The sequence below is a fragment of the Maylandia zebra genome, linkage group LG6 (assembly GCF_041146795.1).
Source record: "Maylandia zebra isolate NMK-2024a linkage group LG6, Mzebra_GT3a, whole genome shotgun sequence".
NCBI lineage: Eukaryota > Metazoa > Chordata > Actinopteri > Cichliformes > Cichlidae > Maylandia > Maylandia zebra.
Window position 1 is genome coordinate 6,706,110 of NC_135172.1, and position 72,089 is coordinate 6,778,198.

General features: G+C 39.6%; 2 protein-coding genes and 1 long non-coding RNA gene across 3 annotated transcripts in view; all 3 read left to right on the plus strand.

Annotated features, from left to right (window-relative positions):
* The first annotated feature begins 2,767 nt into the window (after nt 1–2,767).
* On the plus strand, nt 2,768–3,532 carry LOC101479320 (uncharacterized). The gene has a single exon (XR_191798.3). It is a non-coding gene; the product is annotated as an uncharacterized LOC101479320 (long non-coding RNA).
* A 3,532-nt stretch (nt 3,533–7,064) lies between these two features.
* Nucleotides 7,065–38,042, plus strand: tpcn3 (two pore segment channel 3). The gene is made up of 19 exons (XM_004572618.4): nt 7,065–7,294; nt 9,083–9,165; nt 9,737–9,851; nt 12,681–12,809; nt 13,643–13,759; nt 15,070–15,188; nt 15,968–16,069; nt 17,157–17,283; nt 18,556–18,763; nt 24,950–25,094; nt 25,191–25,376; nt 28,349–28,413; nt 29,136–29,223; nt 29,388–29,457; nt 29,971–30,190; nt 30,430–30,520; nt 33,794–33,907; nt 37,339–37,454; nt 37,696–38,042. Exons 1-19 carry the CDS (start codon nt 7,205–7,207, stop codon nt 37,827–37,829), a joined length of 2,319 nt encoding a protein of 772 aa, XP_004572675.1. The 5' UTR covers nt 7,065–7,204; the 3' UTR covers nt 37,830–38,042.
* Nucleotides 38,043–40,364: 2,322 nt separating this feature from the next.
* Nucleotides 40,365–72,089, plus strand: part of ttbk1a (tau tubulin kinase 1a) — a 52,530-nt gene continuing 20,805 nt past the window's right edge. The window contains exons 1-15 of the mRNA XM_004572617.4: nt 40,365–40,464; nt 48,672–48,830; nt 49,741–49,888; nt 52,002–52,075; nt 52,911–53,051; nt 53,591–53,695; nt 56,109–56,201; nt 61,594–61,659; nt 62,246–62,338; nt 63,027–63,152; nt 63,233–63,387; nt 63,614–63,818; nt 65,104–65,276; nt 65,973–66,313; nt 68,990–69,171. Of these exons, the coding sequence (XP_004572674.3) occupies nt 40,393–40,464; nt 48,672–48,830; nt 49,741–49,888; nt 52,002–52,075; nt 52,911–53,051; nt 53,591–53,695; nt 56,109–56,201; nt 61,594–61,659; nt 62,246–62,338; nt 63,027–63,152; nt 63,233–63,387; nt 63,614–63,818; nt 65,104–65,276; nt 65,973–66,313; nt 68,990–69,171 (2,133 nt within the window). The 5' untranslated portion in view covers nt 40,365–40,392. The remainder of the gene's footprint in view (nt 40,465–48,671; nt 48,831–49,740; nt 49,889–52,001; nt 52,076–52,910; nt 53,052–53,590; nt 53,696–56,108; nt 56,202–61,593; nt 61,660–62,245; nt 62,339–63,026; nt 63,153–63,232; nt 63,388–63,613; nt 63,819–65,103; nt 65,277–65,972; nt 66,314–68,989; nt 69,172–72,089) is intronic.

Below are 72,089 nucleotides of genomic sequence, written 5' to 3' on the forward strand. Positions count from 1 at the left end.
ATGGTTCCTTTTCCTGCTTCTCTTCTCTCGGGATTCTGCTGCAAGAGGTATTCACTAAACTATAGTGAATACATCTAAACTAAACTAAAACAAACTAACAAAAAACTAAATCTTTGTTGTCTCATCCTGGATAGTAGTTCTGACACTGACTAGTTCTCATCTTCCTTCCACTTTGCATACAGTCTCAGGGTGCTGGATTTGGGGCTAACCCTCCATGCACGGAAGGAGATTTCTTGTCTTGATGTTAGTGGCTTCAGTTTCCCCTTTGGCCATCTGATTATTCCAGCAGGTTATTTGATTACTGGCAAGGCAGCATCATAAGATGATGAAAGATTTACCCTCAGGCCCCCTCCTTGATTCAGAGATCGTCTTTCCCTTTTTCGTAAATGGCCTCCTTGACTCCAAACCACCGTCCAGGATGTGTATATCCTTATCAGTAAAAGAGTGGCAGCTCGCCTGTAGGTGTAAATAGACTGGAGTCAGACATAATTTGTATTGGTAGTCCTCTAATGTCCTGTTTCCTGGAAGTTTCAGTTTGCTGTGCAACTGCCGTGCTCAGTTCTGTCACAAATTTCCACAGACATCATCCCATCCCCCACTAGAACTCAGCCCAAAAAGCTGATAAGAGTCACACCCAAATGAATGAATAAATGTTTACAGGGAATAGATTTTTTGGTCTGAGTGGTCAAAGTGTAAAGTTTTATCCATCTATTTTATATTTTCAAAACTTAGAGATTTTTTTTTATAATTTAACAGGTGAAGATATTCAAGAATGAAAACTATCAAGATAATGTAACATTCTATTTAATTGTATTTATATGGCACCAAATCTAACCTACAACAACTCGGCAATATCCTACAGTAATACCGATAAAGCAAATGACCTCCTTTGAGCAAGTACTTAGCCAAGCTATCTATATAAGTACCTTTGCAGATGCAGAAATTTTTCTATACCTTTCCTCAGATCTGCGCCTCGATACAATCCTGTCTCAGAGGTCTACAGACAATTCCTTGGACTTTACGGCTTGGTTTGTGCGCCAATGTGCACTGTTACATATGGGACCTTATATAGACAAGTGTGTGCCTTTCCCAGTCATGTCCAATCAACTGAATTTATCACAGGTGGACTGCAGTCAATTTTTAGAAACATCTGATATGTAATCAATTGAAATAGAATGAGTGTCAGAGTTACAGTGGCTTGCAAAAGTATTCGGCCCCCTTGAACTTTTCCACATTTTGTCACATTACAGCCACAAACATGAATCAATTTTATTGGAATTCCACGTGAAAGGCCAACACAAAGTGGTGCACACGTGAGAAGTGGAACGAAAATCATACATGATTCCAAACATTTTTTACAAATAAATAACTGAAAAGTGGGGTGTGCGTAATTATTCAGCCCCCTGAGTCAATACTTTGTAGAACCACCTTTTGCTGCAATTACAGCTGCCAGTGTTTTAGGGTCTGTCTCTACCAGCTTTGCACATCTAGAGACTGAAATCTTTGCCCATTCTTCTTTGCAAAACAGCTCCAGCTCAGTCAGATTAGATGGACAGCGTTTGTGAACAGCAGTTTTCAGATCTTGCCACAGATTCTCGATTGGATTTAGATCTGGACTTTGACTGGGCCATTCTAACACGTGGATATGTTTTGTTTTAAACCACTCCATTGTTGCCCTGGCTTTATGTTCAGGGTCGTTGTCCTGCTGGAAGGTGAACCAACTCTGACCAGCTTCCTGTCCCTGCTGAAGAGAAGCACCCCCAGAGCATGATGCTGCCACCACCATATTTGACAGTGGGGATGGTGTGTTCAGAGTGATGTGCAGTGTTAGTTTTCCGCCACACATAGCGTTTTGCATTTTGGCCAAAAAGTTCCATGTTGGTCTCATCTGACCAGAGCACCTTCTTCCACATGTTTGCTGTGTCCCCCACATGGCTTGTGGCAAACTGCAAACGGCACTTCTTATGGTTTTCTGTTAACAATGGCTTTCTTCTTGCCACTCTTCCATAAAGGCCAACTTTGTGCAGTGCACGACTAATAGTTGTCCTATGGACAGATTCCCCCACCTGAGCTGTAGATCTCTGCAGCTCGTCTAGAGTCACCACAGGCCTCTTGGCTGCATTTCTGATCAGCGCTCTCCTTGTTCGGCCTGTGAGTTTAGGTGGACGGCCTTGTCTTGGTAGGTTTACAGTTGTGCCATACTCCTTCCATTTCTGAATGATCGCTTGAACAGTGCTTGGGAAATCTTTTTGTAGCCTAAGCCTCCTTTAAATTTCTGAATACCTTTATCCCTGACCTGTCTGGTGTGTTCTTTGGACTTCATGGTGTTGTTGCTCCCAATATTCTCTTAAACAACCTCTGAGGCCGTCACAGAGCAGCTGTATTTGTACACCCCACTTTGCAGTCATCACACTTGTAGTATGGCTGGACTGTCGTTAAAACATGTGATATCATCGAAACAGTGAGAACAAAGTGGCTGTTTGGAGGGAAAGTGCAGGGCTTTTTTCTCATCGTGGCTTTAAATGCATTTATCATGTCAGCAGCAGTCTTACCTTTTCCTTGCAGCTCACAGTTCAGATGGTTCAGTTTCCCAGTGCCGCAGCAAGTGAGACATACACCCTTTGTTTACCTGTGATTAAAAACAAACTCTTCCTCCCAATAACTGTGAAAATGGTCAATTTTATTTGGCTTCCCTGCCATGTTTTTCTGTATACCAAGTGTTTGTGAGTAAATACTGTTTTTCTTCTTCCCCTGCAGTGGTGTCACCATGAAACCTCAGAGCTGGCTCAGAAGGAACTGGCTGTGGGCCGTCTCTGGTGCCTTTGTGACTATCCACCTGGCTACATGGATAATGCAGAGAACTATGAAGAGTGTGGTGCGCTCTGAGGTTGCAGTCAAAAAGAAAACTGTTGAAGGGAGACCAGACTGATTTTTATTTAAGTCCCTGGAATGATGGAAGGATAGAAATCAGCCTCCAGACGACTGTGCCCCACATTAACTGATAAAGACTGTACTCTATCCACATCCATCCACATCCACTTGAGAATGTCAAGTTTGAAATGATTGCTGTAAAAAATCAGTTTTGTTGGACAGTTTGACACTTTTCTTGAGTTAGTTAAAAATAAATTGATGTTTCAAGTTGTGATTTAAAGTAAATAAAAACATGGAAATGTATATTTCAATAAAATAAATGTCGTGATTAAGACTTTTTTTATGTTGATTTAAAGGGTGGACTTACTCAGCTTCACAGTGTATTGTTGGGAGATTGTATTTATTTCTTCATGTTAACCAATTCAGTTTAAACACCTAAAATTATAGATGTCAGTGCTGCTAACAAGAATTATCTTAACCTAAAGCACAAATAGTCAAATTTTATTTCAACTGGGGCAGACACTTAAAACCACAGTATTAATACTGTGTTAAAAATGTATCCAAAATGATTTGTTTCTTGTCATTAAGAAAAAAACATTGTTTCATTAAATGTGATTGTTTTCATATCCATATCAAATAAATCTGTTGGAATCTCCCCTTACCTTAAGTTTCTTGCTTACTGAGTATGTCAAGCCGGTGGTCCAGTCAGGGGAATAATTATTTGATCCCCTGAAGAAATTTAAAATTTGCTCACAAAAAATGAACAGCAATAAATTTTATGGTAGCTTCATTTTAATTGAGAGAGACATCAACAAAAACAATCTTAAAAAATACATTAAAAGGTTGTTTTGTATGTCATTGAGTGAAATAGGAATCTGTTCCCCTACAACCCAGCCAGAATTCGTACAGGTTGACTACAATCAGTCAATTACAGATACTTTTGATTTCAGCGTTTGTGTATAATGCACACATGTCCACTGAATTGATATCTGCTGCTCCAACCACCTCACCACCATGGGCAGGACCAAAGAGCTGTTGATTGAAGGGACATAATTGAAGACTTGCTCCATGCTGGAATGGGCTCCAAGATCATCAGCAAGAACCTAGGTGATAACTGTTAGTGCAGTTATTTGGAAAAAATAAATGTATAAAATAACCATCTCTCGTCTTTGGTCAGTTGCAGCCAAGTGGTGAAGAGTGTCTGGTTTGGTGGTTGCAGGATCTCATCTCAGCTTTTTATGGATGATGTATCTTTTTTTTTTTAGCTTCATCAACAACATCCAGCTCACACTGGGGCAGTTTGCAACACGTGTGAAGTGACTGGGATGAAAATTAACAACTCAAAATCTGAGGCCATGCTCTTCAGTTGGGGAAAGATGGAGTACCCACTTAGGGGTGTTAAATACCCCAACTCTTTGATCTTTGGGCTGAAGGAGGAACAACAGGAGCAAGTTACTGTCTCAGGAGGAAGAGCTAAAGATTGAGAGACAACTAGTATTTCACCATACTAGTTGTGATGTGGATTCTGTACACATCTGCTATGATGAAGGGAGAGCTCAGCGTGGAAGCTGACGATTTACAGATCGATCTACCATCACCTGTGGTCACAAGCTCTGAAAAATGAACTGAAAGAATGACATCTCAACTACAAATGGCAGAAATGAGCTAACAGGCTTAAGGATCATCCACAAAGCTTCACTCCTAAAAACATAAAAAAGGTCACTGCTCTTTAATTAATTAATCATTAATTTATTGAATTGAATTCAATTTTATTTGGATAAAACAAAATCACTCAGGATCATTTAAGAAATTCCAAATGACTGTCTTACTGTATCCCACCTCAGCAGCGACGCTGCAAGAGACCGTGCTTATGCAGTTCAACAACCCAACCACGTTCAAAAAGGGAACTTTTTTTTTTGCCTTTGCCATCAGAAAGTTATGACAGTGAGACTACCTGACAGAAAATGACAACGAAACCACATTTTTGCACAGAATTGGCATTTTAAAGGCATGTGGTTCTAAGATTTTGATCATCTGTAAAACAGCCTGTTTCAGTTTAAGCATTGTTTTCAATAAATTGCATGTTCAAAAAAACGTTTTCTTACGTTATATTGTAGGATGAAGACCCTACAATAACGCAAAAACTTGTATTTCTGTATATTCTCCTAATTTTCCCACTATTTGAAATGCCTCTGACTCTTTCTCCCAGTTTCCGTTATCGTGCTGAGTCACATGATACCACATGGTGCTTTTACTGTCTCCGAGTAATGTCTGAAAAATACAACAGCATAGTAATACGAGTTCAACAGTGAAAACGGTGGGCATAAAAGAAAAAAGCACCAAAAATAATTCTTTTATAGAAACCACTACAAAGGAATAAGTATAGAACAAATTAAATTGTAGAGGTTAATTGGACAAGAATAAAAAGGGACATGTAACAATGACATGTAGCAACAATGCTACGAAAATAGGATTTTTCCTTTTACTTATTTATTCAAAGTTTAAAAAAAATCTTCAACCTTTTATGCATTTATTGTTGATTTTCATTGAGACATTTGGTCAACTACTCTAAATCTGGTTAAAACGTAACATTTTGCGTTTTGTAAGTCTATTACTTACTCGCTATCTGCAACTTCGTTATTAGGGAATATGAGATAGTTTGTTGTTGCTTTGTTTAATGGTAATCAGCCTGTTTTACACATCACTGTATTTTTTCCTCCTTATTCATTCCGCTGGTCCGTGAAGTCAGCAAGAGTCGTGGTTTATTGGAGCAAGACTTGAAGCGGCTCTGACCAGATATCAGTAGGCTGAGATAGATGGCAAGCGGTTGTCATTTTTATGCCACTGGAAAGAAATCCTCTGATGCGTATCTCGTGGATGACGCTTGATGTGACGTTTACGTCAAAAAGTGCGACTTAACCCTCTGATGCATGAATTATGAAAGCCTTGGTCAAGATTTTTTTCTTAAGTGCTTTTATTCTTCTCAGGACATGAAAAAAAATGTTCAACTCTTTTTTTCCCAAAAATATGTTTTTTTATAAAGTTATAAACTTGTCCACTCCAGTGGACTACATGCGCCTGAGCACTTAGCATGAAATACTGTGAATTTACTATAAAAATTAATTACCTTGTGTTCTATTGTAAATATACAAACACTTGTTTGCTTGTATCCTTTGAAAAACATCTCAGCAATTTTTTTGGAACTTTCAACTCATAAGGCCCCAATGTTTAGACGTAAATAACAAAACCAATCAACAGTCCTAGCTGTGAATCCTACACCTGAATATGGCAAACTATCTCCAACAAGAGAAACATTTTTGAGTCTACACAGTTCTATAACGATGCAGGACAGTATTACCAAGCCCTTAGTAGCATGCTGGAAGAAAACACAAACTGACATCTTAGTCTCTGCATCTCCAAACACTTCTGTGTTCATCACACCTAGGCTGTCCGTAGTTCCTATGTCTCTGTTCTGCTCTGGCAGCCACTCTCATCATCACTGGACTTATCACTGAGCTCATCATCACTGCACTCATCAATGAAATCATCATCACTGGAGCTGGATGGAATTTCCTGGACTATTCTGTACGCTGCCTTATTCTTTGCTGCATTTGAAGTCTACAAAATATGATAAAATAATTATTATAGTAACTCAAACTACAGCTGATCTGCACAGAAATATACATTTTAAATGAGTAGCTTATAAATGTAACAATTATATGCTTACTTATAACCAAAACAGTCCCAAAAAACAGTGAGACAATTTATGACTTATGTTAAAAAAATATAGTGGGTAATGCATGATGTCCACTACAGTGGACACATGGTTAATCGTAGTTTTCTACATATTAGACATAACAATTTCTTATTCCAAACAGATAATATCCTTCCCTAGATGTTACTGCATATCATCATATTTTTTTTACCTGTTGGGCTCTTTTAGCATAGAAGGATTGACAGGATATGCCAGCAGTGGTCGGCAGGGGTGACAGTTTGTCTGCCATCTTTGATTCAGAGGAAATTTACTTGCAGTTGCACTAACTGAACACTGAATTGACCTCAATGGAGCATGGCAGCAGAGAGCACTCTAGAGGCTAATATGCAGTTCCACCATAGAAACCAATGCATTAAAGAGATATGTACGTTTTAGTAGCTGTCCACTCCAGTGACCACTATGCATCAGAGGGTTAAACTAAGTTTGGATATATGTTTTTCTTTTTTTCACCACTTAGAAACGCCGAGGAGCTGGTAGTGAAAGTTTGGAGACATTTCGAGAGTCATTAAAAAGTTAGAAGAAACATTTTGGGACGTTTTGTGTCGGTCGTGTTGAGAGATGTCTGAATCAGAGAAGAATGAAAACATTCCCGAAGCGTCTGCAAGAAAAGGAAATTCAAACACAGGGAATACAGCAAAAAGCGAAGAGGTATGACACAGCTGGACGCTCCTGCACAACTACAAGTGATTATAATGTGATTGTGCAGGTTTTCTGTCAGCGGATGGCCTGGAGAACGTGCAAATGATTCCACGACTGCAGTAAACTGTTGGACTCTTGTCCTTTAAGCCCCATAAAGCACCCATCACTAGTATACAGCTTCCAACTTCCCTAGTTAGTTCTCTGTTAAAGATGAATTTATTGTGCATTAAGTGAATCATTGACAAATAAAATAGATTTTATTCGATAGCTTTGGACGACTGTTTAAAAAACAAAAAAAAAAAGGGGACCCTTTTTTTTCACGGACCATTTTTGACAGATGGTTCAATGCTTGAAACAAACAATCTATATGTTCCTTCCACTATTTGAGTGAACTGCCTTCTATATTAAATCACTGTAAATCACCTTAAAACTCTCTCGTCACAGCTCAGGACCTGCTTGCCAGTGATTCTTACCAGTTGCACTATTCTTTGCTAGCCTTCAGGCTCATGCACTGTGGTCACCAATTAATCAGACAGCATAGACTTGACCTCAAACACAGTTTTGTGTTTAAGTGCACTAGTCTTTTGGTGCTTGGGATGTATATTGGCCCTGAACCAAGGATCCATCACTGAGGTTCTGTCTAGCAGGTCACTGCTGACCCTGAGTCTGTGCTTCTGCAAGTTGTTTTCATTTCCTCAACCTTTCGGTGAAGCTGCTGATAATTACAGTGGGTAAAATAAGTATTGAACGTGCCACCAATTTTCTAAGTAAATATATTTCTAAAGGTGCTTTTGATGTAAAATTCTCACCAGATGCCAATAACAACCAGTTCGGTCTACACATGTAAAGAAATCTAACCACAGATTACCATAAATTATGTGTAATAATGAGAAATGACAGAGTGGAAAATGTATTGAACATGCATACTATCATTTGCCTTTGTTTCTCTGTCTGAAATCTTGCAGTGAGCACCTGGTCGTGGCCGGTTTATGGTGAAATAATGTTCTTTCAACTTCCGGATATTGGCTTCAAAAGTGCTCACTGGAACCTTCAGTAGTTTCTTCTGTAAATTCTTCTGTAACCAATGCTTTCAGTATGTTTTGCAACAATAAGGCTTCAAAGGTCTTGAGAGTCCTCATTGGTTTTACCCATGTTTCTTATAAGACATGTTTTTATAGGCCATCAGTTTGAATGAACCAACATCAATTTGAACCAAGTGGCAGGACTGCTTACTGATATTATTCAGCTGGTGTCATGACTTTCCATGCCTTTTTGTACACCCCTTTCTTAGTGTGTTCAGTATGTTTTCTGTATCATTTCTTATATTACACATAATTTATCGGGATCTGTGCTTTGATTTCTTTGCATGTGTGGATTGGATGGTTTCTCTGGTGAGAATTTCTTATCAATAGCAACAGTTTGTCACATGGTCAAAACTGATTTTGCCTGCTGTATCTCACACAGAGAAATGGCTTAGGTAAGGCTGTTGTAATTCATGCTGTACCTTAGCCAGTGTGCCTATGGATAATACCATAATGATGGTTTACACTTGATCTCATACCATTCATATATGTATCGCACAAGCCGGCCGAAAAAACAAAAAACAATCCACTAACAGACAAAGGAAATGTGAGAATTAAGGAAACAAACAACTATATGTAACTAAAAAAGACAATCAGATAGTAGATTTGTTTTAATTTTTGTTAATTTTTCAGCGTTAAATACCTTTTATTTTGCAGATCTTCTTATATTGAGAGTAATATTTAAATGCTTTAAATGCCCTTCTGTGTGTTTCAGGATTTTAACTTGGCTGCCATCTATGTGTCAGATGCCCAGTACAACAGAAATGTCTACTTTGACACATCACCTCAGGCTGTCAGGTGCGGCTTTCACATCCATCCATCCATATTTAATATGTGGAAATTCTATAATTATTTTGTCTGTCTCTGCTGTATTTCTGTTGTGCTGATTTCTGTACACACGTATATTTAATCTGTTCAGCCTGGAAGATGTTTCACTCCTCTCCGTCTCCTCTTAATTTTTGACCAGCAGTTTGAACATGTCAGACTAGAACAGTTTCTTTTAGCTCTGTTTACGATGACTTTCTTTGCCTGTGCTGACTGGTTGGTATTTTTTTTATTCTGTATATTTACTGTAAGGTGTCATAACTTTATATTTCACTTTTAATAAATACATATTAGTCTTTATAACAGCTTTAAATCAACATTGTTGAATGGATAATTTTTCATGTAGAATATATTGTCCCAGCAAATGCAACATTTTCTCCTGTTTATTAGTCAATCTGCTATGGCAAACTATGAGGGATGTGAAATGACTTCCCCCTAATGTGAAATGCATTTGGATGTGAGGACTTTAAGTTATAGCATGCAGTTTGGATTGAATAATGAGTGTGAGTTGCTCTAATATCCAACTTTGTGTGTGGATTTTCAGACTGTATATGCTCTATAATCATTGGGCCCTAAAGGTACTCCTCTACTTCTTCATGCTGGTCAATCTGTCTCTTGCCATCTTCGAGGATCCAGCTGTATACCCTCTGCCTATATGGGTAAGACTGCAACTGCCACACAGAGACACTGTCCTGTTTTTTAATGTGCAGGCTAAGGGTGCTGAGAGGAATAAAAGGTTTGTCAGCAGCGCCAAATGTCCAAACAATCGTAAGTGCTTTTTGAAAAATTCAGAGATGCAGACAGTATTGGAACTGATATATCTGAAATATCTGAGCCTCTGTCATGCTGATTGAAGCAGAGTCTATGAAAAAAACACTATAAGAGTTATTCTGATATAAACTAAGTACTAACTAAGTGATGTTCTGAGGGCTCTTGTAAATCTAAGTTTCATTTTGGTTTAAAGGCTGACTAGTAATTAAACTTATACAGATGTTAAATTTAGCAAGTATGTAGCAAAATTAATGAATGCAAAAAAGTGAAATATAGCAGTTTAAATAAACAACTAGCATACTTTCTTACTAGTTTGTTTGTTAGTTTTTTCAAGGCACTTTTTATTGTAAGGTAGACCCTACAATAATACATACAGAGAAAAACCCAACAATCATATGACCCCCTATGAGCAAACACTTTGGTAACAGTGGGAAGGAAAAACTCCCTTTTAACAGGAAGAAACCTCCAGCAGAACCAGGCTCAGGGAGGGGCGGGGCCATCTGCTGCGACCGGTTGGGGTGAGAGAAGGAAGACAGGATGAAGACATGCTGTGGAAGAGAGACAGAGACTAATAACGAGTATGATTCAATGCAGAGAGGTCTGTTAACACATAGTGAGTGAGAAAGGTGACTGAAGAAGAAATATTAAATGCAATAGAAGCCAATAGAGGGGAAATCTGCTCTCTCTTTCTAGTCCCTGTCAGGACTCTTGCTGCAGCATTTTGGATTAGCTGAAGGCTTTTCCGGGAGTAAGACATTCCTGCAGTTTAACTAATTGGTGTGTGAGATCTGGTATCATGGATGGATAAAGCTGTGTGTTATCTGCAAAGCATTAAAATGTGTGAAGTCTATTAGTTAGATATGATACAAAACAATGCAGAGCAGTACCTGTAATACCTACAGCGTGCTCTAATCGCTCTAATAGGATATTATGGTCGACAGTATCGAACGCTGCACTGAGGTCTAGCAGGACAAGCACAGAGATGAGTCCACTGTCAGAGGCCATAAGAAGATCATTTGTAACCTTCACTAAAGCTGTTTCTGTGCTGTGATGAGCTCTGAAACCTGACTGAAACTCTTCAAATAAGCCATTCCTCTGCAGATGATCTGTTAGCTGTTTGACAACTACTCTTTCAAGGATGTTTGATATGAAAGGAAGGTTGAGATTGGCCTATAATTAGCTAAGACTGCTGGGTCTAGAGATGGCTTTTTGAGTAACGGTTTATCTACTGCCACCTTTTTTGGCTTCACTCCTTGACAATGCGAATTAGCAATAATTCCTCTTCCATTTTTATATAAATAGACTTCTCCCAGAGCTTGACAGACTTCAACTCCAACATTTTGGACTGCACCTGGCAATTGTATTTCTTGGTCTGCTCCCCAGTCTTGGTGAGCCTTACTGCTGCTGGTTCTGGCTAGAGTGAACGGCGAGCTCACAACAGGTGTCTAAAGCACAACAAGAGTTACAGTCAAGTACAGTCAATACGCTTGGATGGATGAGGTATATTATGGAGACACTATCATATGTCTGATCTTTGATAATGATTGAGACGCAGCAGCTCAAGATGTTTAGTTCTAATATAATGTTCTAATCACTTAAAATAAGCTGCTTTTCTATCAGCAGTAATTTGTTACCAACTACACACCGCTATAGTTTTTATGAAACTGGGAGATAGTGGTATTAGGGTATATATTATATTTTGATGTAGCTACAGTCTTTCTATGTCTTTCTATATCAGTCTCATGGCGACTGAGCCTTCTCTGTGGCAGATCCCGCATTAGATCTGCACAAACACGTGATCAGTTTAAATCGTTACCGAAGACACATTTTTATCGTCTGGCTTTTAACAAACTTTGACCTAAACATTTTGGTTGTAACAGCCTTAGTTGTTGTTTTAGTTGTTTTTATTGATTTACTTTATTTATTTTTTCCATATTTTACTGCATCATTGTTTTACATCTTATTTGTTTCAGTGGCATTTTACATGGTTATGCACTTTGTGCAGTATGGACGGTTTGGAAATGTGCTATATAAATGAACTTGACCTTGAACTTGACCCTTGACCTATATGTAAAATGTGCAATCATTGAAATTCCAAATTGGAGTTCAGTAATAGCTGGTAATGTAAAAGTAATTAATAACACCATTAACTTTGACTGACTCTAATGTAATCTTCTGTGGCTTGTATGAATAGAAATACTAATTACTGTCTACACCTCAGCATTTTATTATAAAAAGACTGAATAGATTTTCAGGCCATTCAACATTTTACCAGTCCTGAAGAATAGAATACAATAGAATAAAATTCAACTTTATTGTCATTGCACATGTCACAAGTACATGGCAACGAAATGCCGTTTGCATCCATCCAGAAAGTGCTTTAGTAATAATATATAATACAGAATTTGGATCTATTATAGTATGTTACATGTACAAGGTATGAAGGAATGTTATGAATATACTATAAGTATGCGCAGGCTATGAACAGGTTATGCATATGTTTAAAAATATGAAAACTATACAGGTTGTAGATATATAATTGCAAGTATTAATAAACAGTTGGAAAACTATAATTATTGTATTGTACAGTATGATGGTCTATACAGCAATTACAGTAGTGCAGCTGAGATCAGTGAAATAGACTAGCTGCTGTGAAGTCCAAGAAGTTAAATTATTATCAGAAGTATGGTCATGTGTTGTGTTATGTTGTTTTTCAGGCCACCATGCTGGTGGAGATACTCTGTCTGCTCATCTTCACCATTCGAGTCATTCACTATGCCAAGGTGATTCTCCGTGACAAGTTCTGGAAAGATCCCAAAAATATCTGCATCATTGTCATCCTCACGGTAGGAGTGCCAATCTGCATTATTATTGTGGGGAGGGGTTTATACACATTATTAGTATATATGTATTTTTAATTGGAAGATTTTGGAAGAAGGCTCCTCTAACTCAGACAGAACCAGAACAAGTCATTGTAAAGATGTTTTTGACTAAGTACTTAGGAAGAGGTTATACATTCCTGTCAGTTGGTGAGTGTGCAGTGTGCACCCAGAGGACTTCCTGGTTTAGGGTCTGAAAGCTGAAACTGTTAACGTGTGCTGAGCTGCAGAGACAGGATGTGCTGAGAAGGCTTTCCTCTTGTTGTGAAACAACCTTTAGCCTAAGATGTTGCTTTCTCAGCACTACCAAAGTAGTAAAGCTTCCTTGTGACTCAGTGATTCTGAGGCTCTCAGTCACAAATTTTCTTGCACAACTTTTTATTTTCTGGAATATTTGGAATAAGTTGTTATTTTGTTTGTATTATATATGAAATCATTTTCATTTCAAAGAAGACTGTCCTTCTACTACTGCTCAAATAATTTCATTTTAGAATAATCCTGTTTATTCTTATCTAGCTAGTTTGGTCATGGAAACACTTTAAGTATTGACATATGCATCTTGAACTGCATCTGACTCTTTGAAATGCAAATAGATAGTAAATACTAGCATTGAAGCTGGTATTCTTTCAATGTGTGTGAATGTTAGAAGCACTTGCATAGAAAAAAGTGCTTGTGCGACTGGGTGAACGAGGCAAGTTGTATAAAGCGCTTTGATTGCTCAGAGTAGAAAAGCACTATATAAGAACCAGTCTGTTTACCATTTACCATTAAATGACTTTGTTCTTTTGTGCATTGACTAGCTCACTTTGGTTGATATGATCATTTATGGAGCATTGAAAGCTGCAAATTATTATGGTGTTCGCTGGTCCAGAGTCCTGCGGCCGCTTCTACTGGTCAACGTCACAGAGGGACGGCAGGTAATGGCTGAATGTTTAAACAATCCACAGTCAGTAATGAAAGCTTCATTACCATGAACATTTCAATTTTTTTCCGTTTTTTTCCTCATTAAATCCTCTCCAGAGGATGATCCATTTCAGTTGTAATGAGCACCACCTTTAGAGAGAACTAGCTCTGCTGAACTGATATGGGAAGGCTTGAAGCACTAAAAGTAAAGTGAGGATAAGCACTGTAGTCAAATGTAGGTCATTGGTTACATTTTTCATGGCTCTACTATAGACTGTCTCGGTGTCTTCTTTCTATGATTACATTCCTAGGGTTAAACTCAGAAACTTTGTGTACTACAGTGAAGATTAGGAGAAATTACTAAGAAAACTAAGAGAAATAACATATATCAGAATACATGTTAAAGAAGAAATCATCCCCATTAGGAGTTCATTCTCAAAATATGACGTCTTCATTAGCTCAGTGTTTTTTGACACCAAATATAATGTGTTTGTGGGGATTATTAATGATTTGGCTGTAAGAAATATTTCAGAGACATCACAAGATGGCTCTATTTAACGAATTTTTAGGTCTTATTAAACTAACTTCTATTATTTATACAATTAACTTATTTATTTTATTTTTTGCCTGTCCTGTCTGGCAGTGCAGCAGTCAGATTTGTTGTCAAACAAAATCTCCAACAAATCTATTTTCACAAGTGGACCATTACAGCTGCTATGCTTGTCCGCTCGATAGGCATATTTTATTCGATGTACTTCAAACACTATCTATCTCACATCCATGGCCAGTTTAGAATCACCAGTTAACCTAACATAGTAGTGGTAGAACCAAGAACCATCTTGCTGTGTCAACAGTACTAACCACTACATTTTTTGGCATGTTTTTTTCCCAGTCTCAGCCCTGGAGGTGATTAGGCTCATACAGAAGTTTTATGCATGTATGTTGTAAATGACAAATTGCCCAGAAATCCAAGTGACTCGTGGTTTGCAGACATGTAGAAAGCTTTGGTCCTAAATTCAGTTTAAGTCATACTTGAAAATGTTTTCACATCTGGTCAGAGTTTGAGCATTTGTTTGTGTTCACGTGATCAAGGCTCTCAAAGTGGTGTTTTGTCTGTCATGAATTTTCTGCCGTTTGATCAATGGATCATGTTTAGTTTTTCTCTGTTAGGAATTTGTGGAGTGTTTGAGGCAGACATAATGTTGTTAAACATGTAAATGTTTGACTTCACGAGCCAATGGTACTTGAAAACATTGTTGATAAGTGTATAAGGAAAGAGCTTTTGCATGTAAAACTGTGTCACTGTGTGCTCCTTTGTGTTCAGCTCCGCAGAGCATTCAGGAGCATCCGTAATGCTCTGCCTCAGATTTTCTACGTCTTCCTGCTCTTCATGTTCAGTATCCTCATCTTCGCCCTCATGGCGCTGAAGTTGCTGGGCAAACGGTGAGAAAGCTGTACCTTTGTATTCTGAGGTTGGCTCTTGACATCAGTTTTCAAATTCTCTTTAAACTTGTTTTCAGTTAGAATCATTCAAGTTATTTCATTCCATATATGTGACATCTTTTTGGCCTGTTTATTATCTTTTAAAAGGCTGTATTTACATTGCATATAACTTGGGAGTCTTTGAGACCCATGCAACTTGAAAACACTTCCTGCAAAAGCTAAAGCGCTCTACACGAATAATGGGCAGGTAGGTAACAGATGATAGCTTTCAGGCAGTGTAGTGAGAAGCCTGGAATAATGAGAGTAAAAGGGACAATAGTAAGCAGCATACAGACAACAGATTTGACAGACTTGCTGGGTCATTCTCTGACATTTTGTAACAAGCTGAATACATGTAAAGATCTGAGATCCAATCCAAATATATTACCTGGATTTCTTTCTTTCTCTATGTAATAAAATCTTGCATGATGCAACCAGTGAAATTGTAATTTATAACATGAGCTTGCACAGGCAATTGTGCAAACACCCAGCTATGTCATCCATATAAATAAGCAAAGATTTTAAGCTTATGCAACATTTACAAACATGTTCTCCTGGTCAGTCAAAGAGCCACACCACCTGGCGCAGTTAGACAATGGTCAACATTTTCCCAAAGGCTCTACTGAGGCCATGTGTTCTGTTTTTTTGCTTTGTTTTGTTTTTAGTGAAAAAGTAGAGGACTTTTTTGAGTTTTAGCAATAGTTTTTAAGTGTATGTATTTTTTCTCTCTCTCTCTCTAGAGGTTTGACGAACATAAATGGAACACCATATTTCACCAGCTACCTGGAAATCATGTTTGACTTGTACGTCCTCGTCACCACGGCCAATAGCCCTGACGTCATGTAAGTTTGTATTGTAAATCTCAATTTGTGTTCTTTGAGATCAAGCAATTTACAATTATTTCAGTCTTCATGAAGCATGCCTTTTTCTAAAGTACGTTAAATCCCTGATTGTGTTTGCATGACGTTACTTTATATAGTATTTACTTTGAGATGATTCAGTTTGTGAAAATACGTGGAAGTCAGATTTTGCGTGTGATTGCAAAATGGAATGTAGTGTTGGTTCATTCCACTTTAGTTTTATGTGCATTTTGTCAAACAATCAACAAAATCAAGTAGACAAAGATGACTATGAAACATGGATGAAAATAGATTCACAGATTAATGATAGATGATTAAATATTTGGAGAGCAATTAAGATGCACTTTATCTCACATACTGTACATATAAAACTGGCATAAATGTCACATTTTTATCCAGATCTGTCCTTTTAATCTAAATTGGACATCTTCACATCATCTTATACATCATTCAGTGGCTCTGACTGAAAGAAAGAAACAGCACTGTTGTTAATAGTGCTTATCTCGTTGAACCAACTATTCCATCCCAGCTGTCATAGGGCGAGATGAACCAACTATTAATATTTGAAAAAGGACAGTTGATTAAAAAAAATTAGCAGATTTTCTCATTTCTGTTAAAATTTTTGTTCAGATGAAACCCACTGAATGTAATTTGTGTTGCATTCAATGTTGTGCATGTATTCCTTGAATACTGGAATTGTTTATATGATCAATAAGGCGTGATGTCTGAACAGCAAGGAGACGACATGAATAACACAATTCAGCCAAACTCAGTTATAATCCTAATTCTCAGATTTTTAATTAGTGTATTTGACATAATGTATTTTGAAACTGTTTGTGAAGTAAAAGTAGTGTTGTTATTTAGATAGCACTTCAAACCACACAAACTCTTGTGTTTCTTTCTGGCGCTGACCTCTTGGTTTGAGAGGGAACTCTCTGAGCTTTACAGAAAAGAAGAAGGAAGTGAACACTAACCGTTTTTCTTCTTCTAGTATCTAGTATCTTTCTATTAGTATCTATTTGTCTTTGTATCTTAGCCTGACTTCTTTTTTTCTGCTTGTTATTGTCAGGATGCCAGCATACAACGCCAACTTCTTCTTCGCAGTCTTCTTCATTGTGTACATCCTTATCAACACTTACATCTTCATGTCCGTCTTCCTGGCTGTCGTATACAACAACTATAAAAAATACTTGAAGGTACAGCCATGTGACCGTTTCCTGTGCAGGTTCTCTATATTTTTATAATTTCTTTAAAAAATACCATACTGTGCAAAAGTTTTGAGCCACTCCGCATTTAAAAAAAACCACACACACTTGACACAGGACTTGAGAGATGTATCTGGACCTGCATTTGATTTATCTACTGTTCACTGAAGCCTTATTACAAATAGTCTCAGTGGAAGCGTAGCTATAAAGAAGTCATTCTTAAGAGAGGGAAACCAGGAGAAAAGGCTAAGCTATACCACAGTCCACAAAAACTGAACGGAAAATCAGTGGGACAGGTCTTATGGTATCATAAATCCAAAATGAAATTTTTAATTTAAATCAGTATGTTCAGAGGAAGTTGGCAGAGGGGTACAGTAAGTGTCTATAGCCATCTGTAAATCACAGTAAAGGTTCTGTCCTAGTTTGAGCATTTCAGCCGGTGGTGTTGGGAATCTTGTCAAAATTGATGAAACTATGTACATAAAAATGCACTGTCAGATTTGATTGCAATACCATCTGGCAGGCCATTTATTTGGTGATGGCTTAATTTTTCAGTATGGCAATGATCCCGAAAACACTGACAATGCAATAAAAGCATGCATTTTTAGAAAAACACATGGTGGAACACAAGCAGTCATGGATTGGCCTCCCTAGAACCAGGACCTCAACATTAATAAAATGGAATTTCCTCCAAGAAGCCTGGAGAACTGTTTATGAAGACTACTTCAGGAAAGCTACAAGGAAGCTTGCCTAGGAAATATCAGGCCGTGGTAAAGAATAAAGGACGTTGGAGCCAATATTGACTTTTAGGATCGTTAGAATTGTACAAAATCACGCAACATTCACACAAGCATTGCCACTCTGATGTATACATCAGAGAACAACTTGGGGTTCAGTATCTTGACTAAAGGTATTTTGACATGCAGACTGAAGCAGCCAGGGATTGACCGCCAAACGTCTGATTAGTCAATGACTTTCCATACCTCCTGAGAAGCTGTGCAAAGGGTTTTGCAAAATACTCTATATGCCATGTAAGATTATATCAACTTATATAAAGTGGCAAGCAGATCTGATTAATATTTGTCAATTCAATCAAATAAGATGTATCCCGAAAGTTCCTTTGTCACAGCAGCACCTGGATCTTGGAATTATTTATTAAACGTACTTATTTTTCTATAAATTTATGTCACATCTTTTGTGAATACAGTAGATTTCCTTTGCACATTCCATGTCATTTAAGAAGAAAATGATCATTTCCAACAGGAAGAGGTACGGCAGCTAGTGAGAGCTAAGAGGCACAAGATGGTGCGAGCATTTGGTGTCCTACAGGAGCAAAGGGAGGAGGGCGGCGAGCCAGTGGTGACCCAGGCCAGCTGGAACCAACTGGTCCGACTGGTCCAACCCAACCTTAGTAATGCTCACAGAGAGCTGCTATGGAGCGTCTCTGATGACAAGAACCAAGGGGCCATTGGTGAGTGATATCCAAACCAACATACACACCTTAAATCCAAAACACGTTTAGGGAAGTTGAGTTTAGTAAAGTTCTTTATAAGTACCCAAGATGGAAGGGATGAGATTTATTTTTCTTTAGCCGGTTTGTTGTCAGCTGTTTAATCTGCATGTCACATGTCTAGTCAGCTGACAAGTAATTGTGACAATATGGAGAGTAACTGAGCATATTTATGTACATTTTCATGTGTTAGAGCTTTGACTTAATTTAAGGAGATGAGGTTGGAGATGAGGAGGAAGAGGAGAGAGCAGTGTTGGAAGAGAAAGGCATAATGAGAATGACATGATGAAAGTATGCATGTAAAAATGTTAAAAGGTCATCTATAGTTTGAAATAACTATTTGTGACCTTTAAAGAGTAAGAAACACAAAGACAAACATTAAACTCGTGGTTAATGCCCCTGAAATTGTAATTTAAGCAAGTAGGCAAAGTCAATAATGTTGTAGGCATTGCAAAGTGTAAAATTTCTGTCTAGCTTTTAATAAACTCCTGGTGCGTCACTATGCAACTTGGCAAAATAGTTCGTTTGTTCCCAGATCCACAGCTAAGAAGCTATGAGAAGAGTGTAATATTCAGCACAAATGAACAAAGCTGCTGTGCAATGCTGCCTTCTTTACATTTTAGCAACATTTCAAGGCCAAACTGGCTCTGTACGACTGAATATGATTGCATGTCACAGATAAACTATGGAACTGCATTACATCTTCTATTATTCTACACAAATATCTCAACATTTTGTATTTGCTTTGGAATAAGGGTAAGGTTATGAATAAGATTAAATGTACATGCATTTTAATTGCTTAGAGCCGTAGGTGACCAGGTTGTCTCACAGTTTTGCGTGTTCATGTGTAAACTGAGTACAGCCTGCATGGCCTAAATCTACCTAAAGGCCATTAAATTGTCACCAGTCCAGTCTAATCCTTGAAGCTGAGGCATTGTTCAGATGTCCAGTATCATTCAGCTCTGCATACTCTGCTGAGTCAGTGTCTTCACACTCATCTTCCACATGAAGGAAGTCAAAATGCATTATCATTGAGCATTTCTATTTTTCCACCAACCACAACATCTGATGTTATACAACCCAACAAGTAAAAAAAAAAATCTAATTGATCTTTACAGTTATACATATTTCCCTGTGTGTGGTTGTTATCCCTGAATTCCTTTAATGATTTTGTCTCTATCAAGTTATTTACTACTGCCTCTTATGCAGGTTTTTATTTTATTTTATTATTATTATTTTTTTAAACCACAACTCTTGGTTTTTAACCTCTGCTTTATGAACACGCAGTGTGTGTGACTTTGCACTTGAGCAATAGCATGAATTTGCTGTTTCTGTTTTCTTCTTCCTCACTGTGAAAACCATTTTTGTGCTATGCTTTAGACATCCTTTCTAAAACTATAAAACTTTGCATTTTCACATGGGAGTCTTGCTTACAGAGCAAGCCTCAAGTGGCAGTTAGTTACTTCAGTTTTTGGCATTTTGTCTTCATTTTTCAGTCTTGCACAGGGGATAAAAATTTCCAAAAATGCTGCTATATACTCGAAGGAAAAATGAAAACAGTTTTGCGGTGCGTACTGCAATTCCTGCATTTAACAAACAGAAGGTTGTTACATTAGGTCAGGGGTCGGCAACCTTTCTGATCATGAGTGCCATATAATATTTCCTCAGAAGTCAATGTGCCATATGATTGCATTAGCAATAAATGTAATAACGCTCTATATTAACAGTTACACACTATATACAGTGTTGGGAAGGTTACTTTTAAAATGTATTCCGTTACAGATTACATGCCCCAAAATGTATTCTGTAACGTATTCCGTTACGTTACTCAATGACAGTAACGTATTCTGAATACTTTGGATTACTTAATATATTATCATGCTTTTTACAACAACGTGAATGTACTATTGCTGTGTGATTTATTACTATTACTGAAGGTCCGCGACTCCGAACTGTAGTAAAGGGACCTCTGACTAATACGGCGGCTCGTAGCTTTACTTTGTTGTGTGGGTCAACTTTTCTTGCGACAGACAGAGAGAGGCGTTGAAAGGCTGCTCCAACGGAACTTATTGTTTTCGGAGGAAAACACGAACACAGTGTACAGTCGAGTCTTAATACCTTACTTACAACTGGGCTCGTCAGGCACTCTTCTTGGCTGCAGTGGTTATTATTATATTTACATGCTTCCAGCTCCCGTTTTTGCTCGATGACTGCTCGTACCTTTCCACTCCCCTTTTTCTCCCTCCTAGCGCTCACAGACCCATAACGTGTATGGCAGTCCATTCTCCCTGCAACACGGACTACACTGCCCATGATGCTACATTCTTTAGAGCTATGCTTGTAGCATTCTGCCTGTTAGCTTAGCACAACAACAACAACAACAACAACGAAAAGGCGCTCTCTCACCCAGGAAACACACAGTCGCAGAGAGAGAGAGAGCGTCGCCCTGTAACCATGGCAACTGTAGCGCTGCCGCCTGGAACAACAGAACGTAGCTGTCAAACAAAACCCAAACAGTCCTGACCCGCGACAAAATGAAACAGGAAAGTACCGCAGTGTAATCCATTTATTTCAACAAAGTAACTGTATTCTGAATACCACCTTTTTAAACGGTAACTGTAACGGAATACAGTTACTCATATTTTGTATTCTAAATACGTAACGGCGGTACATGTATTCCGTTACTCCCCAACACTGACTATATAGAACCACTTTCTAGAATTATATTTGTTCACAGATGTTGGCAGCTGTCAGCGAATAGTTATCAGCTATTTTGAAACAAAAAAAGACTTTTTATCCATAACAGCAAATGAACTGTACAACAGAAAATGCAAATGCTATTTATGGTCTCCTCACAACAGTAATAAGAAAAATAAACTGGGCCAATATGGCATGTTTGTTAATACAGAGACACACATGTTAATATGATCTCTGGTCTCCCACTCAGAGACACAGGTCTCCGAGTGTCCAGCATTCAGACGGCTACCTGAGGACACTCATGTCAGAGAAAATATGCTCACACTGATATGCAGAGCCAAATACTGTCAATAAGGCCTCTGCAATGTTCTGAAGACATTTAAACTTGTCCAGCAGGTGAACATGCAGCTCCATGAACACGCACAGCTGTGGATTCCAGCTGCGTCTGTAGTTCTGCAAACTTTGACCCCCACAGACTCGAGCTTTTCAGTTCAATCAGCTGCATTTCGATGTCCTCTGTGTCCAGCCAGTTAATGCAAGACAAATCCAGCTGCTCATTAAAGCTTTCTGGTTTGATCAGAAAAGAAAACATTGGTCCATACACCTGCAAGTCCCGAAAACGCATTGTGAATTCTGTCTCGAGTCTACGGATTTCCGTGGTGCTGATGCTGCACTGAGCAGACAGCTCCTGAAGCATTTGAAGTGTTGGAAAGTGGAAATTTCAACATTGCTCGAAAAAACTGCCAGCTAGCAACGTCCCTCTCACCAGTAGGCAAAGTGATTTTTAGCCAATTACAAGTTGAATCTGGTAGTTGGGGTTGTTAGCTAAGATACCATCATTAAGAAGCAGCACAACTAATGTGTCTATGCGAGCTAATTTGTGATGTACACCGCTGGCCCGGCCATTTTTTTTTTTTAAATGCACCTGCTCAAATTAATTCCCTGCGTGTCGTGCCCAGGGCTGGACTGGGACAAAAAAATCAGCCCGGGCATTTTGACTAGAGACCAGCCCACCAGGTATTATAGGAAAAGCCATAAAGCCTTTGAATGAAAACAAACGCTGTTGTGACAGTGATGTACTGTCTCATTGGTATGATTTCTATACATTTTATATCAGATAAAAACTTTGGTTGTAAGATTCAGATAATTATTTATTAAAAGCGAGACATCTGAAATGAGAATAAGAAAGAAAAGTATTTCTTTGTTCCCACCTCTCCCTGTTAATGCCCCCCCCCCCCCCCCCCCCCCGGCAACACTTTGCTAGACCCGCCCCTGCACAGTTACCAGCTGTCAGCTACATAGAAAAGGATCCTGGTGTTATTTGTCTCTCAGAAACAGTTCATAACTTCCCTTCAACTCATTCATGTCACCTAAAAGTTAAACCTGTTTCTCCATCACCTGTTCAGCTCTGATGGTTCAGTAAGGACATCTCCTGATTTCATCTTCATGTTTCCATCTCACCAGATAACCAAACCATATCATGACCAGCAGCTTTACAGCTGTGGCTCCAGCAAACATCAGCTGATACTAGAAATTAATATGAAATTAATTCTAACAACAGCTGATCAAGTTTAAAAGTGCTGCTGTTGTTTAGCGCGACATCCGCTGGTTTCCTCTTTCTGGCACAAAGTGATAAACAAACAAGAGAGAAAAGCCGATCAGCTGATCATGGATCAGTTTCATGATTGAAGTAGAAACAGGAGAGGGAGGGGGAGAGAATGAGAGAAGAAGAAACCGCTGACAGCGTAAACACACAGAATAACTCCAGCTTTGAGTCTTTTTCCATTGTAGCTGAAGTACGGGACAAACTGTGTTCCTTCTCAGCTCAATATGAAATGCGTAATATTTTCAATGAACGAGGGACCATTCCATTTTTAAGGGACTGTTGGCAACTCTACTAACTAACCTTTATGAATAAAATAAAATTCACTATCAGTAACATCATAGCACCCGCCCAGCTGTATAGAAACTCTGTCATGCTAGCTAGTACGCTGTACGAGTTATTGTAACTGACTGTAAAAATTCAGCATAACGAAAATAAACTCCACCTAAACTTGGTTTATATCTGACCCAGATAGACTGCAGGTCATACCGTCTTACCTGAAGTTCAGTTCACCTGACACTCGGACCGGCGGCCGCCTCGGGTCTCTCCTTCTCCTGCCTCCCCTTTCCCTCATCCACCTGCTGGCCTCTGTGGAAGCTCCGCCATAGCCACCACCAAACAACTGAGTTATTTTTACGCATCGGCCAGCATGTGGCCAATCCACCACCTTTCATTGTTCATGCCGTTACAAAAAGAACAAAAAAACAAAAAAGCATCGGCCCATAAAAACGAAAAATCACCATCGGCCCACCGGGCCCAGCTATGGTCGTGCCATCAGTTAACCCAGTGGTTCCCAAACTTTTTCCGCTGGGCCCCCCTTTGTTTTACAGAAAAATGTTCGCGCCCCCCCTCACAGTGTGCGCGCACACACACACACACACACACACACACCCATATTTTGCTCAATTGCGGTTTATTTCACACCTCAAACATTTAGTGATCTGTAGGTAGTAAGAAAATAAACTACTCTTTTACGCTACGTCCGCATCTACACGGGTATTTTTGAAAACGCATCTGCTCCGTTCACACGTAAACGGCGTTTCGAATCACCGAAAAAAAATTTTTTTTAAAACTCTTTTTTTCCGTTTACCTGTGGACGAGGAATACAGAGTTCTTCACGCAACGTTTATGGTATGTGCCTTTTTTCACATCAGCTGTGCTCCTCTGTGCAAAATAGGTTTAAAAACATAAACAGCTGTGAGATCCTGTTTGTCCCTGATTTGAACTGGGGGAACAAATCCTGGCAGGATCAGCCTGATATTATTTATATCCCGCTGTAACTTTACTGTATAAAGAGCAAACATCTCCAACATGTCAGGAGTAGTTAGTCATTACAACAAGTGTTTGTGAACTAAAAATCAAGAATGTGGGATACTGTTTGTCCGTGATTTGAAGAGCCCAGCTGTGCTCCTGACGAAGGGAAAACCAGTCCTGCAGGGAGACCTACCTCGGCACTTGTGCAGGTGAAACCAAAGGGAAGACATGCTTCACCATATTTTCTAGTCTTTGGCTTAGAATGAAGTTGGTTTGGAAACATATTCAGCGATGCTTCATCTCCTGCTTTGCGTTTGTGGGCGCCTCATGCTAGCAGTGTCCAAGTGTTGTTGGTTTTTTTTCCCCCCTCTTCATGCCCCCCCCCCCCCCCCCCCCCGCAATGGCTCTGCGCCCCCCCTAGGGGGCAGGCCCCACACTTTGGGAAGGTCTGAGTTAACCCTTCGCGTGAGCTGGCACGCGTGCCCAGGGTTGCCGACCCCTGCATTAGATGATTCATTTAAAATAGACCTAAGTTTAAGTTTTTATATCTTTGTAACGTTTTTGATTACAATTCTAGGATGATTATTTTACAGGTAAGGTGGCATTTGTCCAGCTTGCTGACCTCTTGAATATTGAAATAATAACAATTAAGTCAAGACCTCATCCACTTCAAAGTTTGTGCCCTTCCCTCTACCAGTCAGCCCCCAGCAAACTCCTATGCCAACTGGTCCAACACCGGTAAGATACAAATTCAACTTTGAAACCTTCTTTTTTTTTTCCTCTGATTTTGATGTAAGTAGTTACAAACACAGAACTATATGTGTTCTTTTCCAGGGCCTTTGTTATGGTATATGACCTGATCATACTGGTGAATGCTGTTTTCATCGGTCTTGATGAGGAGAATCCAATGATTGCGAATTCAGAGTGGGTTTTTCTGGCTCTGTATATTCTGGAGATTCTGCTGAAGCTGTATGTGTTTGAGCCCAGAGTGTTCTTCTCCAAACACAGTTTTTGGAACTGGTGAGAACATGCCGTGAGAACAAGTGTATAACATTATAATGTCATTAATGTGCTTTTGACACTTTGTCTTTACTCACCAATCCCCAGTACTGATTTATCTACAGACAGCTTAAGGTACATTTTAACAGGTGTTCATGTGGAATCAGAGATCCAGACATTACACAGCACCATCTATTCATGGGTGTGATCAAGCTTTTTCAGTGAGGCAGATGGTTTAAAAAAACAAAAAAAAATCCACTGTGCAGATCAAAACCAACAGTGTAATCCAAGTCTGCTTGCTTAATACACAAAAACCTTACGTAGACATTTATAAATTAACATGTACTGTATTTGTGTGTTATGTCAAATGTTTAATTTCTTAAAATAGTATAGTATTTTTGAGTATTTGTTAATATAACAAGTAATGGAAGTATTTAAGTGAATCAAATCTAAGATCAACAAGTTGTGTTGCATGAATTTCACACAGCTTATCTACATCCCAGATTATAAGTACAAGGTATGTGACATGATTTAATGTTTCTTTTACATTATCAGCCGCTTCTTTTACCTTCATACGCCTTCAAGTGCTTCGACCAAGTCATTGATGCTCAGCGGGTTGTTTATCTACTCTTTTAAGCTTTGGGAAGTGAACTTTTCCTAATGATGGAGCTTAGTTTAATGTCAAAAGTAAAAACAAAATATCTCCAAAAGTTGATTCTGTTCATCTGGACGTAGCGTTTTGTCCCATATGGAAAAGATGTATATAAATCTTATAAAGTTTTTATCTGTCTTGTATGAAACTTGTATGAAAAGCATACAAGAGTGAAAACACATAAGATCCCTTGAAAAATTATATAATGAAACTTGTATGTTTTGTATACTTACTAAAAAAAAATATGAAAGTAATGAGAAAGTGGCCACTTTCATGAGTAAATCATATATGTTTTTACTATTTCTTTTCCATATGGGGTGGGAGAAACGTTTCGTCACTCATCCAAGTGACTTCTTCAGTCGTCACTTGGATGAGTGACGAAACATTTCTCCCACGAAACGCTACGTCCAGATGAACAGAATTAACTTTTGGAGATTTACTTTCCTGGATGATTGAGAATGCATCAAGACATAAAAACAAAATATGTTGTCGAACATAGGATAAAGGGTAAAACTAAACAAGTGCTCAATAATGAGAAATATAATAATAAAACAAAAAATAATAATATATAACAAAAACCAGCAACTGGCTTACTTGGGTTATGCAAGTTATATAAAGCTTAAAGTTTAATAGAAATTCTACAAAGACAACTTCAAGTGATGACACTGGGAAATCTGATTGTGTTTGAATAGTGTGTAAAGGACAGTGTGACAATTTGTTATTTAAGAACAACAAGAATTGGACAGACTGAAAAGTCTTTGTACACAAGGGAAATTTCTATATTGAAAATCACCATCATTGAATTCAATCCACAAATGCGCGCACATTTGTAGACCTTTTCTGAACTTCAAATGAACTTCAGTTTGGTTTAATCAGAAAAAGTGAAAATATTAGTTTTTGATGTAATTGATAAACCTAAAGCAGGCAGATCCACTCACAACTAAACTGAAAAGAAAAGCGCAAAACAAAACATGGTAAAATGGTACAATGTACAAAAATGTTCTATTTAAAAAACAAAACAAAAAACCAACTTTTTTCAGTTAAATTTAGTTTATATTACAGTGAGGAACATCAGTATTTGAACACTCCACTCAAGTTCTCCCAATTAGAAATCATGGCGGGGTTTGAAATTCACATTGTAGTGCCACTGTGAGAGACAGCATTTAAAAACCAATTCAGGAAAACACATTGTGTTTTTTTTTTTTTTTTTTTTTTAATAATTTATTTGTATTGCACTGTTGCACATAAGCATTTCAGCTCTTTGGTCTTGCCCATGGTAGTAGTTGGAGTCTGACTGACTGTGGGGTGGACAGGTGTCTTTAAAGAGCTCAGACAGGTGTTACTAATTTAGATTAATAAGTGGAGTAGAGGTGGACTTTTTAAAGGCATAGCAACAGGTCTTTGAGAGCCGGAATTCTTGCTGATTGCCTGGTGTTCAAATACTTATGTACAGCAGTGCAATACAAATAAGTTCTTTAAAAATCATACAATGTGATTTCCTGAATTGTTTCTAAGTGCTGTCTCTCACAGTGGGAATGTACCTACAATGTGAATGTCAAACCCCTCCATGATTTCTAAGTGGGAGAACTTGCAAAATCGCAGGGTGTTCAAATACTTATGTTCCTCACTGTATTTGCCAGTTAATTGCCTCATTTTCATGACTTTTTGCACTTAGTGGCCACTTTATTGGGTATGATATTATTGTGTGTGTGTGTAGAATGACAATAGGTTTGTCTTTAGATCCGTCTTGGTGCACCTAATAAAGTTGCCACTGGGGTTTTAAGCTCTGATCCTTCTGAAGGTTTCTTGCTGCAGCTTTTGGAATAGTTTTTGTCTTCATTGTTTCTTATGCTATCATTTCTTTTTTACAGTAGTGTTACATTTGCTACTGAGCAGTGTAGCTGCGATAACCTCCGTCAAAAAAATATTCAGTATTGTGTTTGTATATTTTCTGGATAAATTGCTAGACCTGGATCCAGTCCATGAATGAAAGCTGCTTGTTAGGCTCAAATGGTTTCTTGTTCTGTTTGCTTCCACACTCTGCAGCCTCCTGCATGTGCTTGTTAGTTTTAATGTTCCTTAAATTTGAAATACTTGGATAAGAATACAAAAGATAAAATCTTTTGATTCTTTTACAACGTGAAGATTTTCTCACACTTAACTGATGCTGAGAAAAATGGTCGTTTTATTTACATTCATGGTACATTTGTGTTTTTGACACGTTGGTGGTGTCAGACTGACGCCATAAGAAAAAAGGGTTTTGTTTTCAGCACCCTCGTTCATAGCATTTCTGCCTAAATTAAAGTTTGAATTTTTTTTGATTTCTGTTTTCTGTCTTCAGGTTTGACACAGTCATTGTCATCTCTGCTCTTATTGCCACCATCGTAAACTCTGTGATGAAGTCATGTAAGCGTTTCTAATTAATGTTAAGCTTTGTTCCAACAGGGTCAAAATCAAGGTCAAACTTAACCCTTGCCAAATTTACATCTGGCTGGCACATCACTTTTTGTTTGTTTGTTTGTTTGTTTGTTTGTTTAATGCAATCTGTTTCACCACTTTGAATGTACACACCAGCATGGAGTCGGGGAACAGAGGCAGAAAATCACTGAACTGAAAACAAACATGCAACTACAACAATAACAAATTACACGGTGTAGCTATAAAGGCAAATTTCGCCATGGTAGTGTCATCAACTACTACAACTACATTAATTGTGCAGTACAATTTTAACCAAACAAAACAAACAAACAAAAAATGCAGACTAACTAATATAATACAAATTAAAACTTTGAATATGCAAATTCACAAGTTTGTTGTTGTTTTTTGTTGTTGTTGTTTTTTTAAACAGTTTTGAAAATTGAGTTCTAAAATACTAAAGTATAAATGCTCAATTTCCCCCCAAAAAGGATTTCATGAGTTAGCCTTTAAAGCTCCTGCTGTTCTGGTCTCTGAACTGTTGATAGTACAATTCAACAAAACTTAATTACTCACATTTTAGATACATCTTTGAATGTTTACTTTGAGTGTTCATGTCACTGTCAATCACAATAACTATTTTAAAACACAGGATGATACAAGCTATTGGTCTTTGTTAATTCATTAATTTGTTAATTCCGTTTGCATTATAGCGAGTCATTTCTCCAGCCGACAAATCTTGGACATTGTTTTCATTCTACGAGTCCTCAGACTGATACGGGTGGTGGACAGCATCAAAAGGTTTAACTACATTTCTTATTCATTTATTTATCCTTGTATAAAAATCATCTGTATTTGTGGTGATCCTGCAGTAATCCTTAGATGCATCAAATGAAAAATGGATGTCACAGTAGGAAGGCATAAGCATGTTGCTTTACTAACAGTGAGGTCTATTTTCTTGCTAGGTTTCGTACAATCATCAACACCCTGATCAGGATTGGACCAGCAATCCTCACATTTGGACAGCTTATCATTGTGAGTTTGTGACAGCAGGCTGGTTTGTCATAGTAGCATTTGTTAACAAACACTAAAACAAAGCACAGCTGATGTTAGCCGCCCTAATGATGGTTCTGTCTTAAAAGATCCATCACCAATATGAGGGCAACCTTCAGTAGAGACTTCACTCTAAAACAGGGATGGGCAACTCCAGGCCTCGAGGGCCAGTGTCGGGCAGGCTTTAGATCTCACCCTGGGTCATCACACCTGAATCAAATGATTAGTTCATTACCAGGCCTCTGGAGAACTTCAAGACATGTTGTTAATTTAGCCCTTTGAATCAGCTGTTTTATATCAAGGACACATCTAAAACCTTCAGGAGACCTGCCCTCGAGGCCTGGAGTTGCCCACACCTGCTCTAAAACATAGTGAGGACCAGCCAACCTACAAACGCTGCATTATGCAGAGCCTCAACCTGCTGAGGGGTCTGAAAACTGAAGCTGACATTATGTTTGTGAAGATGGTTCTGTCCGTTGTGGTGTTCCTCCACAGGTGGTGTACTACATTTTTGCCATGGTGGGGATGGAGCTCTTTAAAGGGAAGGTGACGTTTTATGAACAGAGCTCCACCGATCCAGCAAAGGCATATTGTGGTAATCCTCTGCTGAATGGAACAGACTTTGCAAAGCTCAACTACTGCAAGAATAACTTCAATGATGTGGTCTCCTCCTTCATCCTGCTGGTTGAGCTTACCGTGGTCAACCAATGGCATGATATCCTTTAGCTGAATGTCTCAGCATTTTCTGTGTTTAATCTCGTTTTCAGTTACCAGCAGCGATTTGAATTTTTAAGACATCTTCAAAACTACAAAAACTCCCCCCCCCCCCTTTTTTTTCTCAGTGACTTTCATTCTACTGCAAATAAAATCATCTGCATTTATGAAATGTTTGAGAATAATTGCGTTGCCAGGTTTGATTCCTGTTTGTGTTATCATTTCTTAACAAGACTCCACTTCTCAGCAGCGGCTTTGCCACAGTCACCCACATTTCGGCCAGGATCTTTTTTGTCCTCTTCCACGTCATAGTCGTCATCGTCATTCTCAAGTAAGGCTAATGGTGTCGTACTTTCATCACTGGTGTGGTGTCAGCCACAAAAACAAGTCCTGCTGTTCCCATAATCTAGAAGAATATGTATAATTATTTATATTTACGTCTGACACATTTTAACCACTAGATGCTTGAAGGTGAGTTGCACTGGGTGTTTTATCATAGAACTCTATAAAAGTAGAGTTTCCCCCTCAAACAGAGTCCTAGAAGTAGGCAACTCACTGATTCACAGTTCAAAAATATTAATTACCTGTTGCAGTCCTTCAGATATCCATTTTAGCTCCTTTCTCTTTAAGTGAAAAACTCCATTTAAACCACCTTTTTATCCTCCTATCCACCTTTAAACCTCACCTTTTATCTTGCGCTAATAACTCGGCCTACTCTGACACCTTTATTTAAACAGTAGCCATGTTTATTAATAGTGGCCACTATTGTAGCAGTGTCAGTGCCATAAAGTAAGGAAAAGGTTTAGCAAAACACTGTTTCATTTGTGTTGAAATTCCCCAAAGTAGAATATGATCAGTGTAAAGGCTTACAGGATTAATGTATCAATGTGAGGGTTTTCAAAGTGGGATGTGTGTATCATATATAATACACAACGTTTTAGATTTTGTGTGACTTTTTTGGTAGAACAGAATAATCCTTTAATTGTCCCACAAGGGGAAATTTGGTTGTAACAGCAGCCAGAAAGACACATATACAAACAAACAGGACACAGAACAGAAACATTACATTAAAGACAATAGTTACTATAAACAGAGTACTGTACAGTTATTAAATTAAATAAAATTAACTACAGATAATTTAGTTAATTTTATCTGTAGTTTATGAGGATTTTTATGCCGTCAAAGCAACAAGGGGCAAAGATTAAGAGGACAAACTTTAGTTTGTGATGACTGATGAAATCATACAGATCATACATACAGGCTCTGGACGTTGTAGGGCTGTCCTGGTTGACACGCCTCTGCAATGTTGCGTGGAGATCAGGGGCAGTACCCCTGGACTGGCAGACCGGGGTGGTGGTCCCCATCTTTAAGAAGGGGGACCGGAGGGTGTGTTCCAACTACAGGGGGATCACACTCCTCAGCCTCCCTGGGAAAGTCTATGCCAGGGTGCTGGAAAGGAGAGTTCGTCCGCTAGTCGAACCTTGGATACAGGAGGAACAATGCAGTTTTCGTCCTGGTCGCAGAAAACTGGACCAGCTCTTTATCCTCTCCAGGATACTTGAGGGTGCATGGGAGTTTGCCCAACCAGTCTACATGTGTTTTGTGGACTTGGAGAAGGCATTCGACCGTGTCCCTCGGGGTGTCCTGTGGAAGGTGTTGCGGGAATATGGGGTGTCTGGCCCATTGCTACGGGCCATTCGATCCCTATACAACCGTTGCAAGAGCTTGGTTCGCATTGCCGGCAATAAGTCGGACTCGTTCCCGGTGGGTGATGGGCTCCGCCAGGGCTGCCCTTTGTCTCCGGTTCTGTTCATAATTTTTATGGACAGGATTTCTAGGCGCAGACAAGTGGCGGAGGGCTTTCGCTTTGGTGGCCTCAGAATCTCATCTCTGATTTTTGCAGATGATGTGGTTCTGTTGGCTTCATCGGGTGAGGGCCTCCAGCTCGCACTGGAACGGTTCGCAGCCGAGTGTGAAGCAGCGGGAATGAGGATCAGCACCTCCAAATCTGAGGCCATGGTTCTCAGCCGGAAAAGGGTGGAGTGCCCACTCCGGGTCGGGGATGAGTTCCTGCCCCAAGTGGAGGAGTTCAAGTATCTCGGGGTCTTGTTCGCGAGTGATGGGAGAAGGGAGCCGGAGATCGACAGACGGATTGGGGCTGCAGCTGCAGTAATGCGGACGCTGCACCGGTCCGTCGTGGTGAAGAGGGAGCTGAGTGTAAAAGCGAAGCTCTCAATTTACCGGTCGATCTACGTCCCTACCCTCACCTATGGCCACGAGCTGTGGGTAGTGACCGAAAGAACGAGATCGCGGATACAAGTGGCAGAAATGAGCTTCCTCCGAAGGGTGGCTGGCCTCTCCCTTAGAGATAGGGTGAGAAGTTCGGCCATCCGGGAGGGGCTCAGAGTAGAGCAGCTGCTGCTCCACATCGAAAGGAGCCAGCTGAGGTGGTTCGGGCATCTGACAAGGATGCCCCCTGGGCGCCTCCTGGGTGAGGTGTTCCGGGCATGTCCCGGGAGGAGGCCCTGGGGCAGACCCAGGACACGCTGGAGAGATTATATCTCTCGGCTGGCCTGGGAACGCCTTGGTATTCCCCCGGATAAGCTGGAGGAGGTGGCTGGGGAGAGGGAGGTCTGGGCCTCTCTGCTTAGGCTTCTGCCCCTGCGACCCGGCCTCGGATAAAGCGGATGAAGATGGATGGATGGATGGATGGATAACTACAGATAAGAGGCAAACCAGGTTGTAGTGCAAATCATTTGATTAAATTATTGCAGTTACAGCGCAGATATAAACATCTATGATTGTTGGGAGCAGTGTTGATTGTACAGTCTGACAGCTGCAGGGAGGAAGGACCTGCGGAAACGCTCCTTCATGCATCGAGGACGCAGCAGTCTGTCACTGAAGCAGCTCTGCAGTTCAGCAACATTTACATGCATGGGGTGGGAGACTCTGTCCATCAGAGATGTTATTTTGGCCAGAGTCCTCCTGTCTCCCACCACCTGCACTGGGTCCAGGGTGCATCCCAGAACAGAGCTGGCCTTCCTGATGAGTTTACCCAACCTCTTCCTCTCAGCTGCCGATAAACTGCTGCTCCAACATACAACACTGTAAAAAATGACAGATGCCACCAGAGTCATAGGTCTTTAAAAGCGCTCCCTGGACTCCAAATGACCTCAGCCGCCTCAGCAGGTAGAGTCTGCTCTGACCCTTCCTGTAAAGAGCATCAGTGTTGTGACTCCAGTCCAGTTTATTATTCAGGTGAACACCCAGGTACCTATAAGAGTCCACTATCTCAATGTCCACTCCCTGGATGTTCACCGGTGTCAGTGTGGGGGGGTCTGCGTCCCCGGAAGTCCACCACCAACTCCTTGGTTTTCCCAGCATTTACAAGCATGATATAAGAAAAAGCTTGTGATATTTTAAAAAATCATAAATTAGAATCCTAAAATGTTCTTTGATATCATGGAAATATAAATGGTCCCGGTTCTGCCTCAGAAAAATGTCTTCAATATTAAACTGATAAAGTGGTTGTTCTGAGTACATGCAGTAATACAATTTGGTTAAGAACTGCTAAATGTTGCATGCGATTGTTCTTGTCTTTCAGTATCTTCGTGGCGTTTGTCCTTGAGGCGTTCTTTGTGGAGTACTCTGTGGATAAAAGTGACTTGCAGACATCTTTGGAGAGGAAGATTGAAGAACTGGAGCTTGCTGTGGCACAGTATGTTACCTTGCAGAGAGTGGTGTGTGGTGGTCATATTGAGTGGCTGGGCTAACACATATAATTCACAACCCCAATACCTGCACTGTCACATCCCTGATAGGACGTGACAGCACCACCTTGTTATAGCAACACTTGAAACAGATTTACAAATTGGGGCAAAATAGCATTGATGGGTGTGATTTGTTTTGTCACACAGTCCATTTCAATATAACACGTGCAATATGTGAAGAGCCAAACAAATTGGAGGAAGGTCGCAAACTAAGAGATGATAGTCAGCTGTGACCAAACAAGGTGCAACCTTCAAACACACACCGGCTGGATTGGACGTCCAATCACATGACTAACATCTAACCACCCAGTGTGCAGCCACACCTCATCATCCTCTCTAGCTGTCTGACTTTTCCACATACATCATGTAGCACAGGATTTAACTTTAAACTTCAAAATCACCTCACAACATTTTCTTCTTTTGTGTGTTATTGCTAACTATTACTATATACTATAACAGTCGTTTTCACTCCTCAACTACATTTAACATATCAATCAGACTTGTACTTTGGTGATATATTTGATTAAGAATAATAATGTTCTACTATTAGCAAAGAGTGAGAGAAAGAGAGAGACAGATATTGTGTGGCAGAAACTTTCCTTAAACAGCTGGGAATCAACAAATGGCATTAAGTGCGGGACTTTCTCAAAGCGAGCCTTTGACTGCTCCATCAATATGTCACATTACTGTGCAGCTACTGAGTCCACAGCATCCTACCCAATCTTGATTCTGTCAGGCAATTTGAACTGACCCATTGTTTCAAGGCTTGTCATTCCAAATGTTTTCAAAACACCGATTCAGTGTCTCTGTATGTTGAAACACCGTGTGGACGGTGTGAGTTTGAAGGTTCCACCTTGTTTTCCCTGACACTGGGCTCCTCCTGCCACACACTTCATCTAGGACTATGGTTCTCTTAGGGGGGTTGAGAGAAATACTGCAAAAATGCTGAGTTGCTGGCAAAAAATACTCTGTACACTGCCACACCAATCAGTTCAATCTGATAATGCAGCAGGACTGCTGTCCTCTCACACATGTCAAAGTATGCATGAGGACTAGGGCTTCTAATTATGGAGTCTTTCAAGTTTCCTAGCAGTTCTGCTGACTAAAGGCGAGAAACACAGCAATCTTTTTTTTAAGTGATGTATACTACCAGTCAAAAATTTGGACACACCTTCTCATTCAACATAGAAGGAAGACCACCCGAGTCCCCTCTGCTGTTGCGGATAAATTCGTCCAAGTCACTAACCTCAGAAATCACAAGTTAACAGCGCACCTCAAATTGGATCCCAGATAAAAGCCACACAGAGTTCCAGTAGCAGACACATATGTTTGAATCAGGCTTTTATGTTCAAATAGCTGCTAAGAAACCACAACTATGGAAAAGCAACAAGCAGGAGTCATTTATTTGGGCCAATAAAACACATGGACCATTAGACCAGTGGAAATCTGTGCTTTGGTCTGATCAGTCCAAATTTGAGATCTTTGGTTCCACCTGCTGTGTCTTTGTTTGATGCAGAAAAGGTAAACTGATGGTTCTCACTGTGAAGCATTGAGCAGGAGGTGTGATGGTGTGGGGGCACGCTTTTGGTGACACTGTTGGGGATTTATTCAAAATTGAAGGCACACTGAACCAGTATGGCTACCACAGCATCCTTCAGCGACATGCAGTCCCATCCGGTTTGCGTTCATTTATTTTTCAACAGCACAATAATCCCAAACACACCTCCAGGCTATGTGAGGGCTATTTGACCAGGAAGGAGAGTGATGGAGTGCTGCACCAGATGGCCTGGCCTCCACAGTCACCTGACCTAAACCCAATCAAGTTTGGGATGAGATGGACCGCAGAGTAAAGGCAAAAGGGCCAACAGGTGCTCAGCATCTCTGGGAACTCCTTCAACAGTGTTGGAAAACCATTTCAGGTGCCAACAGTGTGCAAAGTAGTAATCAAAGGAAAGGGTGGCTATTTTAAAGAATCTAAAATATAAAACATGTTGAGTTATTTCACTTTTTTGTTTACTACATAATTCCAAATGTGTTCATTCATAGTTTTGTAGATTCTCATTGAAGACATCAATGAAAACAAAGAAAAACCATTAACTAAGGTGTGTCCAAACTTTTGACTGGTAGTGTACCTGAGCACAATTGCACAACAGCTTAAACATCCTGTATATGTTGTGTCATCAGCTCACACACAAATGGTGTCTGCAATGTTTTTCTTCAAGCAGTGGATTTTGACTAGTTTTAGAGGTGTACTTGTCACCTGCGTGTCTGAAAGATAATCAGCTCACTGGCCATCCAAAAAAGAGAACTGGTCAACCTAGTGATAGTGAATCAGCTCATTGTGCCATTATAGTGGTACGATGTCAACTGGACCTAACATTAATAGCACTACACCATTTCCAGTATGACTTTGCTACTTGCATGTTTCATAATTTTGTTTGATATCTTTTTAGATCCAGTTTATTTTTGGTGTGCTTAGACTTGCTCTTAGCCAGTTCTTTTGTTGTAGCACAAAATACAATTAGAATTTTGCTGTTGGTTCCTGGCTGTAGCTCAGGAGGCGATGGTTTGATTCCTGGCTCCCCCCAGTCTGCATTCCAAATATTCTTGGGCAAGATATTAACCCGAAGTTGCTCTCCGATGCGAGTATGAATGTGTGTGAATGGTAGTTAGTGAGCAGTAGAAGACAGTGCTTGTGTGAATGGGTGAATGCGGCATGTTGTATAGAGCGCTTGAGTACTCAGAGTAGAAAAGCACTAAATAATAATCAGTCCATTTACATTATTTAAAAATCATTTGGACAATGTGGTCCCTGTCTCTTAACTTCATTTTTTTTCTCCAAAGAAATCAAAGAAAATGCACATGAAATGAAAATGAATGACTAAGTAAATGATCAGCTTGGTTGATCATTGCCGCTATAGTCACGTTGTCCTCTGCACTCTCAACGTTCTGGGTTGAGCAAATTTTACTGAAATGGCAAATCAAAAAGGCTTGCAATGACACTTGTCACTCGCTGCATTATGAAGATGAATGGAAGCTGATGCTGCTGTGCTTCAGTGTTTAAAAAGTTTAATACTTTACCTTAATCTAGTGGGGTTTCTTTTGACTATTTGGTGCTTTCTTCATAGCACCAAGCTTTAAAAAGATCTTTTCTAAGATGATTAAAAATATGTTTAAAAAATATTTCTCTCTTTATCTTCTCTTTTTGAATCAAATCCAAATTAAGCTCTAATTTTCAACCTCTGTTATGCACAATGTCTAATGGACTCTTGGCTTCATGGCTTCTTATGATTATCTTGCACATCTTTCATGCTGTTTTATATCTCTGATTATCACTCTCATATTTCTGCCTGATCATCTGTATTTTTTTGTTAACCAGGGAGATGATGGAGGACAACTTGGTGAACGCCATGGAAACTATTGACAATGACCTGGGAGGCAGCCAGTCAGCAAAACCAAACTTACCGTCCCTGATGTTTAAAATTGCTTCAAAAAGTAAGTTGACAAGTGGAGACAGAAGGTGATTTTTAAAAGATAAAAAAAAAGGAACACTTTTGGCTAACTTTTAATTTGAACATTTGCTCAATAGATTGTCACTAATTTTACATCAGGCATTCTTGTTCTCTTCAGGAAGAAATGTAAAAATGGGCAAAGTATTTGAGGACAGACAATAATTAAAAACTTGCTCTTGTTTGTTAGAGACAATATTTATGTAAGTGTGTGTGTTTTGTGTCAGGATATCGAACAGTGGACGCCTTGTTACAGCGGATATTTGAGGCTGATCTGGACCCTGAAGATTTTGCTGAGAATGACGATCCTGAAGCTACGGGCAACGAGAATTTTGCAAATCCCTTATTCAGCCATGCATAGGCATTTGTAAACATGTATGAATGGATACAAACTGTAGTCATTTTACACTTTCAGAAATGTTGAAATCTGATGTTTATCCAGTGCAGTGTGTCAACAATATGATTGGGTGCTAATCAGTCTTATCTAGTGTTAAATGTTCATATTTCTGTCCTGTATCTTTGTGTAAAAATGCAAGAAAACCAGAATTTTCACATAAAGAATTCTTGCACAGAAGCCTGATTTGTTCAAAAATGCTTTTAGACCTTTGTTTTTTGTTTTGTTATATATTCTATATATATATATATATTTTTTTTACATATTTTCAGTTTAAAAAAATGTCACTAGGCTTACAATACAAGCATAATGCGAAGTATGTGTGACGAATCACACTTTTCTGTTTGCCAAATTGATATACAGGTCTGGGTTTTCAATTGCCAGGAGACTGCTACTTGTCTGACTACATTTGTACCAAGTGTAAAGAAGGAGGGGAGATAATTTATTTGTTTTTGTTTTTGTTGTCTGTTTTTTTTTTTTTTTTGGAGGGGGTGGGGGGACCCCATAGTTTCAGTGAAAGGAGCTCTTAATATTTCAGCATACCAAAACATTTTCCAAAAATTTCCTGCTCGCAACTTTGTGGGTGGGAATAAGGGGATGGTTCCTTCCTGTTTCAACATGATTGTGCACCAGTGCACAGGACTAGGTCCATGGAGACATGGCTGAGTGAAGCTGGTGTGGAAGAACTTGACTGAACCGCACAGCTTTCTGACCTGAACCAAAAGAACACCTTTGCCATGTTTACACTGGAGACTGTGAGCCAGGCCTTCTCGTCCAGCATCAGTGTCTGACCTCACAAAGGTGCTTTTGGAAGACTGGCCAAAAATTTCCATAAACACACTCCCAAACCTTATGGGAAGCCTTCCCCTAAGCTGCAAAGGATTGGAAGACATCATATTAAACCCTGTGGATAAAGAGTACGATGTCACCCAATGATTATATGTGTGTGAAAACAGACAACAGATGGCAATATGTAAAATTGGCAAATAAGGCCTCTGTTAATCCCTGGAATATGCTGGAAAATATGTTGATGCCCCTTGAAAAGTAGAAAGAATGACTTCATCATTCTTTCTTACTGTAATATGTTCTTATGTGTATATGTACTCTGACCTACCCAGATAAACATTTCATGAACAGTCACACATACGATAATTAACATCTGCATTAAAAAAAAAAGATTGGATTGTTTTGGAGTGTGTGTGTGTGTGTGTGTGAGAGAGAGAGAGTGAGTATGGATAGATAGATATAGACAGATATATATCCTGTTCATCATCCCCCTGCAAATGTAAAGTTACTGTATGTGTTGTTCTCTATTTGCGTTAACAAATTTGTAACCACCACAGAATACACACATTCACAACTAAGTGCGTAATGAGGTATTTGAAAAAGTGCTCTGCCTGCAAGGCTAATTAATAAGAACCATAGTTAGTGTCAACCAGAACTATTTTCTTTTGCTGCCTAATGTATAATTCCTTATTGCTGCAAAGAAAAAGGAAAGAGTCTATTTCCAAAGTAGGAGATGACCATTAGTGATATGGTTAGCCTGCCAAACCTAACGTGTTAAGTTGTTGTGATGTCTTGCAATGGATGACAGGTTGGTGATTGTTTCATCTGTCCTCAAGCCCAACATTCACATCAAAACAAATCAGGGAGTCATAGTTTATTTATTAGCTAGAAATATGTTCACTTTGTAGCTCAGTCCTGTGAAAAAGAGTTTTTGCTGTGCTTTATGCAGTTCTGTGAAAAAATAAGTACAACCTTACTGCTTCCATAAGAATTAAGAGGGTTAGGTGCCAGCCACGTCCTGTAAATGCACTTAATTTAATGATCATTAGTAAATGTGAGCACCTCCTATAAAAGTTTGGTGGTCTTTAGTTTGCTGGTCTGGAGCAGGCGCGTGGCTGTCCCAGTAAATTCACCCCAAAGTCAGACTGTACGATGCTCAAAAAACAGACCGTACATCTCAGATTCTATAGGCCTTAGTTAGCATGTTAAATGTTAAAGGTCATCGGAGTTCAAGGTTGCCAACAGAAAGCCCCTTCTCTCTAAAAAGAGTATGCAGTCAATGAGTCAGCCATAAACTCTTGATGATTCTAGGTGCATCTAACCACTTAAGCTGGACTGAAATTGGGTGATGCAACAGGACAATGATCCCAAGCACACCAACAAATCGACAATTAAATGGAAAGAAAAAAAGAATCGAGGTGTTACAATGTCCCAGTCAGAGAGCTTAACCCAAATTCTATGGCTTGAACTACACATAAACAAATGTCCACAAGGTTACAATTTACATACACTAAAATTGATTGACAAACGTTGCAGTTTTGGATGAAGAATTGGTTGTTACATTTAAAGTGCTTCTAATATTTTGTCTTTAGGAATGGGAGCTTATTGGCCACTTCTATTCAAATAAAGATTATTAAGAAAAAATTTGAATCCCTAAAAAACTCCGCGACAGCAGGGGGCGGTGTGAGTGGCACTGCAGTTTAGACATGGCGACGCCAAGGGGGTGTGCGTGTATGTGGTGCTGATGCTGAGAGATGGAGGAGAGGGAACGGATTTATCTCAGCCCTCTGGTGTCCGGACGGAAAACAATACTCAGGTAAGAAGAAACGGATTGACATAAGCATCAAATGACATAAGGCATACCAAATTTTCAGATGAACTGTGTGATCAGGCTGTATGTGTGTGTGTGTGTGTGTGTGTATGTGCGTCTATGACAGTGTTAGTGGGAGAGTGTGAGGCCACAGGCAGGATGTCGGGTCAGTGAATCGTAATCGTTCGTTACTGTGTGTGTTCCTACACACACACAGCTTTATGTGTGTGTGTGTGTGTTTATATATATATATATATACAGATATGTAAAAGCAGAAGGGTGGGATTAAACAGCGCTCATTCAACTGCCACTGTTTGATAATACATAAAAGACTGACTGTAAAAATAACAGCCTGTATGGTCACAGCGTTAGGTTGATTTTCAAAATAAATGTAACATTATACAACAAGACATTGACTGAAATGTATATTCTCCGGGTACTAATTATACTCACACACAAACAAACTATAAACCCGGTATGAGTGTAGAGCTGCAACTAATGATTATATTCATTTTTTTCTTTATTCTTTTTTCTGTTTTTTTCCTGTAATGACAAAAATGAAAACAGTTCACTTCCCAAAGCCCACAGTAGTCGCTTTGTTTGAAATGGTTATCATCCATTTGCACTGTAAAATTTGAGAATTATGTGTCAAAAGGGTTACAGACATTTCTCTCCATAGTTTTGCGGCATTTGGCTGAATCTAAGAATGGAAAATAGCCCTGTACACTTTATAATCCATCTTCCTTAATTTTTTCTGTTTCTGAGCTTTGTCACTTTAGCCCTGCAGACATTTTGCTATTTCTCTGAAAGGTGTATTTTGGCTTTTCAGCCTACTGATTGCTGCCTTCACTTGCACTGACATTTCTCTTAACCTCCTGTTGAGGGTTCCAGTGAACAGCCACCAAAATGCAAGATCAGCACTTTTAATCAACTCCAACTCCAATGTGAGGAGAACTCTGATCACTCTATAATTACTCCTTTATTTATCCAGTTAAAAATCTCATTGAGATTAACATCTCATTTCCAAGAGACACCTGGCAATAATAAAGCCAGAGAGTGTCAAATAGTGCTTTATTATTGTTGTATATACACTGTATATGCAGAATATTGCCAAAGATATTTGCCCATCCGCTTTCAAACATATATTACCAAGAGTGCCATCATCCCATTCTTAATCGATAAGGGTATGATGGTCAGACACTGATGTTGGACAAGAAGGTCCGGCTTGCAGTTTCCACTCTGTTCTGTCTACATATATATATGTGTGTGTGTGTGTGTGTGCCTGTGTAGGGGTGACTTCTGTGGTTGCATAAAGACATAATGAGAAAATGGCTCTTGGCTCACAGTTTACAATGAGCTCAGTAAATATTTCCCTGGTGAGTTTATGGTCCCTATCTATTATTGGAAGCCTTGCTAAACAGAACATTAAGTTTTTTTAAATTATGGAGAAAAGAGAGAGAGCTAAGTTTACTCAGAGCTGGAGAAAGATATTGGATCTATATATGATGTGTTTTGATAAATTATGTATTTTTCACTTTGTGAAGCATCCTGCAGAACAAACTACGGTATACTAACTCTGTGTTATTCAAATGTTGCATGAAAGTTCTGGGTAGTTTTGTTGCGGATGAACAGGTCAGTTTGTGTTAATGGGATGAATTCACAGTAAAGCTCGGTGTTGGACTGATGCACAGTGGCTGTGGTGCTCATGATCAGAGTTGGGTTGCATCAAGTGAAATAGAGATTCATTTAAAGCTGATGATCCTTAGATTAATTTACTAATTTCAATCGTTATACTGTGTCTAGTATAAAGACAATGTACAATATACTGTTAGTGAGAGAAACAGAAGTAAGCTGAGTTAGCTGTGAAGCATCTGCTTACATCTTGTTGAATCCAGCTGTGTAAATCCACAAAGAGCAACTGGTCTGCTGATCACAGCATGTACACTAAGAAAATCTACTAAAGCTTATTTCTGTCTAGCCCTGGAGGCCTAATGTACTAATATCATAGTTGTATTATATTAATGTAGCAGAAGGTCCAATTACATATGCAAAAAAATAGGTGGTAGAATTGTCCTTCAAGGAGATACTTTTTGCTTTCTTACTTTGAGTACACTTCAGAGCCTGTACTTTTTCACTTTTACTTGAGTAAAGACAGTGATTCAGCACTTAAACTTATTGGAGTATTTTTTTAACACAGATCTCTGTACTTTGACTTAGGTGCAGAGTTTGTGTACTTTTGTCACCTATCACACCTGCTCATAAAATCCATCACTGGAACTGGAAAACACAAATATCTTGAATATTTTAACAGAACCCATCTGTAAAGGTTTAGCATCTGTTTTTGGTATATTGGTAACCATTATGGTGAATAAAAGTGCATCACACACCGATGCACTGATGTAAATTGCTATCAAATGAACTGCCGTTTTGTTCATTAACGCGAGGAAAGCGTTGACGAGGAGGAGCTTTATTTTGAAAGTAGTGGCCGGATGTTGTGTTTGGTGGGGATGATTTGACGCTGGGGAAGGCAGCGCTGCAGTGCGGACAAACAGCCTGGAGCCGGAGAACCTGACACCTGCAGACCGTCCCTGTCAGCCGAGCCGGGTTGTCCTGAGGCGGGTTTCGGGATCTGGTTTTGTCCTGAGTTGGAGTTTAGGATCACATCCAGGAGTAGGCAGAGAGGACCAGTCCGCATCATCCTCCTCCTCCTCCTCAGCTGATGCAGCGGAGAATCGGAGGAGGATCCGGACGTCAGCGTGGATTTTATTGAGCGTTCCGGGGCTCTGAGCGAAAATAAAGGCTGCTATTGTGTGTATGTGTGGTTTTTTTTTGTTTTTTGTTTTTTCATTTTAATTAATTAATGTATTAATTTATTTATTTATTTATTCTTTGGACTCTGCCTTGGATGGGACTAACGGTCTGAGGATGGACCGTGTCTGGTTTGATATGAGGCACCTTTGTAGAAGAAATAAATGGTAATTTAATCCTGCGGAACCCTGAGGCCCAAATTCTGGCCCCACGTAAGAGGAACGGTGGGTTTTCTGGATCAGGACGTTTTGTGCCGAAATAAAATCCCAGATGAAGATTCCCAAAAGGCGGAAAAGGAGCGGACGGTGCGCCAGGTAGGCCTGATCCGAACTAGCTCTCTCGGCCCATACAGAAATCATTCAGTGGGTGTGAGTGTTTCGCAGAGATACGCTATAACGAAAGTGGCATGATGGTAATTAGACCAGGACCGACGGGGGCTCTACAACTGTAATTATATTTATATTTAATTCAGAACTTGTCCAGGCCACATTGATTGATCAGCAGGATGTGATGGTGCGCATGCGCACGGAGCATCCATGACTGTGCACTGCAGAGAAGAGATATATACAGAGGGGGGAAAACGGGGTGGTAGTGGGGGGTTAGACCTAAGCGGAAGCTCCATTCAGTGTTTAAGTCATTTAGTCCAGGATTATTTTCCATAGCATAAAGAATATATATCTAGTGGTTGTTCTGTGAAGACCAAATATATATGAAAAACAAAAATAAATATAAAGACTAATATAAAGACAATTTACAGTATGCTGTTAACGACAGGAACGGAAGTCAGCCGAGATAGCTGTGCAGCATCTGCTTACATCTTGTATAAATCCACAAAGAGCAACTCGTCTGCTGATCACAGCATGTATACTAAGAAAATCTACTGGAGCTTGCATTAGAAATTATTGTGAGTTGTTGGTTATATTATTATATTTGTCTAGGTGTGGAGGCAAAGTCACTGTGCACTGCAGAGAAGAGATACACAGAGGGGAAAAGCACATGCTCGTAGTGGATGTTCTGTGAAGACCAAATATATATGAAAAGCAAAAAAGGCAGTTCTTGAGAAAAGAAACAGACCTGCACTCTTTGCATGTTTTATTAGACCAGGCTTGGCGAGAGCTGCCATCCCTCTCTATCACTGTCAGAGCTTTCCTTGCTAATGTAGTGTAATAAAACATAAATTTCTTGTTTGTCTTAAACAGGTAATGCTGCCACCGCCTTTGGTAAATCTGTTTGGTCTTCAGAGGTCAAGAAACAAACAAATACTTTCAAAGCAAAATCTTTATTTGAAACATAATTCATTAAAATGACCATCTTTATTAGTCTTTATTCCACAATTTGCAGGTCTTTACCTCTCAGGACTTATACATAACACAACAAGCACTCAAACTCAAAGAGCCAGTGTCAGCTTGCCTTGATAGCTGCTCTCCCATCGACTGATCAGCGGTTTATCCACAGTGAGCATGTGCAAATCACCAAAAGAAGCTGCTGGTCTCTCAGCTTGCTCAGCTGGAGACAGACATGCCTGTAAAATGAAGACGGCTAAAGTTTACTATGAGTTTGAAACAGTCAGAGCTTTCAATGACAGTAGCTGACTGTGGCCACAAGATGCAATGTAAAGGATGGATGCAAACCATACAAGGAGCTCCATGACAGATGAAAGGAGAGAAACTGCTTTGACAAAACAAGCTTCTCCTAGTGATATGCACAAGTGTCTTTAAAAGAAAAAGAAGAAAAAAATATATATATAGTCGCAAAAGTATGACGTCACAACAAGGTGATTGGTCACTTGCAATGTTGAACCTGGAACAACATTTATTATGATGGTGTGGGAACAACACCGACACGAGGATATCAGATCGTGCATCTGTAGTCAGTCTTTTCATATTATTCATTTCATGTTGTCATGTAACTCTGTTTAGACTTGGGACATGCTTCTGCAGCACCATCTGCTCATAGAAACACTAAAGGTCCTGTTTAATCTCATGAAACTGTACTGTGATTTAATGTCAACCTGAATACTTTAAGCTTAGTTTTAAAAATTCTGTATTGTCAGAAAACTCACAAAAGACACATCATCATCAATAGAATTCCTTGCAGGTGCAAAGAAAGTGTATGTTAATTGTTATACTGACTCTGTGAGGTGGACCTTTGGAGGTGCAGAAGTTCAAAATGCAGGAAACTGTAGCAGCTTATTAGCTATGTTCCACCATCATTTCCATTCTGAACTAATAGAGTTGCTAAAAGTTGTGTGAACCTTTTTCCAAACAAATTGTTTAAAAAAAACAAAGGCAAAGGCTCGTGATTGCAACTGGCACAGCAAGAAGTACATTGTAACAGGAGTTTCTACCTTTTCTGTTGTCTATAGGGGCACATTGATAAATTACTCTGGGCTATACACTGTTTTCACTGTAGGAGTCTGAAAACAAAGTGCTTCCAAGTTTTTAGTCTATGAAGGGTTTAAAGTGCTGGAGTTGGAGAAAATTAAACAACCCACCACTGAGCAACATGACTGTTGTTATACATGGCTATACATTGTTGCAACCAGCAAGTGAACTTGGGACAAGATTGACACGGTAAATGAGTACAGTTTTTCGCATGTTAGATTATTTCGCTGCTTCAAGTTTTCAAGGTTAACATGGTGTATATAGGCCCTTTGTGCCCGACCCTCGTATTATGTCTGGTCAGAAGACTGCAGCACTCACTGCTTCTTCTCTCCTGGTTAACTGTACCCTCTGTTTTGGCTTGTAGGCTAACAAAGGAACAGGAAGGGTTTTGCCACACTCAGGATTTGTTGTAAATCTTAAGGTTTTCCAGGAGCTCAGAACTATGGTGAGCTCTGACCAATTTTATCCAACTCAGACTGGAATGATGCAAGCCCAGCTTCTGGCAGAGCACCCCTCCCTGTCCCACCCACTAGCAGATTAATAGAGCTGTAGGTGACGAAGGAAGAAAAAAAGATTGAGGTTTAATAAAAGGTCTGTCTCTCCAATCTGCTGCTGAGACGCTTGAAAACAGCACAGTTCTCTCTTTTACACTTATTTCATGCTGCAGTGCAGATTATTAGTGTTAATGTAAATAGTTAAATGCTACGGCGAAAAAGTAAGACATAAGACAATGTTGTATCTATGACATATGATGGTACTACATGGTACTATTTGATAACTGGCTGGTGATAGTAACCTATTCAGATCATTCAACAATATCTGACAAAATAATGGTATAGCTTCATATAATAAATATAGCATAATGTAATTTACATATTTAAGATAATTGTACCAAATCTAAAGTATACCATAAATACTATACTAATTTATGCTTTGTATCCACTGTGCATCACATAGTGCTTTTGATAGTATATTTCCAAAATGGATTTTGTTACACATTGTCTGTTCTCATAGTCTGTAGCAATATATTTGACTATGGCACTATAATAACACGTAATGCATAGTATCGCAATTCTGATTGGCCATTTACTCTGCACTGTGCTTACTGTCGTCCAAGACTATTCCAGTGTATCCGGGGAGACTGTGTGGTCCCACCCTCTGCAGTGATTGGCGGCTCAGCAGTTTGTTGAGGCCTGCAGCAGGTTTCCCTACCTCTCCAGTGTTACAGTGACTCCCAGCTGCCTGGTCTCTGTGCAGCTGCTGCTGTTAAACAGATCTGTATCACTGTAGGTGCAGAGAAGCCTCCTCCCCACCTTCCCAGTCTGTCCAGTTTTCTATCAGAGTTGGCCTGACTGAAAATGCAGTGGACACGCTCCCTTATTATCTGCAGTCCGCCTGAGCTCTGCATGCACTGATGAAAGCCCATGGCATTGCATGCAGAACAGCATGGTTTGGGGACTCACATGTATCACTCTGAACTTAAGATTTATTCTATGGATCCACTGAAAGCTGATAACCATTCATGGCAGATATCCTGTATAAAAGCAGAGAAAAGCCAGAGTTCTGTTCAAGTTGAATGGCTGGAGAACACTAAGGTAATGGCTGACTACATGAATTAAGTTTTTGGCAGTGCCTATTAGACTGATGGTCAGTGAGCTGACAATATTTAACAGGGGAACCACATCCTCCAGTCACTACTGTTAATGAACTGTGTTGCCTAATTCAGACTTATCACCTCCTGAAGCAGTTCACTGCTTTGACAGTGCAACAATTCACTCAGCATCGATGAGTCCCTGCACTGTTTGTAGATCTGTCCCATTTGCAACGATCAAAGCATGGTTGAATCTTGCAACAATAACAGGTGATATTGTATCAAACAGACAAAAAGATCTGTAAGGATTTGTTTTTCCTGGAGTAGTTTTCTCAGGCAGCGCTCACTCCAAGGTTGTTTTGTGCCCAACAAGCTCCTTATGATCTTGCTAGTCTCATGAAACTGTTGCTAAGCTTAAACGCAAACACATCCGGCGCATTGTCAGATACCTCATTCCAATTGCGTGATTTATGGAGTTTTTGAGAGCAGTACTGCCAACCCTTATTTAATTTCCTAAGGTCAACTTGGATACTTTCTTTGAAAAAAAAAGAGTTTTTTGACCCAAACAGTAAATCATGTTATTAGTAACTGCATTATAAATTATTCTGGCAGTCCTATATGTGTGTATGTGAGAGAGAATTAAACACAGAAGGTGAAATAGATAAGTTTTATAGATTCATTTTTATTACCTAAAAATGTCTATTACTCCAAATGTTAAAAGACCACTTAAAGTAATGCAGTTTGCACATATTTCTTAAAATTGAAGTGAAAAGTGTTCCCATGCCATACTCGTGGTTGTTAGTATTTTTTGTTGATTAAATCCATCTTGTTCTGATCTACAGTAAACATTGCAAGGTGTTGGCTGTTGGGCTGTTGCAGCATCTGACCTGCAGCTGCAGTCAGGATAAGAATAGAGCATTAGACTGCTTCCTCTGCAGACATGATATTTGCTCCAGTTACTGCAAATACCATCACGCCATATGTCCGTGTAGGTTCTTAGTCATCCAGGTCATGGTAGTCTTCAGAGCTTGAGAAAACAAGGCAACTGGACCGCTTTAGGTTTGCAAAGATGTTTCCCCTCTCTTCTGAGAGAACTAAAGAAGCTTCTTGGAGAGGTAAAACATCTTCTCAAACCTAAAAAGTCCAGTTGCCTTCTTTTCTCAGGGTCTCAAGATCACGCCATACCCAACCCCTCTTGCACCCCGCACCCCACTGACCTGTACCCTGATCCAGCTGAAGAATGGCTTCTAATGGCAACCAGCCACCTCTAATGCCTGTTGTTATACGAATAATATAATAATGTTGCCATGACTGTCAGCAGCAGAGAGCTCTGGTTAGACTGGGAAAATCCCGGTAACAACATTGTGTGTATAAAGTATTGACTGTCTTTTCTTACTTCCTTTTTCTCCTCTCATCCTCCCTGCTCACAGATAAATGGCTCTTTTAAGTTGGGAGCTGCTCGTGTTCTGTCTAGCTGGCAGATGCAGTGCCTAGTCCCTGGCCTCCAGGACAACGCCAACATGAACGGAACATCCGAGCAGGCCGACATCCTGCCTCCAAACTGCATGGTCAAGGATCGATGGAAAGTGGTGAGTCTGGAAAGCTCCCATTCCCCCAGTTCAGTTTCACGTTCTGCAGTAGTGCGTTTGAAAGATTTGGGTGTCTGATTTCCCCCATACAATTTTGTATTTATATTTTCTTAGCTGGTATGCATATTTGTTAACTGTTTGCTATCTATTCTGATTTCATCCAAACCTTCTTTCCCCCAAAATTTTAAATATAAATAAAACAGAATCCAATCCTATATTCAGCAGTACAAGGCAAATGTTAAACTATGCATGTAGCATTTTGCATTACATTTTATTTGATTAGTACTTGGGAGCTGAGGAGACCAGCAAGAATTAGAAGCAAAACATCACGTATCATTTAAATGTAAGCTTTTTCCATGTATGAACGATACATGATACACAGTAAACCATTTTTAAACAAATTGTATCCTTTGTTCTGATTTTATTTTCATACAAAAATGTCTGTATCAGGATCAGAATATGTTCTGTTGTTCTGGTTGTGATAAAAAAAAAAAAGAAATCCCAAAGAAAAACACAAATCCTTTATAGACGATATTAAAAAGATGAGATGACTGTCGAATCACTGATGCCTCATGTTCAGCTAAATAAATTGACATTTAAACTGGCAAAGAATTCAAACATTTAAACTCGAGGGTTTAGTGGAAAGACAAACTTTTTTTTTATTTTCTGTTTGAGCTTCCTTTGGATTCTGAAGTACAAGGTTGCTCGTGTCTCAGCCAGTCAGGTTGCAAAATGAAGGCTGTTTGCACTTTACTAATCAATCTACTGTCTCCACTGAGCTGCAAAGACCCAACACATCATGAACTAAAGATAAAAAAGAATGAAGAATGAAGAATGAAGTCTTTTTGGAGGTTACAGTATGTTACTTTAAGATAATTAAGAGCTCTTTGCCCTGCAACCTGTGTTCCAGCTAAAGAAGATTGGCGGGGGTGGGTTTGGGGAGATCTATGAAGCCTTGGACTTGCTTACGCGGGAAAATGTGGCCCTAAAAGTGGAGTCAGCCCAGCAGCCCAAACAGGTGCTAAAGATGGAGGTGGCAGTGCTGAAGAAGCTGCAAGGTAAGCGCTGCCAAACCATCTCCTACACTGATTGCTTTGGGCCAGTGGTCCACAGCGGAAGTGATTAGGTTTAATTATTAGGAAAACCATAACTGACTGCAAAGACGTTGTTTATACAAGCTTCCAGTTGTGGAATTGTTAGTGAGTAGAATTCAAGAATGTTTTTTAGGTCCAACTTTCAGAGTGTGATTGAGCCCCTTTGATCTTCATCACATAAGGTGTTTTTAGCAGCAGGGCGGTGACCTTTCAAGAGTCTTTGTCTTGTAACCCTCGTATGCTGCTACATTCCCTCTTCTGCTTCACACTTGGTTGTCTTGGACTTGTGTTTCACTTTGTTCCTCTGATTTTCTGTGAACTGTTACCAGTACATCTACAAGCTGGCACTGAAGTGGCAGGTGAAGTGGTGGGAATGGGAATTAGTCCCTCCAAGTCTGAGGCCATAGACTAAGCCAAGAAAGGGTGGGGTCCCCACTTCAGCTCAAGGACAAATTGCCTCCCCAGTTTAAGTTGTGTCGTGGGTGTCGCGAGACGATTTTCACATCACATCCTGTGTCATGAGACACAATCTCTGTGGCGTGTCGGACGGCTTTTTGATTTTTGTAACTTGTGCATTGTGTTGCAGTCGTCGCAGCTGGCTTGAAGACACAAGTGTATGATCATCCTGCCTATTTAATCAGAATCCTGCACCAAAGCTCAAAGAAATACTGACACACAGAGAGATAACGCAACAGTTTGAAAACCTGAGTTTGTGGAAACACTTGACTTCTGCTCCTCCTTATCAGCATGTATGACGTGATATTGTCTGAGTGGCGACAACTATTGTCTACTGAATACTTAAACATCCGTGTGATAATGGTGCGTTTTTAACAAAGCGATCACTGTGGAGGGTGTATTGGCACTTTTATAATCTCTGAAAAATAGGACAGCCCTTTATTGTGATTGCATATGTTCAACAAAATTTGGGTGTTCCACACTAACTGTGCAGATATTAAATATGAATAGTAAACAGCAGGTTTAAAAAAAACCATGAGAAACATACACAAATATATTTCTCACTGCTCACCGCCACACCTGCATTGCACAGATGCAACCATTTATACCCGCTATTAAGGTGCAGGAAGCCTCTGTTGTATTCTCCTAAACAATAGGTGTTGCCACTCAGACAATATCGTACGCACTGATGAGGAGAAGTCAAAACTAGAAGCCAAGACTTTGTCAAGTGTTATTTTGTAAAGTTCTCTCCACAAACTCAGGTTGTTCTGTTTTTAATTTATTTTTTCAGTGTTTATTTGATAGAAAGAGTAAAGAGTGACGGGAAAGTGGAGGGGGAGAGAGAGGGTAAGACATGCAGCAAAGGGCTGCGGGTCAGATTCGAACCTGGGGAGGCTACTCCCAGCCGCACGGCATGTAGGCACCTGCTCGTCGCAGTGAGTTAAACCAGCACCCACAAACTCAAGTTTTTAAACAGTTGGAATGTCCTCCCCTTAGTGTTAGTATGTCTCTGAGCTTCTGTGCAAGATTCTCAGTAAACACACGATTATACACCCATTGTGTCTATTGTGTCTAGCGACACAGGATTTGATGTGAAAATTACACCACTACACAAGCAATGTGGCGAGCATAAAAATGGCCTTACATTGGTCTGCTGTGGTGATGAGGGAATTAAGCATAAAAGCGTAGCTGTTGATTTACTGATCAGTGTGCATTCCTACCCTCCACTGTGGTCGCAAGCTTTGGCTAGAGCTTTCTCCGAAGTGTGGCTGGCAAAGAGGATGAGAGGGGCTCAAAATAGAGGCACTATTCCTCCACATTGAAGGAAGCCAGTTAAGGTGGCTCGCATATCTGATATAGATGGGCACCTCCTGGGTCAGGAGCTTTAGGCACGGGAGAGTAAATCTCTCAACTGGCCCAAATAACGTGGAGGAAATGGCTATTGAAACATAAAATAGATACATCTCTGAAAGAATTTAATCCAATATGTAATTTTCAGGGTGCTAAATATATAAGTCTTTGTAAATCTGATTAGTTTAGTAGAACAATATTTGTTTCGTTGAAGTTGTGGTACATTAGGAAAGTGTTTATTAGCCTCCTCTCTCTTCTTTTTCCCTTCCAGGGAAAAACCATGTTTGTAAGTTTATTGGCTGTGGGAGAAACGACAAATTCAACTATGTCGTCATGCAGCTTCAGGTGAGTCACTGTCTGGATGCATGTCAACCACAGTCTTTTACTGGGAAGCATAACAGTGTAGAGGGACACATAACACACAGTAATAAGGTAGATTATTGCTTTAGCATTTAAAAAATTCTGCTTTGAGGAAGCACACCAGGAGGAAGTCTTCATGTTGCTGTCATGTTAAGATCTACCAAATGTATAGGTTTTACAGTCTTAAAAAAACCTTCAATTCAATTCAATTTTATTTATATAGCGCCAAATCACAACAAAAGTCGCCTCAAGGTGCTTCATAGATACAGAGAAAAACCCAACGATCATATGACCGCCTATGAGCAGCACTTTGGCGACAGTGGGAAGGAAAAACTCCCTTTTAACAGGAAGCTACCTCCAGCAGAACCAGGCTCAGGGAGGGGCGGGGCCATCTGTTGCGACCGGTTGGGGTGAGAGAACCTGCTGGAGTGCAATTACATTAATATAACCCCTGCTTCAAGGATTCAGCATTTGGTATTATGACTTCCTGCAATGTAACCAGAAAAAATACATAAAATAATGAGGATAAGTGTAATTGACCTTTAATAAAGTCATAGCCAGAATGCAAACAGATGAATTTACTGGTGACCACCTTTTAATGTTGCCTTTGCTGATAACAGCACAGAACAGTCCCAATTTATTTGAACCTGGTGTATTTCTCATTACTGTTGCCACTGTGTCTCCTATGAGTCATATCCAGTTTTGCATTTTCCACGTTTTTATTAGATTACTTTTTTGAAACCTGATCTTTACACATTTCAGCCTGACTAAAAGCAAGCAGAAATTAAGTCCCGCTGTCTTGTCACTGTCCCTCACCCAGGGTCGTAACCTGGCTGACCTGCGAAGGAGTCAACCCAGAGGAACCTTTACCATGAGTACCACCCTGAGACTTGGGAAGCAGATCCTGGAATCCATTGAAGCCATCCACTCAGTGGGCTTTCTGCACCGCGACATCAAACCGGTACAGGTTTCTTGAAAAATTCTGCAACCTTGTGTTTCTCCTGTAGACTGAGTTCCTGAGTTAAAAGTGATTTTAGGTAGAGATTATTTACTGATATTAACTTTTGATTTTTCTTGCCCGGATGTGTCAAAATGGTAATGAATGCTTTTCCCCTAAACTATAGTTTTCTGCAGGCCAAATATAGGTCCATGAGCTGGTTGAGCATTATTGACTAGTTTCTGTAATACCAGTAGAACAGTCCAAATGTCTGCAATTTGGTAACAATTTAATATAAGTAGCTGAAAGTTTCTCAATTTAAAATGTCTATCTGGTTTCAGGTGAACTTTGATACTTTAGATCTTTAGGTAATCTAAATATCAAAGCAAGCCAATAAAACCAGAACAGAAGGGGTGTTAATAGCATGTCGGATGAATAGATTTTTATGTAAATGAGCAGAGGTAGAACCAAAGTTAGAGGACCCATATACCCTTCACGTTTCTTGTGTGCAGATGCTTTTAGATTAAACTATTTGAGTGATGCACTGTGTTTTATTTCTGCAGTCAAACTTTGCAATGGGACGGCTCCCCTCCACCTACAGGAAATGCTACATGCTGGACTTTGGTCTGGCAAGGCAGTACACCAATACCACAGGAGAGGTCCGCCCGGTAAGACACTTAGTCTGTGAAAGCGAACCGTACCAAAAGCTGAAGCACAGCACTGAAGCTCATCTATTACAGTGGAGATATTGTTGGAGAGAATATTTGTAACTCAAGGTTCATTTGCTAGTTTTTGCTAGTGTTTTTTCAAAGAACAGCAATTATTATAATAAAGTCACTAGAGGTTTGGAGAATGTATGGAGAATTATTCATGCATATTGGATGTTAGGGAAAAAAAATAATCAGAGGTAGGACATATATCCTTATTTTGACTCTGCGTATACTCCAAACCTAAACCTAAACAACATAGTAAAATAATTTCTCAAGTATCTTTTTTTTTTAGCGTTTTCTTACAACTTTGTTATTTAATTTCTTATTGTGGTCCTACACACAACACATATGTCATTTCTTTCTGTGTTAGGATTCAACTTTATTGTCATTACACAGGTATAAATACAGGGTAACAAAATACAGTATGCATCTAATCACAAGTGCAAGAGCAGTGAGTGCAATAGGAGCAGATTATATGCCGATAAGGGTAGTATAAAAGGTGGGAATAGTTATGAACAGATTATGTACAAATAAGTCAAGTACACAGATGCTTATGTTGCTATACAGAGAGCAAATGTACAGATGTAGTTATGTATACATATGTACAGATATGTACAGATGATCTGTATAGCATACAGACGGACAGATATACAGATGTATCAATGTGTGGTAAATATATGTACAGTAGTGGGAGTATGGTGCTATGAACAGACTATAATAGTGAACAGTGTACGCACTATAACAGAGACTATGCTATATCAGTGTCCTAAACTATAGCAGTAACCAATATGAGATAGTTTCCTTTAAAGCTGCAAAAAATACCAAAGTAAATAATAAAAAACTACACAGGTGCACAGACTCAGGCAGACAAATGGGTGTGTTTGCTGCACTGCAGTACATTCTCTCTCATTTCCTGTGAGTCTGTACAATATCGGATCAATGATTTGCAGTACTCAATAACAAATCTCAGGGATTCATGTGATAGTTTGCTGTAAACTGACAGAAGTGGTTGTTGGGCTTCTAAACAGCTTTTGTATCGATCAGGTCTCTTGGTATTTGTAGTTTCAGTGTGATCAGACACAGCTGCTGCTTTTAGGTTCTCTCTTGCTTTTTTGTCTCTCTACCACACTCAACACAGCTATTTTTAGATCAGCGAGTATGTATAGTGCTTCCATTTGCTGTCAGCTTGCTCCTCGTCACTTTATCTCCTTACTTTCATTTTTTTCTCTTTTCCTCCTCTCCTCATCCTTTTATGGGCCCTTCTTCCTTACCTCTCCTCACCTATTCATCTTTTAACCAGCTCCCCTGTTCTTCTCCTGCAGTGTTGTGTTCCTTCTGTTGCAGCAGTCAATGAATATTTGATGCTGTAAAATGCGTCACTGGGTGAGAAACGTTAGCCCCCCCCCCCACGCACTTTCTCTCTGTCACTTCCAGTCTCTCCACCCATCATCTTTTGTCTCCCAGTCTCTCTCTCTCATTCTACAGCTGAGTCAGCTTCAGTGCAGTGATCTGAGCTCGCTCTTTCTCACTTGATTCACCCCTCCCCCACTGTATCTTCCTGCCTTGCTTCCTTCTTTCCCCATTACCCCCCTCTCTTTAACCAGTCTCATTGACTACAACATGATGGTAATTTTGTAAATCATGGTACCCTATAATTTCCAGATTTGGGGGTTGGTGTACCTGTTAAGTTGCTACCATATGCTTGTAGTATCTCTTGGTTTCTAAGTCAGAGCTACCCCTCCTATCTGGTTTCATAACACCCAGAAGACAACAACAAAAAACACTTAGCTGAGACTTCACCTACTTACAAATGCAGTGTATGAAGTACACTCAGTAATTTCTCAAAAGTGTCATTATTGTTTGCAACAGCTCTTGTGTGTCCAACACTCATTGTGGGACTGTTAGCAGAAAGTTGTCATCACATCTTTTTTAGCCAGACCTACCATACATTAATTTTCAAAAATTTGACACTTGATCTGAAAGTGAACATATCCTGATGAAACACATGCTCAGCAGATACAAACAGCAGCCTGAATCTGTTCTTACAATTTGCACGTATCAGCACAAGCGTTATTTTTTTCATCTTGACTGTTGAGGTTGCTACGTAGTGACAAACTTTTTCACTTGCGGTATTTGGAAACTAAAGTATGTTGAGTGAAGTCCTCTGTAGAATGAACCGGTTGTCCAGTGAGGCAACCTGTCCAGCTGCTTGTGGATCAGGTCACTCTTTACTGTGAAATTTTGTATGATGTTCACTCTCTACTGATCACCTGCCATCAGTTTTTTTTATCAAAGATTTATGTTCTGATTTTTTTCTTGTTTTCTTCTTATCAGTTCAATGTGATTTATGTTCACCTTTTTTATGTTTCAGTGTTGTGTTTGTCTTTCTTACAGTTCCTTTGGATTTATGATTTTGACGTGCATGCCTCCTGTTTCTCCATCATCTCCATGGTTACCCAGGGATGTGAGTGGTTTCTATAGTGACAGATGGGTCACAGCCACATCGAAAGCTACGCACCAAAGTGAAAGCTGAATTAAAAAAGAAAAGGAGCAAACATGACATAATGTCTACTAAGAGTTTTCTAAAATCCACATATAAAAATAATCATGATCGTTACAATAACTGTAATGAACTGTGAATGTGCTAGAAGCCCTATCAGAAAATGGTCTGGCAGCACAGAGAATTTAGGCACTAAATTATACAACTTGTACTTGAAAGTGAAATTCAGATTTGATTTTTGTCCGGGAAAAAAACCCCTAGATGGTGGACAAAAACCTAAGTATACGGTAAGTCAGTTCTATAAACTAAAAAAGGACACAATATAAATTGTTTTTTCAAATTTATGTAGGTCATGAAGCCATCATGAAATTTCTGTTTTTATGGGTATTTTAATTTGTGTATTTCTACTTGTATTTATCCATGAGTTTCCCTCCCATGTAAGGTAGGACATTATTAAAAGAGAAAATATCATGTAGATTTTATGTAGATAACAAATTTTTGCACATACATGCAAACTTTGATGGGCTCGTCAGTGATATTTGAGGGTTCAATATCTTCCCCAAGGACACTTTGACATATAGACAGCAGGAGTTCCATCTTCTGAGTAGAAAACAACCTGTTCTAGATCATGAGAAATAAAAAACCAAGAAAATTTGTGACTGCCATAGATGACAAATGAGTCAGTGAGGAGTATAATGGGCCCATCCAGGAGTTGTGACTGAAACAACTGATAATACAACACATAGTACAACGTGAACTACTAAATCCTGTCCCTTTCTGCAAATTGCTAACAAAAATGTCAGGGTAGTTTCAGACTTCTACAGTTGACTTCTACTTATTTAAATGTGTATAATTTAAAACTTAGACATTCATAAAAAAAGAGTGTAGTTCACTTTATGTTTTTGTTAACAAGTAACTTGAAAATGGTCACTGTATTGAATTTTTAAATGTTGGTGGTGTGAAAAAGGTGTTTGCCCCTTTCCTGTTTTCTTCTTTTTGTCACACTTAAATGTTTCAGATCGTCAACAAAAAAATATATAAGACAACGATAACATCAGTAAACATAAAATGCAGTATCTAAATGAAGGTGTTTATTATTAGGGGGAAAAAATCTAAACCTAAATGGCCCTGCTTGAAAACTTGGTTGGGCTGCTCTTAGCAGCAACAACTGCAACGAGCAATTGTGATAACTGGCATCAAGTCTTTTACAGCACTGTGGAGGAATTCTGTCCCACTCATCTTTGCACAACTGTTGTATTCCAGCCACACTGGAGGGTTTTCGACTATGAACCACCTTTTTAAGGTCATGCCACAGCATCTTACCTGGAGGTCATGACTAGGCCATTCCAAAGTCTTCATTTTGTTTTTCTTAAGCTTTTGTGTTTTGGCTGGTTTGCTTTGGATCATTGTCCCGCAGGCAGAACCCAAGTGCGCTTCACCTTGAGGTTACAAACAGATGACCAGACATTGCCCTTCAGGATATTTTAGTAGACAGCAGAATTAATGTTTCCATTTATCACAGCAAGTCTTCCAGATCCTGAGGAAGCAAAACATCCTCAGACCATCACCACCATATTTTACTATCGGTATGATGTTCCTTTTCTGAAATGCTACATTACTTTTATGCCAGATATTTGTCATATCAGTCCACAGAGTATATTCCCAAAAGTCTTAGGGATCATCAACATGTTTTCTGGCAAAACTGAGACAAGCCTTTGTGTTCCTTTTGCTTAGCAGTGGTTTTCGTCTTGGAACTCAAATGGCCACAAAGGCCATTTCTGCCCAGTGTCTTTCTTATGGTGGAGTCATGGACGCTGACCTTAACTGAGGCAAGCGAGGCCTTTAGTTCTTTGGATGTTGTTCTGGGATCTTTTGTGACCTCTTGGATGAGTTGTCACTGCGCTTCTGGGGTAATTTAGGTTGGCTGTATACTCCTGGGAAGGTTCACCACTGGTCCGTGTTTTTGCCATTTGTGGATAATGGCCCTGACTGTGTTTGGTTGGAGTCCCACAGCTTTAGAAATGGCTTTAAAACCTTTTCTGGGCTGAGAGCTCTCAGTTACTTTGTTTCTCATTTGTTCCTGAATTTTTTTGGATTGTGGCATGATGTCTGGCTTTTGGGGAGCTTTTGGTCTACTCCACTTTATCAGGCAGGTCCTTTTTAAATTGATTTCTTGATTGAGAACAGGTGTGGCAGTAATCAGGGCTCAGTATGTCTAGAACAACTCAACTTAGCTTTCCAAAGATGTGATATAGATTTTTATTCTGACATTTCAGAATTATACAAAAAGGCCCTTTTCAGGGAACACAAAATGGGTTAACAATTTAAAGCTGTTCCGCAGCAATGGAGGTTGATCAAGCCTTAAAAGCTGGTGCTACTAATTCCTACAGGTGTTGTAATTTTTCTAGATTACTTACAACCCCCTCTGTCTGTATAAAAGCAGTGGTGGAACACACTGTGGTACCATACCCTTGTGAGCTTTAGTTGAACAATATTGTACGGCAAAAAGTAGTGTGTTGCCACAAAGATGTCAAGAAAAAGAAAATTAACAATGGAAGAGAGACAGACCATCATAGCACTTAAAAGAGTATGTCTTTTCTACAGAGAAATTGCAAATAAAGTCAAGGTGTCAGTGAGTACAGTTTCCTTCATCATCCAAAGGCACTCAGAAACAAACTGACAGCAAGAGGTCTGACAGACCCAAAGACACAACTGATTCAGAGGACAGCTTGTTTGATAGGTGGCTCGCAGGACAACAGCTTTGAGCACAGCTTAATAGTGGTCGTATAAGCAAGTCTCAGTTTCAACTGTGAAAATAAGACTTCAAGCTGTAGGTTTGACAGGATGAGTTGCAGCAAGAGAGCCATTGCTAAGACGTGAGAATAAAACAAAGGGACATGCCTGGACACCGCCATTGGACTACTGAAGACTGGAAGAAAGTATTATGGAGGGATAAATCAAAATTTGAAATCTTTGATTCATCATTCAGGATCTTTGTACACCGTCGAGTAAGCGTGAGGATGGTTCCACAGTGTGTGGCATCAACTGCCAAATGAAGGAAGGAGGAAGTGTGATGATCTGGGGCTGTTTTGCTGGATCCAGGGTCAGCACCCTGAACCAAAACAGCTACCGCAGCATTCTGCAGCGCCATGCAGTACCCTCTGGTATGCACCTAGTTGGTCAGGGGTTCATCCTACAGCAAGATAATGACCCAAAACATAAGTCCAAGCCATACCAGAACTACCTCAGGAAGAAATAACATGATGGTGAGCTTGAAAACATGAAGTGGCAGCACAGTCTCCAGATTTGAACCCCATCGAGCTGGTTTGGGATGAACTGGATGGAAGAGTGAAAGCAAAGCAACAGACAAAGTCCACATTTATGGGAACTTCTGCAACAGATATGGGAACAACTTTCTGAAGAATATTTGATTTCTATTGTAGAAAGAATGCCACGGGTGTGTTCAGCTGTTATAGCTGCCAAAGGTGGCTGCTTTGATGAGTCAAAGTTTAGAATATATTTTGGTCTATAAATTGATTCCATGATTTCTTTTTTAACTCCAATTGCTTATTTGTACTATGCTTTCATTTCAGAGTGCAACGGGCCAATACACTGCATAGTTTTCAATAAAAAATTGGAAAAACTTGTGTGTTCTTAAACTTTCGTCCTGTAGTGTAGGTTTGGATTTTTTTGACTCTTAACAATAAACACCTTAATTTAGAAACTGCATTTTGCATTTATTTCTGTTATCCTTCTAATTAATTGCTTTTTCGTGTCACTGTATTAAGTTATCGGCTAGTAGGTGTCTTGCTTCTGTGTGGCAGAAGCAAGTACTTTTTTATGGTGAGACTAAAGGCCCTTTCACAGCGGATGTCTGAAATCTCAAAAATTGAATGTGTCAAGAATATTTTTCAGGCTCACCAAGTCAAGTATTCTTACTCATTAACACCACCAACACAAATTTGTGGCATTTATTTTTTCGAACCAAATCGATTTTTCCAATTTTTTGGGATACCAATGAATAGATCTGACTAAGATCACTGTATTTGGCAACAAGTGCACTAATAGCACAAATCTTGCACCTTTACTGAGTATACAAGGATATGGTAATAGTAAAATGATACAATTGTGTTCCCAAATCTGCTAAAAAGACTTCAAACTGCCTCTCTGACATCCTGAAATATGTACGAATGCAGCTCCAATTCTGGGATCAAACCATAATATTCTCTAGCAGCCGCCCTCTTGTGGGAACTGGATGAACCCAGAATATCAGTTTGTTCCTTTTCTCGTTTAGGAACATCAGGACCAGTTCGTTATCCCTTCATCACAACTTCATTTTTTTCTGTCTGTTTTTGAGGATGAATTTTACGCACGCATATACGCACGTTTGGTGTGTATATGGGTTACATGGGAAGATCCGTAAAATTTGGAATTTCATGTTGTTTTACACAACAAATTCAGTGTGCCTTTAGACTAACTGTCCAATAAATGTATAGATAGAAAAGTACATAAAGCAATTTATTAATTGATGTAAATCTAAAGACTCAAAGTTGAGTCATAAAAATGAATAAAAGTTAATTGTGTCTTTTTAAAAATGTATTTTTTATCTCATATAGTTATTTATATAAACATATATACATAGATAAAGGCATTACGCAATCTACATATAATATCCAAATGCATAACCAGATTTTAACACTACTATTAAGAATAGGTCATAAAAAACAGCCCAAAAAACAAATTTGAATAATATTAAAGTGGAATTATGTAAATTGATACTTGCGTGTGCAGATCTCTCTGATGCAGTGTGTTCGTCTGCTGGTGTCTTTGTGTCTTATTTTGCTTATTTTTCTTTTGATGTCAGAAACACGTGTATAACGATCACATTGATGTTAAACAGGATTGCATCTGTTTCTTTCTAAAGCTCCTGTACTACAGAGTTATGTTGACACTGGGTTGAATGTTTGATGCTATATATCCACTTGATCGTTTTGTTTACAAGTTACATGTTTTTAATGATTTATTTTGTCACAATACTTACAGTTTATTTTCATGCCAACACATAGGGTATGCTATGTGTTGATATATGTCTATTGGGGTGCCCAAATTTATGCATCTGTCTAATTTTGTTATGATGCATATTGTATGTTAATCCAATAAACTTTATGTTATTGCTGAATCACTACTTTTTCCATAAGGAATGACATATATTAAAAGGAAGCCAATCACCCAATGATAAACACAAATTCAAAAAAAAAAATAAGAGAGATTCCCAATCTTTTTCATATTAGTGTAACTGGATGTGAACTGGATGCATGTTGTTGCAACTGCTGACTTTTTTGCATCCTCTTTTTAGCCAAGAACTGTGGCAGGTTTTAGAGGGACCGTCCGCTACGCTTCAGTCAATGCTCACAAAAACAAGGTCAGTACTGTTTGTTTGTCTTTAAAGTATAACCTCTGAGTTGGCTGCAGAGTTGGTGGTGAGCCTCTTGTACCTAGAAATGGTGCAAGAGGCTGGGAGAAGCAACATGGATTTGTGAGGTAGAAGTTACCACTCTACCATCTACTGAAGAACACACTGTGGTAGAGGACCTTGGTACTCCCTAGCCCAGAGCTCTCAGTTCAAGTGCATGAGACAGATCATTCTGCTCCTTTTTATTGATAAACAAATATAACAAATATACACATCAAATTGCCATCGTTGTTCTATATTTATATTTTTGTAGGAATTTTGCCTTTTTGCAGTTTTAATGATTATGCTCCTGAACACACAGCCAATGTGCAGATTTTGTTTACAAAAGTTGCTTCATACTTGTGAAAGATAAATGCAACTCAAGCTAGTCTGATTTGATACTGAAACACCTAACCTTAATGCAATAAATATTCCATTAGATTACCTGTCACCCCACAACACCGTCTTAATTAGCGATTTTAATGACACAAGTCAGAATGTGAACATTCTGTTTAGAATGTTATGCTAACAATGTCTTCCTGTTGTGCTCCTCCAGGAAATGGGTCGCCATGATGACCTTTGGTCATTGTTTTACATGCTGGTGGAGTTTGCTGTTGGGCAGCTGCCTTGGAGAAAGATCAAGGATAAGGTCAGAAGGTTTCTTGTTTCTAGTTTTTATGAGATGAGATAGCCTTTGTATCCACCTTAGTTACTATTACTTGTTTTGGTAGTGCCTCCATGAATCATACAAGGTGTTAAACATATTTAACATTTTGTCCTGCTTCTTTAAATACATCTATGTTTTAAAAACGTCTGTCTGTGAGCTTACATTATCCAAAAAGCAGTCAGAATTTGATCTGTTTTGATCAAAGTATATATATATATATATATATATATATATATATATATATATATATATATATATATATATATGTACAAGCGGCAGAAATGAGCTTTCTCCAAAGTTTGGCTGGCCTCTCCCTTAGAGATTGGGTGAGAGGTTCGGCCATCCGGGAGGGGCTCAGAGTAGAGCCGCTGCTGCTCCACATCGAAAGGAGCCAGCTGAGGTGGTTCGGGCATCTGACAAGGATGCCTCCTGGGCGCCTCCTGGGTGAGGCCCCGGGGCAGACCCAGGACACGCTGGAGAGATTATATCTCTCGGCTGGCCTGGGAACGCCTTGGTGTTCCCCCGGATAAGCTGGAGGAGGTGGCTGGGGAGAGGAAGGTCTGGGCCTCTTTGCTTAGGCTGCTGCCCCCGCAACCCGGCCTCGGATAAAGTGGATGAAGATGGATGGATGTATATATGTATATATATTGTTGTCTTTTTTTCTGTTTAGGAACAAGTTGGTCAAATTAAAGAGCGTTATGACCATCAGCTGCTGCTCAAACACATGCCTTCAGAGTTTAAAATCTTTCTGGACCATGTCCTGGCCCTGGACTACTACACTAAACCAGATTACCAGGTAGATATAATAAAAGTTCAGAGGAGCAGTCTAATATTGAGACTTTGATTCACATTCATAAATTTGTGTATTTTTTCCAGCTGCTGATGTCAGTGTTTGAGAACAGTATGAAGGAGCGAATCATTACAGAGAATGAACCCTTTGATTGGGAAAAGGGAGGAAGTGATGTCACGCTGTCAACCAGTGCCTCCACCCAACCACAGCACAACACCCGACCTACTGCAGCCATGGTGGGGTAAGAACAAGCTGCAACCTCCTGTAAAATAAGTCTGAAATAGAAGTGCCAAAAAGGGAAGTTTCTCTAACAGCCACTTGCCATTTTTCTTTGATTTGTAAAGCTATGCAGACTGTATTAGAAATAATTTGGTTAATATACCATAACAAAAAAGTTTTGTAAATTGCAAAAGTATTTCTGAAATAACAGCATCTATGTAAAGATTTGCTATATTCTGTGTCCATAGAGCCATTGTGACTCCAGTTCCTGGAGACCTACAGAGGGAGAACACCGATGTTCAAGACGAGCATCTCAGTGATCAGGAAAATGCTCCTCCACCTCCACCGAGCCGACCCCCTGGGGAAACCGGTGTCCAGCATCCTGGAGAGACTGGAGAAGGCTGGGATGACACAGACTTTAACCGCAATAGACTCAGGATCAGCCTAACCAAGGTATGAACCATCAGTTATAGGTTTTGGTAATGCCACAGTCCCATTAAATCGACCCCAGAATCAGACTCTAGAGGCCTTAGTTAGCATGCTAAGGAGGTACTACAATTAGGAGACTTAAAATGTGGCTTGTTTGGAAGAATTTACAGGAGGGGAAAACCTTGAAAAATAAAAATGGTAGCACAGTTTATATTTGCTAAACTGTGTCAAACCACAAGCCTTCTAGAACATTGTCCATTGGATAGACATGACCAAAGTGGAGGTTGGGCCATAACACAGCATGTCAGTACAAACACTGACTGTCAAGCAGAGTGGTGATGATTTGGGCTTTTTTTTAACTTGGTCCAAATGGGATCATACAACAGATAATGATCCCAAGCACACTAGCTTGGGATCATTATCTACAGCAGAATGACTGTGAATAATCAAGGTTAGCTCTCTCGTCTTGCCTGGAAACACCTCAGTATATCCCTGGATAACCTAGAGGAGGGGGTCTAGGTTTCTCTGCCCATGGGTAGCAGAAGAAAATGGATGTATGGCTGGACAATTTGAGAGACTGATTAAGCTATAGAGAAAACAATTACTTTGAGTTATTGCTGCTAAAGGTAGTTCTACCTGCTACTGAATCAGGGAGTGTACTTTTTAATAGGACTGCATGAAGTCCTGTGGAAATCCCTGAGATTTCACATGGACTTTTTTCATTAGAAACATAAGCAACATTCTTATGCAATTATTAGTTGATAAAAACAAAAAGTGGATTGCCTGAAAATATTTTTGTCATTACAGCCTTTTAGATGATTCTAAAATGTGTTAGTTGTTTAGTCTTAAGACATTTTGGTTCACATGAACCTTCTGCCAAGTCACTATCAGTGACTGCCCTTAACTCTACCCATATACTATCAGAAAATGTCATTTTTCTTTTTTCTTATTTTTTCTTCTTGCAAGTTTTGAAGTCTTGTACAAAAAAAAAAGAATCACTGGTATCAAAATGTATTCGTTTTATCTCCAAAAAACGTTTCTTTTGCTTGTCTCCAAAACATCACGTTAGCTTTTAGGCTTAGGGTTGCTGTTATTTATGCTTCTGACTTAATTCCAGAAAGTTGATTCTGTTCATCTGGACGTAGCATTTTCAGTGGGAGAAACATTTTGTCACTTATCCAAACTCCCTCACCCATTTCCTTACCTGGATGATTGACCATGCATCAAGACAATGTTGACTTAAGGAAGTCGTTTTAGAGTTGCCTTCGAGAGTGTTTAAATGGTTGCTCACTTTTTTATCATTCCTCAGGGGGCTCAGGAAGAGGAAGCAATTCGAGGGGCCTGTCCAGTGTCTCCTGTACGAGGTGTAGGACCCGAGTCCCCAACAGGACAGGGTCGGTCCTTACGATATCGGCGGGTCAACAGCCCAGAATCTGATCGTCTTTCTGCAGCTGAGGGCCGGGCTGACGCCTATGGACAGAGGTGACAGTAAAGTATAGAAAACAACAAAGGTGGTTTTAGGTGAAGAGACAGCATTTCATGTTACTTTTGGTAACAAACAACAAATATGAAAACATTTTCCAGTTTAAAAAATAAACATAAGCCAAACTCAACCTGCCTATTGAAAAATAAAATCACACCAAAGATTAGAATTAATTAATTATGAGGCCTTTGCTCTAAAAGAATTTGATCTCAACTTTTTGAATCCACATAAATCAGAAATGTACAAAAGAGGTTCAACTAGATTTGAATGACTTGGATTTGGCTCTGAGATTTTGCTTGATTTTGATTGTTGAGAATTCATTTGGATACACTCCAAAGACCTAATCTTTTTAATGTGAAACTTGGCTTCAAAGTTTCTGTTACCATGACTTGACTTGGACGTGTCTGAACTGACCGAGGTTTGTAATGGACTTCACATTCTGTATATCATATGTTTTATATGATATGGATCGGTGGTGAACCGAGACTTAATGTTTCCTTTGAAAAATCAACTAGTCTGGGCTATATTTAAAATTGACTTCGTTTTACCCTTAAGAAGTTTAAACCTGAGCTTTAAATTGAACTGAATAATGAAACAAAAAGTTGAAAAAGTATTTTTACCAGGTTGTTAAGCTGTAGAAGAGTCATAGTCCCATATCCTTCTATTTTGTACACATTTGTTTGTGTGTCCACCAGGTCTAGGATGGACATCCTCGGTTCTCCATCTCGTCACGTCTACTCCTCCCAGCCGGCTCAGATGCTGTCTGTTGACCCCGGCTGCCGTGGAGATCGTCAGGTCAGTGGCCGTCAGGAAGTGTCCGTGGCATCCGTCGACCAGGAGGCCCACAGCAACGCCTTTATTCGTTCTGTACCGCTGGCAGAGGAGGAAGACTTTGATAGCAAAGAGTGGGTGATCATTGACAAAGAGGCAGAGCTGCGAGACTTTCTTCCAACCACGTCAGGAACTACTGACGAGGAGCCTGAGGAGCTACGCCCTCTGGAGGAACAGGAGGAGAGGAGGCGACTCAGGGCTGGAGGTAGGAGATAAAAAGAAGCTTTTTAGTCATAAAACTGAAATGAACAGGATAAATATAATAAAAATGGTTGGTTCATCAGAGCAGGGCACTATTTGAAATGTTTCAGTGCTAGTGTTAATCTGAAACCTTAGCTTTGGTGCCATCTTCCATAAGTTTGGTTGTTACCTAGGATCAAATCAAATCAAATCAAATCACTTTTATTGTCACATCACATGTGCAGGCACACTGGCACAGCACATGCGAGTGAAATTCTTGTGTGCGAGCCCCACAAGCAACAGAGATGTGCAAACACAACAAGGAGCTGATAGGATAGGAGCCCTGTTCTATTGACAAAATAGGTCTCTTTAAAAGTGGTGAATTCTAAGTGGATTGGAAGCAAGTCTCCATTTTATCAACAGTCATTAATAAAAAAAAATAACCTAGTGAATTATTAGGAAAACAAAAATGAAAACCAGACTAATTAAAGTGCTAAATCTATCAAATAGAGGCAGAATGAGGGAATTCAACAAATAAAAGTGTTTTGATGGAAATTATGAAACATCTAATTGGGTTGTTGTCTGTGACATAATACCACCCTGAAAGTCAGAGCCATTCCTTTTGGGGAAATATTGTATTACAGTTTCTCTCAAATGCTAAAACACATTTCACAAACGTTTCCACCATGTTCCCCAATGTCTAAACACAACACCCTTTTCTAAAGCTACATAAACACAACCACACCTTCCCACTGCAAAACTCAAACATTCACACCAAAAGAGCAGCTTGAAGCTTTCAAAAATGTTAACATTTTAAACATTGTAGACATTTAAAAAGTGGTCACTGTTGGTGGTGAATCACTCTCTGATTTGGTTTGTTCTGTGGAAGCGGACATTGTCCCAAATGATCACATAAATGTGATGTGCGGGCCCAGGATGGTGTTGTTGGCGGTCCAGGAGGATGTCTTTTAGCTCCTCTAGGAAGGTGAGGAGACGTTGGGTGTTGTAAGACCCAAGGACAGCAAGCCCCTCCGAACATTGTCTCGTCAATGCTCTCAAAGTTGACATTATCGGCAATGACTTTGTCTCTGATCTCCCGGAGTCTGATGAGGTTGTTCCCACGAACCATATCCACAATGAGGGTTTCTTGTTCCGCTGCAAATATGGCAACCCTCCCACCTCTATGTGGCATTCTTTCAACTCTAAAGAAAGAAACATGTGTTGTCAATTGACATGTGTTACAATACAGTCACAACTGATTTGAAACCACTAGACTACTTTCACAGGTTTGTAAAACTGTATTGTGACAAAGAAAGCAATCGAGTACAATACCTGTTGTGTTGTCTGAATGCCCTGATAATGGTGGCCACGGTGAACCTACTCAGGTTTGGACGGACTCTTAGTTCTGCTTCAGCCATTGTCATGCCATGGTCAATGACTGTTGCTCGCATCTAGTCCGTAATGATGGTGCGAGGTTGTCTTGCTCTCCCTCCTGGACCTTCTCCTCTCCCATGTTGGCCTCCTCCTCTTCCTCGTTGGCCTGCTCGTCTTCCTCCTCTCATTTGAACTCCTCTTCCTCGTTGGCCTGCTCCTCTTCCTCCTCTCATTTGAACTCCTCTTCCTCGTTGGCCTGCTCCTCTTCCTCCTCTCATTTGAACTCCTCTTCCTCGTTAGCCTGCTCCTCTTCCTCCTCTCATTTGAACTCCTCTTCCTCGTTGGCCTGCTCCTCTTCCTCCTCTCATTTGAACTCCTCTTCCTCGTTAGCCTGCTCGTCTTCCTCCTCTCATTTGAACTCCTCTTCCTCGTTGGCCTGCTCGTCTTCCTCCTCTCATTTGAACTCCTCTTCCTCGTTGGCCTGCTCCTCTTCTTCCAGGGCCAAGCGCTTTGAGGGGTCCCAAAAAAGCGCTATATAAATGCAATCCATTATTATTATTAATAACTCGAAGAATCATTCGCTGTAACAAAGTTACGACTAACTGGCTACCCTTAAATTGCTCAACTGCTCGCTAATGTTATCTTTTTTTAAAGACACTGGACAGTTTTGCAGTGGTTGCACAATAATCTCAAGTTAAATTAAATACCTAGATGTTTTAACTCATTTTTTAAAAATACATTAAAGCATAATTATATAAAAGCAAACTAGAAACTGAGACCATTTGCCTTCAAAGCAAACGTTTTAAACTTAAGGCACAACTTTTACTTTGAAATTGAATGTTCTCTGTTTCTGGTTTGCATCACACTTTTTCACTACCGCTCAATGGTTCAGTGAATGTTTGCAGACAAGTTGGCATCTTGCAAACTGCAAGTGACTGTGGCAGCCTGTTAGTGACTAACAGGGAGTTGGGCGTTCGTCTTGTAATCGGAAGGTTGCTGGTTCGAGCCCCGGCTCCGACAGTCTCGGTCGTTGTGTCCTTGGGCAAGACACTTCACCCGTTGCCTACTGGTGGTGGTCAGAGGGCCCGGTGGCGCCACTGTCCGGCAGCCTCGCCTCTGTCAGTGTGCCCCAGGGCGGCTGTGGCTACACTGTAGCTTGCCATTGCCTGTGTGTGTGTGAATGGGTGAATGACTGAATGTAGTGTAAAGTGCTTTGGGGTCCTTAGGATCAACTAAAGCGCTACACAAATACAGACCATTTACCATTTACCATAAAGTAAACACAAGGAGGTTTTGACTGCAGAATTGTCTTTGGTTTCCTTTGCAGGAGCGGAGCCAGTAGTTCGTCCAAAGACTCACACGCGGGAGAGCAGCCGGGGGATGCTAACGCTAACAGAGGAGGAGGCATCAAGGAAAAGTGGTGGTAGCCCAGCACAGTCGCCCTGTCATTCTCTGCCATCAGGACGTCCTCGCCGGAGAGAGTCTGAGCCCACTGGACCTCAGAGACCGGTAAGAGACCCAGCCAGCCAATAACACAAGTTTAGTTCTTTGATGGCATGTTTGCGGACAAATGAGCGGGCTTGACGACTGCAAAAGAGGTTTATTCTTTGATGTCAGTATGTGATTCTGACTGCTCAGACACTGACATATCGAGGCATAGTGCACGCTCCGGCTCATTTATCTGCCTGCCAACATACAACTTAAAAGACAAATCCAGCATGATCAGAGGTTTTGCAAATTTATATTCTTCCCTCTTTATCAGTGATGATGATTTACAATTTACTTTAAGAGTCTTTAAAGTGGTGCCAATTTATAAGTTGGTTGTGCAGGAAAAAAACACGTGTTGGAATGGAAACACTTGTTACAAGTGTAAAGGTGCCCTTAGGCATTCAATGGCCACTAAGTCAGACTGTGGTGGTGCTGAGAAACACAAACTGCTGGATAAATTAAGCAAGAAACTTGAATTTAGAAATTGGACACTAATATTTTCTGTTTGTAGACATGAAAGAGCATGTTGAGGCAGACCATTTTTGGAACATCCAGCTGTCCCATCCATCTCTATGTCCATCTGTCCATCCATCCATCAATCCATCCACCTTCTTCAAACTTATCTCAAAACCTTTATTCTTATACTGATGAGTATATATTTTTTTTTATCACAATTAGTTAATTCAATCAGTGTTCGCCTTACTAAAATATGATCTAAAGTTAACACACAAACAGACTAGTTAAATTAAGAAATGCCTAATCAAACAACAAGTAATCAAGACGAGGAATATGTGCTTTCCTTCTTCTTCTCTATATCCTTCATATCGTAATCATGGGACTGCTACAGACTTCAAGTGCAATAGAACAATAATGCAGGAATCTGTCTATAGATTGCAGAGAATCAGACAGTCCACGTACTTTTTGGATAATGAGCAAAATATTTCGGGTCATGCTGGACTTGTCCTAAAAAGACCACGGTGATAAGAGGGGAACAGACACCAGACACCTGAGTTTGTTTTCAGATTCGAGGCAGCTCTGTCTTGAGCACCAGTCACATGTACAGTAGTTGTTCTGTTCAATTACCAGCATCCAAAAGATCCTCTGGCAGGTTAAATGCTGACCTTAAAGTAAAGCTGAACTCCGATAGCTTGCTCACAGCTTGTCTTTAGGCTAGATAGCTAATTGTTTTTTTTTAGCAAATTTTAATTAGCCAATTTTTAAAATTAAATACTTGTAAGCAATGCTGAAAATACATTGCTTGGTACAGAAAAAATCAAAAAAAATCACCAGACCTGGGAAATCAAAACAATAGTAATTTTGATAGGATTTAGCTACAGAGTGAGTCAAATTAAGACAGCTACGTTTTAAAATGCTTTACAGACAGGGGATGTCTATACCAAGTGCCTTAGTTCATTTCTTCCCACCGAATGCCAAGATTTGAAATACTCTCTCTTTTTTTCTGTAGGCTAAATTCTGTTTAATAATCATATTATAGTCTCAAAACCACCACCTTTCTTTGAGTGTTGTTTTCTCAGGTTTGTTGAGTGAAGTTCTAGTATTTATTTAGTCTTTTAATAATTAGTATCTGCCTGTGAGGTGCACCTGTACTAGGCAAATCAACCTTGTTAGCATTAGCTGCTAACTGAAAAATTTACCATCTTATCCAAACATGGCCACTTGTGACAGCAGCTGAAATTCTAACATCGAAAATTCAAAATGCAGAGTTGTGTAAAGTCACAGTAGATTTGTCCATATTTTGTGCGCAATCTATGAGACTGACTTCCATTGGGAGTCTGTCATTCTTTGCATTTTTGCATTGTTGTTCATTGGTAAACTACGGTAAAGTAACTATGGTTAAACAAACTGCAGTTTGTTTCAGATATCTAATTACTGTTGCCACAATCAGCTTCATTCTGACCCAGAATATTACTGATGGTTTGTTTTTTACAACTGCCTATGACTCGTGAAACACAGATTTAACTGTGTAGCTGTGAGACTTGTCTCTTTCTAGTCCTTGAGACAGATTGATGTCTTTTCACACAAACACACACTCACGTCTGGTGATATTGTGATTGGGGAATGTAGACAGATGGAAATTTACTCCAGAATAAAAATGGCCGATTTTCCAGAGATTGATCTCATTGAATACATTTTCAGCTGAAGCTGTACATCCAGTGACAAAATTCCCCACTGGAGGAAGTAAAGGTGTGAAGGTTGTTGTAGTGTTGTGTGGGTGGCATTTACTGTTATGATAGCCTAATCTTTATGTTTAGTTGCGTAACCCTATCATTATTTCAATTGATTGTTTATTTTTCATGATCAAGCTCTTTTCCTAATCTCTGAATTCTGGCTTTGTGACATAACGTTTGAAAAGTGTGTTTTGCAGAAGCAACCAATAATGGTGTTCTTGTCTGGTTATAGGGTGATAAAAAGAAAACACATCTTTCTTGTGCTTTCTTCATGGTGAAATGCAATAGATTTGTGAATGAAAGCTGTAATGTAGATGAATGTTGTTGCAATGGTTGAGTATGTTGAATATTATTATTTCATTTTTGCGTGTTTGGTGTAGGGAAAAAAAGAAAAAATTGTGAAACAAAAAAAGGCTTTTCCAAATGTAAAGCACAATCAAAATATATTTTGTCATGTTAGAGAAGTTTTTCAAAAGTCTGATCATTTTTATGTTGCACTCTGCTCACTGTAATGTCTCATAGATTGAGTCCAAAATAGTTAGCTAAGAAGCCACTAATTGTAGCCGCGTGTGCTGATAGCTGATTGCAACCCGTTGCTTCACTGTTTTGTTGATGGGCAATGTACGCCTTTCTTTGTCGTGTGAGTGTCCTGCAGAGGTGGCAAAAGTACAGACATTCTGTACTTAAGTAGAAGTACAGATTCTTGAAGTAGTGATTCAAATTCTTTACTCAAGTAAAAGTGAAAAAGTA

Excerpts from the sequence above, each read along its gene's own strand:
- tpcn3 (XM_004572618.4), top strand. The coding sequence starts at position 7,205 with ATGTCTGAATCAGAGAAGAATGAAAACATTCCCGAAGCGTCTGCAAGA. Across the intron at positions 7,295-9,082 it reads ATACAGCAAAAAGCGAAGAG|GATTTTAACTTGGCTGCCAT; the intron begins GTATGACACAGC and ends TGTGTGTTTCAG. Across the intron at positions 9,166-9,736 it reads ACATCACCTCAGGCTGTCAG|ACTGTATATGCTCTATAATC; the intron begins GTGCGGCTTTCA and ends GTGGATTTTCAG.